General features: G+C 41.0%; 1 protein-coding gene and 1 pseudogene across 1 annotated transcript; one reads left to right on the forward strand and one right to left on the reverse strand.

Annotated features, from left to right (window-relative positions):
* Positions 1–18,622: 18,622 nt before the first annotated feature.
* Positions 18,623–19,959, forward strand: LOC147439546 (uncharacterized). The gene is made up of 2 exons (XM_086484330.1): positions 18,623–19,265; positions 19,357–19,959. Exons 1-2 carry the CDS (start codon positions 18,652–18,654, stop codon positions 19,517–19,519), a joined length of 777 nt encoding a protein of 258 aa, XP_086340456.1. The 5' UTR covers positions 18,623–18,651; the 3' UTR covers positions 19,520–19,959.
* A 2,295-nt stretch (positions 19,960–22,254) lies between these two features.
* On the reverse strand, positions 22,255–52,930 carry LOC147439547 (uncharacterized; annotated as a pseudogene).
* Between the last annotated feature and the right edge of the window lie 19,159 nt (positions 52,931–72,089).

Raw genomic sequence — 72,089 nt, forward strand, 5'->3', positions numbered from 1 at the left:
ACCAGCGAAGAGGAGTTTGTGCCATCAATTAGAAGGAGAGAGGTGAGGGAAGAAGGCTGAGCTATCAAGGAAAGTGCATGAGATGTGGTCATTGAGGGGGGAATCAAGAGAAATCCGTAGAGCAAGCGGGAGGAGATATGCCGCCAATGACAAAGCACTGGCTACAAGCCAAGGCAAGGAAAATCTCGAAGTCACGTTTGCATGCGTGTGCCGCTTCATGCTAAATGATTCGGTTTTTCATGCTTGAAACTCCATAGCACAAATGGTCGTGCCTCTGTGTAGTACAGGGAGATATGGGTTCAAATCCCATTGGGGTCACTAAAAAGTGATTGGTCAATTTGTTATATTGTCGTTGATAATTCAACAAAAATGTACTCATAAACTTGCTATGTAATTAATCTTCAAAACTTTACTTATCTTTGCATGCATAGTATCCTGCGGGTTGCGTGTCTACTCTTCATGTCGCACACCTCCTTGTCGCCATGCCCAACAAGGCTTCTCATCTTCATGCTAAGCATGACGTTCGTGATTACTGCTGTCATAATCATAATTGAGAGTCTTTTAATATGGTTTCTTGTGAATTAATCATAATTAGTGAAGCTAATTGTAAATGATAATGATGCATAGAATACACTTATCTTTGCGTATGTAGACTTCTCTGTGTGAGGTTGATTGGAGCGTAGCGAAGGCTCTGATACCACTGCTACAAGCGGGAGGACATGGCTGCCCTGAGAAATACCCAAAATAACACAATAAACACCATAAAACAGAGTAATCGACATACCTGGCACAATCACGTGGCCGCATGTTTGCAAGATACACGAAGAGAGAGAGACAGAGAGCGAGAGAGATTGAGGGAGCCCGAGCAGGAGCACCTCCTAGAGCTGAGTGCTACGCCGGCACGGAGAGAGAGAAGAGAGAAGAGATGAGAATAGCAACGCAGACACTGGGTGCAATCTCCCACCGTGCAAGAGTGACCATTTCCCGTTTGCACGTATTTGTTATATGGATTTCTTGAATGGTCAAATTGGTTACATACTGGCTGGCCGGTCATAAATGGCCAAAGCTCATAAAAGAGCACTTGAATAATAAAATGTACAATGTATATATTTTCATTTGTGTAGGCCTAGCTCAATCCAGTCTTTTCCACCTGTCAGCTGCAATAAGTAATAAAATATCAATTCTATAACACCATATGCCCATTCCTTGTGCTAAGGGTTCTTCAAAGATTTTCTTAAATGCATCCAACATAGTATGATCAAACATAACCTCTACATCTAGGTTGCCAAATGTAGATTTCCAATAAGTTTCCACTGCATCCACTTGCTTAAGTATATCCTTTGGGTGGACTTCACAATCCCACTGCTTGGTAAAAACCATTCCAATTTGGTCTGCAATTGCTTCCTTTGATTGGTGTATTTCCAAAGACTTCATGCTTCCTTCTTGCAGTTGTATATCTGGTGGATCCACCTTGTTGTGGTTTGTGCGAATACGACCCATGATTTCAAGAGAGTTGTCACTATCATTTGTTGTTGTAGATTCATCCTCCTCTGATGTTGTAGTAGAACTGCTAGAGAACTCATATGTAGCAGAACCTAGGATTATCTGTTGTTGTTTAGTACCAGCCTTCGTGTTGCATGGGATCTCCTTGCCCTTTCTACCTTGCATCTTGAGAATTTCTGTGTCTACATATTTCTTTTCTCTCATGGTCATTAGCCATGGTCTCTCTAAGATAATTGGGTAGCACACCACCTTAGATATGCTCATTCCCTGCATAGAAACACACTCACAAGATCACAAGATTCTATAGACCCACCAATTGTGAAATCTAAAATGCTATTTTTTTGTCGTTGCTTAGACTGTCTCTTGATGGACTTCCTTTTGGTCTTCATCATTTCTTCCCTTTGTGAAGCTTCCTCAGGCTTAGAGTGCTTAACTCCCATGGTGTCTACCTCTTTAGTATTGGTCTTACCTTTCTCTACTCCCTTGATGTGTTTCTCTAATCTCATCTTGTCAAGACTAATGACACTCACTACCTCATTGCCAACTAGTGGTGGTGGTAAAGGTGGAATAAGAGTATGTGGTGGTGGTTGTGGTTGCACTGGTTGTTGTAGGATTTGCACAGGTGGTGCTTTTTCTGGTGGCTTTGGTGGTTGTGGTCTTGCTCTTGGTGGTGAAACTTGGTTTTTCCTTGCTCCTCTATTAAAATTCTGCCTCCTTGGGAGTGGGCAATAATACATACCATGGCCGTCTTCTCCACAATTGTAGTAGTGGTATTCTTGGTTCTGTCTTCGTTGTTCTCTCCCTTGATCTTGGTGGCGATTGTGTGCATGTCCTTTTTGCACCAAATGGACTGAGAGATTCTCAAGCTGGTTGGTGATTCGATTGAACAGGTCCTGTTGATCCTCAATTGGTTCCCATGGTTGACTCCTCTGGGCGGCTATTGTAGGTGGTTCTAGAGATGGTCGGCTCCTAACGGCTTCCTCTTCGTCGGCATTCTTGGCTTGTAGGTGCAACTTCTTGTCTTTAAGATGAGCCACTTCAACTGCTAGCTCATATGTAACAGGAAACCTTCCCTTCACCTTCTCTTTAAGGGTTTGCCATAACCCAGCCACAAACCGATCGTTCTTTAGGAAATTAGGTGCCCCCTCATCCTCTCTTAGTGATGCAACCCTTCGCTCCCATAGATCTACAAACTTTGACTTGTATGATGCATACTCTAGCATGCTACCTTGCGTGAACTCCATCAACAATTGCCATAGCTTCTCTGACATTGTGCCCTCTCAAAAATGCTTGACCGTGGTTGGTCCCACCATTCCTTGGTTGCTTGTGCCAAGGCATTGTACCATGACCTTGCCTCCACATTCATTAGAAGTGACTAAAAAGTTTCTAATCTACATTTACAACACCTACAATAAGTCACGATTAAAAATTAACAATATAATTTCTTAATTTCTATATCTATTTACATAAAAATAACAAAAACTAATTATAAAATGACATAAACTAAAAAAGCTCTTTCTTTTAATGATCAATGTCGTTATCTTTCTTTGTTAATGATTTTTAATAAATATTATTTATAAAATAGCCAAAGTGATATTATGTTTTATTTTTATTTTGTCATTTGAATTGAAAACTTGTGCATGCATTGTATATAGCATATTTATATTATTTATTGAGAATTTTTTATTTATTTGCATGCATGTTTATCTGGATGTGTGTGTATGTGTGTATGCAACAAAAAAGAATGATAGAGAACTCACATGTGGCCTATTTAAGCAAGAAACACTTGAGAAAATGTAATCAAACCTACAAAAACACACACACACACAAAAGTGAAAAAATCTACTACGAAACTTGTAAAGGAGCTTACCTTGTTGATGAGGAGAAATGTATGAGTGGAAATCTCAAGTTTGATAAGCAGTGTGGCAGCAGATCTGAAGTAAGAGAGAAGGAGAAGGGTAAGCGATAGAGAAACTAGCAAAATGAGTAGGAGAAACCCATGGGTTTCTATTTTTGTAGAGTGCATCAGTATAGCCGTTGACATGTGCATCAGTATATCCGTTGACATGTGCATCAAAATGCACGTCGAAGTAGGCATTGGTATAGGCATCTGGACCAGCCTCATCATGCAAATCGGTATAGGTGTTGATTTTTTTTGAAAAAATGGTTTTTGAAATTTGATCTCCCTCCTATTTTATCTACACATATACACATGCCTGCTGCCATTGACGTCCGTAATCTGATGTCGGAATTTAAGAGATCTCTTGTTGTGCTTCCCTAAAGCCTTATACGCTCTAATCACTAGGCCACTAAAGACCACACTGAGGTAAGTGTATGCATCTGTATACTCCACCGTCTCCTAACCATATGAAAAGGTAGAAGTAATTCGCTTAACCCACTATGGTGTGGTGTTGAACACCATAACCTTGTTCTGGCCAAGGTTCATTGATAAGCCGCTATCACTAGCAGATGTGTGCAATGTATTCAAATGTCACTGCATTCTCTCTAGTGAATCTAAGAACATCACAGTATTATCTACATATAGTAGCAATGTCATCCAAGTCCTTTCTATTTGTCGCCTATCCTCTCACTGTAATTTGAAACCTCATCCACATAAATACCAAAAAAAGTAGGGTAGAGTGGACAACCCTGTTTCACCCCAATCGTGTAGTGAAAAATGTCAGACACCCCCTCGAGAGTACATACCTAACCCACAATTTTTCTCTAGAGTGTCATGGGCTATAAGCATGTTAACTTGTCATGCTTTTTGGTGTCCCGGACAATGCTAACTAGCACAATTTTGACATATGCTAACTAGTACAATAACATGAGCTACATCTCCAAGATCTATGACATATGATATATCAGTAGAAAGCTCTTGAAACAAGGAATCGAAATGTACAACCTCCGACAAATTTTGATACGAATTGTAAAAATTTTACCGGACGCCCAAATTTTTTTAAAACATGGTAACTTGAAACTGCTAACTAGCACAAAAAGCGTGACACGTTACCATGCTTTCACCCCATGATCCCCCAAATCATCTCTACGGGTACACCCATCTCCTGTAACCTGCACATCAATTGAGCTCTAGGGATTGTGTCAAATTCTTTATTGAAGTCCACAAAAGTATAGTAAATCCTCCTACCATGTGATCTACCCTCCTCAATAATAGGTGCGAGTGTCAACATGTGATCAATAGTTGAAAAACCTCTCATAAAACTTACATGTCCTAATGCTCACATGCCTTCTCTCTCTGCCCATCTACTCAATTTCTCCTAAGAATAGATTCATATAGCCTAGCCAGTGTGTGCCCAATCATAGTGGTGTGATAGTTCATAGGCGTCATTGGATATCTTGCCTACAACAATCGACATACTCCAAGTATCACGAAACCCTCACACATGGCTCAATTAAACATCAATGCAAGACGTTTTGCAAGCACATCTCAGTCATGAATAAAGTCCTCTGCCACCAATCAATCATGATCATATTCTCTCCTAGTGCTCATCCTATCAATAGATTTCTTCACCATCTTAGTGGTAAATAAAGTGCATGTTTCTAGACATGGCATCGGGGGGTCCATTACACGCGGCTGTCTTGGGACTATGTAAATAAATGCTGCATAATCACCCCACGTCTCAATGTATGTGATAGACGGTGGATGGGAATGCTCATAAAAAAATATCCATGCCTCACCTGAGTCTTGGCTCAAAAATAGCTTATATAACTTCGTATGTAGCTGAGAAAGATAAGTCCTCTTCTTCCATTGTTGAAGTCGTCAAAAGGAAATCTGTGACTGTCTATGAGTAATGATTCCCAAAAACACCTCTCTTTCAAGTGTGTCTCTCATCTCTCTACGAACCTCATCATACCAATTGTTCTGGGGCATGTTCCCAAAACAGTGTCTGTGCTCACGCTGGTTGTGTGGGTATGCATCTGTTGCTACATCATGTAATATCTTTGTTAGTATCTGGGTAAGCTCATCTAGTGGAAGTCCCTGTTCCTTTGTAGCTAAGTGTTTACATATGCGATCTATGTAGACAGAATCAATCTCTGATGTGAATTTGTATCGTGTATGTGTGGGTGTTTGTGTCACTTTAGCTATGATGAATTGAAAAGAGACTGTAAATTGAGAAGGGCATGATCTATTGATACACCATTAGGCATCGGCCCGGCTGTAAAATCTTGAATCGAGGGTATAAAACTAGGCTGAGCCAAAAACTAATCCACTATACTAGCCCCATCTCTGTGAGGAAAAAAAGTGAACCCACTCAATGCTCAAAAATTTTATAGACCTTTCAATATGGCCAGTCCATGTGCAGTCCCCATGTCTATAAAATATCCCCCAGCCCGGGTGCTCCTCATTCTACGAACATCTAATTGCCAAACCCATATCACTACCATCCAATTCTCTCAACATCTTCTCTAAGGTATCAAAGAAAACTATTTGAGAGTGTGTGTACGCCCGCGAGAGAGAGAGAGAGAGAGAGAGAGAGAGAGAGAGAGAGAGAGAGAGAGAGAGAGAGAGAGAGAGAGAGAGAGAGAGAGAGAGAGAGAGAGAGAGACCCTTATGTGTGGGACATATAGAGAGAGCCTTGGTAAGCAAGTAGTGTCCATGCTCCAAGAGCCCGGCCAATATGTTCTAGAAAAAACCCGGAATAGTGTTGTTGAAGCGACATATTCAGCATTATATCGCTTAAATGATGCAAGTGACCATTTATTTTTTATGTCTCGTATGAGCATCGCTTAAGAGAAGCCATTTTTAATCTCTAATGCGACATTTTAGCATCACTATTGGTGTTTCTTATGCAAAATTCTTGTGACACAAAAAAGCATCCCTAGTGAAAAAGCTGCCTAGTAGTGTTTATGTATACCATATTGTGTGCGTATTCTACACACTTTGGGGTCACACTCTCTATGTATCATCTCTCTTTTCTTCTCTTTCTCTATCTTCTCAACCATTTGACGATGTTAGAACCCAATACCCACAAGGGCATCTAGCATCCACATGACCTCATCACATAGTGATCCATCTATAGCACCCTAGCATCATCATCATTTGAGGGACTCAACCAAAAGGCGTCACTTAGCTAGTTACCCAAAGAGGTGCTTTTTTGTATATATACAAGAGATCAATTATGTTCTTATCTAAAGTCGTCATGGGCGGGGAGATTTCAACTTTCGGAAGCGGGCTCGTTAGAAGGAGTTTGGAAGAGTAGTTGAACCCCACTTTTTTGCATGAGTTCAGCCTAGTGTTTTGCATCAGATCATCCCAACTCTTTTGCATAGATCAGCCCACTTGTTTTGCATCAGATCAACCTTTGCATATTTGCATGGAGTATTCAACCTCAACATTCAAACATTGTATCAGCATTGTGTAAGTAATCTAAAGCAAGTACCTACTCTAGCAAGAAAGAGGGGGGGGGGGCGACATGTGATGTCATCTCTCTCTCTCTCTCTATCTCTCTCTCTCTCTCTCTCTCTCTCTCTCTCTCTCTCTCTCTCTCTCTCTCTCTCTCTCTCTCTCTCTCTCTCTCTCTCACACACACACACACACACACACACACACTGAAAGGGCAAGAGTAATGTGTGTGCTAGTCTCCACCCAACCATGCTATCTTATAGCCTCCCCTTAGCGTACACATTGGCCATCCATGCCAGTGGCCTTTCCCGTAGGACCCATGTATTTATATTATACCCCCTTGGAGAATCATTTTTGTCCTTGAAAATGAACGTAGAAAAACGTTTCTTAAGTGAGGAGACATTCTTCCATTTAGAAACTTCTTCAAGTCTATCTAGCCATTTTACGAACACCTATCATCTGACATGATGTCTGGTGCAAAGAAAATGAGAATCCAAAATCTTTTCCAGTTCATGAAGGATGCTTGGTGGTTTGATAAGGTCAACTAAACATCTGTGTTAATGAAATTATCATTTTGTCATAGTTGTTTTTGTAAATGGCTAACATAAAAACTAGGATGAAATCGTGTGCTCATGAAGAGCTAACTTATAGGTCACTTGACCTATATGTTTGAGAATGGTAAACTCAAAAGTAAAAATAGCAAGACGATGATGCTCATCTGCGTACTTCTTATATCGATCTTGAGCTTGCTTAACATTCTATTGAGAAACTCAAAGCATATCAAAATGGTCTTGTAGAAAATCTTTTGTTTGTTGTGTCTTCTCTTTAGCCAATCCCACCATAACGGGTGATCTGGTTGAAAACCATATAAAAGCATTAATGGACGTAATCATATTTTCACACGCTTTGAACTATTATAAGAAAATTCTAATATAGGTAAGTAGACTTCCCAATTGGCTTGCTTCTTGCTAATGTACGCTCGTAGCATATCCTCTAGCACTTAATTCTTTCAGTTTGACCATCTATTTTTGGATGATCATCCATACTAAGATTAAGTGTAGTTTTCAACATTTGAAACAGAGCTCTCTAGAAGTGATTATCAAAATTTTGATCTCTGTCACTAATGATACTAGCTGGAAGACCATAGAGTCTATATGTATGCTCTACAAATAGCCGTGCTAATTTTGGAGTCTTAACCGTAGTCTTAGTGGGAGTGAATCTTCCCATATTTGTTAGACAGTCTACAATTATATGGCATCATGGACACGATTTATAGTAGGTAGTCCTACTATAAAATCCATAGAGATACTCTCCCACTTACCTTGTGTAATCTCTAAAGGATGTAAAAGGCCACCTACCTTGAGGTGCTCTTCCTTGTTTACTTGGCACTATTGGCTGTTTAGTACGTACTCTTGAACATCATGATGTAGGCATGTTGGCCAATAAAATTGTCGTCAAACTAAGGCATACGTATTACGAATACCTGGATGACCAGCACTTGGACTATCATGACACTCAATTAATATTTGGCGCGTAGTGTCTGATTACTTTGGCACACATACTCTACCCTTCTGGAGTAATAGCCATCATCAATGGAAAATTTATTCCATTGCTTAAGCTCTTCTTGAGTAGGGGTGGAGCTTTGTGTGTTGGAGTTTTTATATGCGCATGCAGAGACATGTTGATTTGGCTGTACAGAGACATGTGAGTGTGAGGGATCCCTTTTTAAAAATGTACTCCACACTTTAGCATATGATTGATCTTGTGCACACTTGCCTCTACACACTTGCTGTGTAATGAATCCAATAATTCACTCATTATTTCTTTGAAAGCAAGTGAATTAAACTGAGGCACCTGACTTAGTACATCTGCTACTACACTATATCGCCCCTTGCGATATTGTAAGGGGCCATATTGTAGCTTACAATCATAATCTTGAAGGATCTGTACCCATCTAGCTTTACAACCCTTCAAGTCCGTTTGAGCAATAAGCCATTTAATATTCTCATGGTCAATAACTACTTCAAACTCGTCACCATATAAATAGTGTCGCCACTTTTGTAAAGCGTGAATTATGGCATAGATCTCTCTCTCATAGACAAAATAATTTTGTTGATCTCTATCTAACTCTTTTCTTTCAAAGGCTATAGGTCTTCCCTCTTGGAGAAATACTGCACCAAATGCTTTATCACTAGCATCATTCTCTACCACAAACATTTTAAGTGGGTCAACGATTGCTAGGATGGGAACAGTGGCTCTATAGCTACCTTGAGTTGTTCAAAACTGCATTGTTGGAATTCTTTCCAAGAAAAGGTCTTATCTTTTTCTTTAAGTTGATCCGTCATAGGAGAAATAGTTTTGGCATAATCACGAATATATTGTCGATAAAATCCAGCCATGCCTAAGAAGAGTTGAAGCTCCTCAACTGTGTTGGGATGTGGCCATCGAAGAATGGCAGCACCCTTGTCAATGTCCATTTTGATGCCAGAATAAGAGATCACATGACTAATGTAATGTATCTGGGTGAAATCATGTTAACATGATGCCGTTTTTGTACTAGTTGGCATTTTTCAGATTAGCACATCTTAACATAATTGGGCATCCGGTAAAAATTTTACAAATAGTTTCAAAAAAATTTGGAGGCTGTACATTTGGATCCCTTGCTTCAAGAGCTTTCTACTCATATATCATATGTCATATATCCTGGAGATGTAGCTTATGTATTGTACTAGTTAGCATATATGAAAATTGTGCTAGTTAGCATTGACTGAGACATCAGATGCACTGACATGTTAACATTCTTTTACCCATATATGTTTTAAAGAAATTGCACTTTCTCTGCTTAGTATACAGAGTGTGAGCGTGTAGCTGTTCGCACACTAATCGCTAGTGTTCTATGTGCTCATCTTCAATCTTACTGTAAATGAGAATGTCATCAAGGAAAACCACAACAAATTTTCCAAGATAGGAACGTAAGTCACTATACATGAGTGTCATAAATGTAGTTGGAGCATTGGTTAGACCAAAAGACAACCAAAAATTCAAAATGCTCAAATTGTGTTCTAAAGGCACTTTTATATATCTTTCAAAAGGATATGTACCTAGTGATAACCTGAACGAAGATCTATCTTTGTATAGTATCTTTTCCCATGGAGTTGATTAAACAACTCATCCACTTGAGGCAGAGGATACTTGTTCTTGGTAGTTATGGCATTTAATCCACGATAATCTATGCACATGCGCATAGTACCATCTTTCTTTTTTAACAATAGAATTGATGATGCCCAAGGCAAAGTTCTAGGTCTAATGAGACTATGGAAAGGTAGTCATCCAACTGACTCTCAACCTCCTTGGCCTCACTAGCACTCATATGATAAGGTGGTTTACTCACCGGGTTTACTGCCCGCCAGGACATCTATACCATGTTGCACATCACGTATAGAGGATAAACCCGACAATAAATCACTTGAGAATACATCACTATACTCCGTGAGTAAGTGAGTGAACTTTTTCTGTGCAAAATGAGAAAGTAAACTAGAGTTATGCTGGGATGTAGAATCTTGTACTTCCTCTAATGTTTGTTTTACAATAGTTGCACGTTGCTCAAATCATTAAATTTCATTGCATTTTGCATACCATTACTAGAATTCAAAGCACTTTTCTCTTGAGAATTCACAAAACTTGGAGACAAGCAGTAACACAAAAAGACTTCATCTATTGAGTCTGCTTTCTGTAAAATAGAAAGCTCCGCTATACATATAAGAGGTGCAGATGGTACAATTTTCTCTTCACCAAGAAAAAGCACATGTTTACCCTTGTCCATAAAGGATAGGGAGTTGTGTGAATAACTAGTGTGCAATGTGTTTCCTAAACCATGCATCCACTCCTATCCTAAAACTATATAAGTACGGTCCAAGTTCATAACTTGAAAGTCAAGGGTCATTGTACTTGAACAATAATTTCAACCCTTTGAACTACCGTTTCCCATACTTATTTAGCATTTCCATGTAGACATGTAGTAGTGTTAGTGTGTATACGCGCTTCACCAGGGGCACTTTTCTCCCACTGGGTTTTTCCCCCTGGACATCTAGTGTGAAAGGACACCTTATCTCTTAGGGTTTCATATAAGCTTTGTAGCTCTGAGTTTATATACACTATTATTCTAATACAGAGAGAGAGACTACAGAGATCTCGTACACAAGCTTTGTGTCTTCTCCTTCTCCATCTTCTTCCTACTCTGAGTTGCTATCTTCCTTCTGTTTCCTGTTTCATCATCTTCAACAATTGGTATCAGAGCTTGGTGATTTCCAGAGCCTCTACTTGCGTTTTCGCGTCCGCACGCGCAATCGCAGTTTTCAGGCAGTTTTCGGAAACTTCGCTCGTGGGAGCATCCTCGACGTTCCGGGAGTATTCTGACCAGGCGACCTAGAATTTTACCCCCCTTTCGAAGCCGTTCGAGCCCTCAGAATTTTGTTCTGAGCAGCGTAGCAGAAGTTACTTTTCGGAGGCGTTTAGATCAAGAGGGTGTGCTTTTTGACAAATTTTCTTCAGGTAAACAGTTCTTTTGGAAAGTAGCTTGTCTTAGCTTTGTGTTGAGATTTTGTGTAGAGTTTTTCTTGGATTGGAGAGGAGATTTGTGAATCTCTTGGAGGTTCTTTTGCTCTCTTGTGTGCATCCACAGTATGACTCAATCTACGGAGAAAGAGATTTTTGGTGCATTTACATCCGAAGACAAATTGGATGGTACCAACTATTCTCTTTGGTCTTTTATGGCCAAAAATGTTTTGGTTGGTAAAGGATTGTGGGATTAGGTATCTGGAGATGAAGTTCGTCCTAGTAGCATTACACCTGCCACGCCTGGTCGTGGTGCAGTTGTTGGTACAGGACCGTCACAAGTCACTCCAGAGCAAAAGAGATGGGATACTAAAGATGCACAAGCTATGGCTGTGATTGCCTTAACCATAAAGAGGACAATCACACCACATATCAGATCTTGCAGAACTTCTGAGGATGCTTGGAACACTCTGCAAGCTATGTTTGGAGGAAGAAACGCTGCCAAAATAGAGTTTTTGAAGAAACAACTTGACAAAATACAGATGGACGAAGGTGACGATATTGTCGAGCATCTTACAAAAATCAGGGATCTTAAAGAGAAATTGCTTAGCATTGATGAAGTGATTCCAGAGAAGCACTTGGTTTCCAAAACACTCAATTCACTACCACCATCTTATTTGACTTTTCTGACTTCTTTGACTCTGTCTTTGCGAGCTAATCCTGAGCCTCTTAATTTTGAAGAGTTAGTGGCTTTGCTATTGCAGGAGGATCAATCACGTAAGAACAAGTCTTTACAGGTGGATGGTATGGATCATGCTCTTGTTGTACAGAACAAAAACAAGGGTAAAGAGAGTGCTCATTACTCCAAGTCTGGTGCAGGACAATCTTCAGAGAAGTCTAAAGGTGATTCCGACAAGTCCAAGAAGAAAGGTAAATGTCACTACTGCAAGAAACGGGGTCACTACATTAGTGAGTGTAAAAAGCGAATTGCTAAAGAAAAGAAGAAAGCGTCAAGTTTGGTTGTTTCAGCTTCTGGTGATTCTTCTACAGCTAAAGAAGAGTTTGCAAACTTTTTGCAGGATTCTTATGCTTTTGTAGTATGTTTAGATTTTTCTGCTTACAGTGTTGACAAGACACAAATGATTTGGTACTTTGATAGTGGTGCATCCAGGCATATTACTTCAAGGAAGGATTTGTTTTGTTCATTGGATGCAGCTCTAGCAGGAAAGAAGGTGACATGTGCAAATAATGCTTCTTATCCAATCAAAGGCGTTGGTAAGATTTTGATTACCATTTCAGATGGTTCAGATTTATGCTTGCCAGATGTCTTATATGTTCCAGGGATCAAGAAGAATTTTTTGTCTGTATCCTCTCTTGCAAAAAATGGTCTTCGGGTCATTTTTGAGGATGACAGATGTGTTGTACGAGATCGAGAGAATGGTTATTCTCTTATCACTACAGGTATGCTGGAAAATGGACTATTTGTGCTAGATCGTTATGAAAAGAAGATTCAGGTATGTATTGCAGAAACAAAGACTCAGGCCATGCAGGATGCTGAGTTGTGGCATGCTAGATTTGGGCATGTTAGTTATGGCAGTTTGATGACTTTACAACGTCATAATATGGTGCATGATTTGTCTTTATTGGAGATGCCACCAAGACATGTATGTGAAGGTTGCATTCGTGGAAAGATGCACAGATTTGCATTTTCGCAGGATGGTTCAGTTAGAGCGGCACGAAAGTTGATTGGGAAGTTGAGGCTTCATGTCCAAAGCTATGTCGACAAAGAAGACTTCTTCATCTCTCCTCTCCAACATGAGGATGCTATCCTAGGGGCGCCATGGTTTGATCGCATGGCTGCCAACGTGAAGTTCCCTGAAAGGAGAATCTACTTCACCTACAGGGGAAAGAACATGTATATAGATGCTAGTGAGCATGGTTGCACTATTCCACTTGTAAATCCTCTTTCTTTTGATAAGTCAATGAAGAGCTCAGTTTCTGCGTACATGATTTTTGTCAAAGAGTCTCTAAAAGATACTAATGTTTCATCAAATGTAAATGGTAGGAATCAAGAAGAGTTAGACTTGTCTAATTTTCTAAAAGGATTCCAAGATGTGTTCATCGATGATATCCCTATGGACTTACCTCCAACACAAGGGGATGATGACCATCACATTGAGCTCCTTCTAGGAAGCTCACCGCCTAACAAACCTCCTTATCGAGTCTCACAAGCTCAACAGAGGAGATCATGAGGGAAGTACAGGAATTGGTAGACAAAGGGATGATGAGGCCTAGTTCCTCTCCCTTTTGTTCTCCAGTCCTTTTAGTGCAAAATAAAGATGGTACATACCGTATGTGTGTGGACTATCGAGCACTAAACCATATCACAAAAACAGATTTCCCGTGCCTCGGGTAGAAGATTTGTTTGATAAGCTACAAGGCTCTACCTACTTCAGTAGGATTGACCTTAAGAGTGGCTATCATCAAACAAGGATAGTGGATGAAGATATCCTAAAGACCGCGTTTCGCACAACATTTGGTCTTTATGAATATCTAGTCATGCCTTTTGGCTTGACTAATGCACCAACTACGTTCAATCGTCTGATGGAGAAAATTTTTAGACCTTATCGTAAGTTCACTCGAGTGTTCTTTGATGATATCATCATCTACTCCAAGTCTTTGGAGGAACATAAGCAACATCTCCAAGTGATTTTTCAAGAATTGAGGGAGAACAAGCTTTTTCTCAACCAAAAGAAAAGCGAATTCTTGCTTCAAGAGATTCAATACCTAGGTCATATTATCTCTCACGATGGTATCCGTATGGATCCATCAAAGTTAGAGGTAATAAAATCATGGCCTAACCCAAGAAATCTACATGAGCTAAGAAGCTTTATTGGTATGTGCGCATACTATAGACGCTTCACAACAAAATTCTCTCAAGTAGCAGGACCACTACACGACTTAACTAAGAAGAACGTTAAGTATGTATGGACTGCTAAGGAGCAAAATGCTTTTGAAAAGCTCAAAGAGAAGCCTACTTCCCAACTAGTCCTCGTGCTTCTAGATCTCTCAAAGCCATTTGAGGTCCAATGTGATGCTTGTGGTTATTGCCTTGGAGCAGTTTTTCTTCAAGAAGGGCATTCCATAGCATATGAGAGCGGAAGGCTCAATACTGATGAACGAGTCTTGGGCATTTATGAGAAAGAGCTTTTCGTTGTTTTACATGCCCTAGACACATGGAAGCACTACCTATTGGGGACTCCATTTATCCTACGAACCGACCACCAAAGTCTCAAGTATTTCATGACGCAAACCAAGCTTTCCGACAAACAAATGAGGTGGGCAAATTTTCGTTCGTAATTTAATTTCCATATTGCTCACATAGCTGGTAAGCACAATCAAGTGGCCGATGCACTTTCACCACTACCAAAAGTTAACGCGGTGTCTATAGCTACTCACAATGATCTATCCTTTATGATAGATGAGTATGCTACTGACCCTGACTTTAGAGACATAATGTCAGCCCTTGCTTTTGGGAAGAAAGAGGAACCATGCACCTTGCACGATGGTTATCTTCTCCACGACAATGGGCTATGTGTTACCCATTCCCTTCGTGAGAAATTTATGTATGAATCCCATGCTCCTCCATATGCGGGGCATAGAGGTATTCAACCTACTCTCCGAGGAGTAGAGACGTACTTCTATTGGCCTACCATGAAAGTGGACATACAAGAGTATGTTTCAAAATGTGTAGTATGCCAAAATACCAAGTATGATAGAGGGAATCAACCTGGATTACTCCAGCCATAGCCTATCCCAAATTCACCATGGGAGAGTATATCCATGGATTTCATCTTTTGATTATCCAAGTCTACTATCCATGCGAATACAGGAATATGGACAATAGTCGACAGGTTTAGCAAGCAAGCACATTTTATTCCTGTCAAAAGGACTATTAAGGCACATCAAATGGCAGCTCTCTTCATATCTCAGATTTTCAAGCACCATGCATTACCCACATCCATCGTGTCAGATAGAGATCCTAGAATGACCATTAATTTCTGGAAAGGTCTCTTTGAAAATCTAGGAACAAGATTGAATTTCTTTTCGGCCTATCACCCACAAATAGATGACCAAAGTGAGATAGTCAATCTTACGATACTCGATCTACTCAAGACTTATGTTACCGAAGTAGATCAACGCTCACAATGGGAAAAGTACCTACCTCTTGTAGAGTATGCCTACAATAATACTGTACATACCTCTATGGGAAAAGCACCTTTTGAGATCATTGAGGGAAGACCTAAAAGTCCCTTGCTACTCAAAGTACATGGGAAGATCTTCGCCACCAATGAGTATAGCCGTGACCTACAAGAATCTTTTAAAAAGATTAAGGAGGCTATATCCATCTCTCAACAAAGGCAAAAAGCTTCTACTGATAAGCACAGAAGAGCCTTAATGTTCAAAGAAAATGATTGGGTCTTACTCAAGTTTCCTAAGGCTTGATTAAGGAAAACGACGGACAAAAATCCTACGGGCCATCAAAAGTATTATGTTAAACTAGCAAAAAGATACTATGGTCCTTTCCAAATCTTAAAGCCCATCAATGAGACGGCTTATCAACTCAAGTTTCCCAACCATTGGCTCATACACAATGCCTTTCATGTAAGCCTACTTAAGCCCTACAAAGGAGAGCCACCAATTGAACCAATTATTGAAGACCCTCCCGAAGTTGAAGACCAAGAAGAGGTGCTACAACCCGAAGCTATCCTTTGGCATGAAGACAAGGTACTACGACATGGTAAGATTATCCGACGGTATCTTATTAAGTTCAAAATTATCCTTTTGAAGATGCTAGATGGATGCAAGGAATACAACTTAAGGATAATATGAACCTTGTCAACGCTTACAATGCCACATTAGAGTAAGCAAATGTACAAATTTCTTTTAAATGACTCATGTTTTTGTCTTATAAGACTAGTCCTCTTTTTAATTGTGCAAAAATTTAACTAGTATGCATCATGTTTGTGATGACGACGTCTCTCAAACACCAAGTAGAATTTGTCACTCTAGTTTGGGAGAATGAAATGGACTAAAGAGCAGACATGCTTGCGGCAGCTATGTCTCCCAAGCACCAAATGGATTAGTCATCCATCTTGGAAAGATGTCGTAGGGTAAAAAGGGATCCTCTACCCGCTAAGTAAAATTGACTAATGACTAAGGCTTTACCTCTTCTACCTCATAGTCGAGACGACTATGATTTCAAGAGAGAGGTAATGTCATAAAATCTAATATCCAATATCTAACCAACCCAAATGATTTTCTCATATTAAATTGATCACTTAAGGTGGGAGAATAAACGGGAACAAGTGTTAAGATATAGACATGTGCTTATAGATCTATCTCAACACGGGGCCAATGGTAAAGGGGCCCAAATGAGAGATGGTCTATCACAGAGCAAGGCTAACCAATGGAGCATAAGACCTTAGGGTTAGCTTCATTGAAGACCTCCAATAATGTGTGTAAAAGTCCTTTGACCTTAGGTAAGCTAGGGCTGAGCTTGAGGCGCAGGAACCCTACCCAGCTCGAGATGCTTGTCCTGCTTGTCATTCTTGATGACTAAGGTGCTTGAGGTGCTTGATGATTGAGGTGCTTGAGATGCTTGAGGTGCTTCACATGCTTGAGATGCTAGGGTTGCACTTGAGGTGAGAACCCAGTCCAAGCTTAAAGTGCTTAACAGCCAAGCTTGTGGTGGGAACTGGGCCTATGCATGAGGGGCTTGAGGTATCAAAAAGTCAAAGATTCAATCCCTACAAGGAGGGGGCGAGCCCTATATGAGGGGGGATGAGAGAGAACACCCACACTCTCACAAAAGGCATGCATGGTACAAAGAAAGCAAAAGGGACACTTGTCAAGTTCCTCCTCATGTTGCCCTCATGGTGTGCCTGAAGCCTATTGGTTGGCCACCCAAGGGGTCCAATAATAAATTAAGAGATTTAATTAATTGATTTAGCATTTATCTAGCCTCTCTCTCAAAGGGGAAAGAGGAAAGGGGGACACTTGTCTCAAGGCTACCCTTACTGCTTGTAATGCTTCCTGCTTATGATTGGCTAGGCTTGGAGCGGTCTAATGAGCTTCAAGCATGAGCTACAAGGGGGGGTTGATCCAAGCAAGCTAGGGGGTTGCTTAGGGGGTATGCTCACCCACACACACTCACAAACACTCTCATTGTGTGCTATGCAAAGTGCAAGAGCCCCCTCTCCTTCTCCAAGCAAGTAGAGGTTGAGAGCCTACACCAACACTCTTGGCTATGGAGTGCAAATCCAACCAAGAGCCATGCTTCAATGCTTAAGCTTGCCATCTGCTTCTTCTTCATTACTATGCTATTATGTATGCTAGCAACAAGAGTTATCATAAGTGAGGAACTAATTCTTTCTTCTATGAAATGTTTCTTCTTCCTCTTCCCTACCCTCATTCCCTGCTAGCTCTCTCCACCTTCGAAGGTGTTTGAGGTCTCGGGACTCAGGCTTGGGATAGTTAAAGCTTTCTTCAAGTTTATGTTATGCTTGTGATGCATGAAGTTTTCCATCTTCATTGCATCACCTAGGTCACAAGGAACACAAAGATTGTATTGTAACAAGTCTCTCTTAATGGGAGAAATCATAATACAAATGCCTATTGGAGGGGGGACCAGCTCCACATAATCCGGTCCTCAATTGTTGTCATGTTCTCTAAATTCTCTCTCTTGCAAAAGTATTGTTCATGCCAAGTTAACTAATTGCTATGATTATATTGCTATCTTCAACTATGTTCACCCGTTATGCTCACAAAGTCATTTCTAAAAATTACTCTCATTAGTTTCCGCTACGCTCAAGTTAAATAGGCCAATTCTATTACAGTTTGCTGACATCGGACGTCCACCGTCCATCGTCACCCCACAACCCCGAAACCAACCGAAGCCTAACAGTTTTGGTGTGAACAAGCTCAAACAGGTGTGCGAGCAATACATGATGGGCAAACCGCTAGTTGCACGGCAAACCAGGTGTGGGCCAAAACGGAGGGCTATCGTTGGAGTCTATGGGTGGGAAACAGGGGAAGCCGCTTACATTGACGGCCTTGGGCCGTCAAAGAAGGCGGCCGCGTCATATTAAGTGCTAGCTGCGAGGTGAAATCAACTGCGAAACCCCCCCCCCCCCCCCCCCCTTTTCTCTCTCTCTCTCTCTCTCAGGATGTGCGGGGGCGTCAGAGAGTTCGAGAGCATGCGAGCTCCTCCTGCGCCGCAGAAGGCCGTCTTTCACCGGCATGAGGAAATCATGTATGAACAAAATGCGGAGGATGAGGGTGCCATTCCAGCTCATGCTAAAGATCATACCATCAACACACAGTCCCGTCAGGAAGTCGTAGTAGCCGATGCCACGCCAGCTGGGCTGGCCATCGTGGCAGCCATGGACTCTGAGCTGGTCGAATCAGTACCAGCCACGAGGCCTGCCCGTGGTCCAATCACCAAGCTCCATTTCAGGGCCCATCAGGGGAAGCAGAATCAATCACGAGCAGCTGCAGGGGCCCACGCCGTCGACAAGCTGCCGAGCTCCGGCGGCAGGCAATTTGCAGTTGGCCGGCCGGGTGCACGGTATGAAATCTCGAATGTGATGGCGATCAGAAAAAATGGAGAAGAGAGAGCAGCCAGGAGAAGCTCCATTTTCTGCTCTGCGTTCTCTCCGCCGAAGGATTGCGTGATGGAGGAGATGATGAGTAGAGCCGGTCAGCGCTCTTCTGATTTCATGGGCACCTGCTTCCTATGCCAGCGTCCTCTGGGATCCGGTATAGACATCTACATGTACAGGTAATTAGACTGATCCTAATTAAGCGAAATTGCTAGACGTGGTGATGGGCTCTCTCTGATCTTTGATCTAAACCTCATTATCATGTTGCAGAGGGGACCGAGCCTTTTGCAGCAATGAGTGCCGGTACCAACACATCGTTCATGAGGACGAGCTGAGCGAGCGCTCACAGCAACAGAATTTGCCAACCTGTAAAACCAGAGTTGCTGCATATTCGTCGACTAGCCCCAGCCCCATCGTAACTGTGTTGGGTTAAATTGGGGTTCAATTTTGCTTTCCGCCCTAGCGAGCGTGTATATTATAGCACATTATAGTATGATTTCAAATTTCGGCCATATGCTTTGAGTAACATATGACATAAGGATTTGGCAATCACCCCTTTGAAATAGTGACAAGATTCATAAAACAAAAAAAAGGCAAATTCATTGAGAACAAATCTTTCATGACAATCTTTGGGAGACGATCGAAACATTGCAGAATGTACAAAAGCAGAAACACATATATACAAAGTTGCTAGCCAAATATAATCACGTACATACCCAAAAATGGTAGCATTTCCATGTGTGGTATAGTGTTAATTTATATCTTGAGAACACCATCAAGAATCGGCATCCAACTATCCTCAATCTGTGTAATAAAGTGCTTGTACAAAAACTTGCAAAAGATTATCGTTTTTGCCATGTTAGTTTTGGAAAATTTAAGAGCATATTGAGAATTTTAGTGCAAACTTGAGGCGTATTTTGAAACTTTTTCTAATTATAGGTGTATATTGGAAGTTTTCTCAAACTTGAGGAAGATTTTGGTAATTTTTTCTCTTTGGGCCTCCTCCCCAAGGGGTAAGGCTTTAGTGATGCCTTGCTAAAAGAAATTTAAATGCATAATCTTTTATTGGGTGGAAGAGATAGAACAAAGACAATGATGTTTGGTGCGAAGCTCATGAGAATCCAAAATCTTTTCAGGTTTATGAGGGATGCTTGGCAGTTCAATAAGGTTAACTAGCACTCTTGTGACAATCTCTCCTAGCTGTTTTCGTAAACGGCTAACATGAAAACAGGATGAACTCGTGACTGATCTAGAAGAGCTAACTTATAGGCCACTTGACCTATACTTTGAGAATGGTAAACGGTCCACAGTAGCATGGTGAAAGTTTAACAACTTTTCCCGTCTTCAAACTTTCTGAATGCTCCGGAACCTTGAGGAAAACTTTGTCTCCTCCTTCGAAAGTAGCAAGACGATGATGCTTATCTGCGTACTTCTTATATTGATCTTGAGCTTGCTTAATATTTTGTCTAGGAACTTGAAGCATGTCAAAATGGTCCTGGAGAAAATCCTTCGCTTATTGTACCTTGTCCTTAGCCAACCCCACTGTAACGGGTGATCTAGGTTGAAATGCAATAAATGGACTAAACCCTGTAGTCACATGCTTTGAACTATTATAAGAAAATTTCAATATAGGTAACTAGTCTTCCCAATTGGTTTGCTTCTTGCTAACGTACGCTCGTAGCATATCCTCTAGCACTTGATTAACTCTTTCGGTTTACACCACATCAAGAGCTTGCACTCATCACGTGCATACATAATATATGTGCAAAAGCACTCAAGACTTTGACACTCCCCATGTTGCATCATTTTAGCTCCTGCCCACACTGTGCGAAGAGGGCATCATACAGCTTGTCAATCCCCCCCTCATCGCGTCATTTTGGCTCCATGCGCACACCATGCAAAAGAATCTTGAGTAAACTTACTATTTAAACTTATTTTTCTAAATCAAGTGCAAAAGCACTCAGAGACTTTGACAGTCCCCATGTTGCATCATTTTAGCTCCTGCCTACACCGCACAAAGAGGGCATCATACAGCTTGTCACTTCCCCCCTCATCGTGTCGTTTTGGCTCCATGCACACACCATGCAAAAAAATCTCGAGTGACCTTCTTATTTGATTCCTATGGTTTTCTCATATGTACAAGATATTAGCAAAAGGCCTATTTGGTGCCACACTATGCCTTGTTTGCACAATGGGATAGGGGGTATTTTTAGAATCTCACTACCCCAACCCTCATGTTGTGTGCGTCATTTTTGGAACACCAATTCGGCGCCACACTATGCCTTGCTTGCACAGCAGGATAGGGGGTTCGTTTTAAAATCTCATTACCCCAATCACGACATGGGGTGAAGATATTCCTCAGGGGAATTGGTCCAAACAAATGGTCTCAATGCAGATCATCTAGGGAAGATCTTGCTCACCTTTTCAAAGCGTGATCAGGGATTTAAGGTATAGCAAGTAAAATCTATAAATGGGTCCAAAAAACTTGGGAAATAGAACTCTTTAAGAATGACCTGGTCTTGTGAGGGAAGGTGTTCAAGAGTCAAGCACTTCTCATAGTCACACAAAGTGTGATGTACTGTTATTTTGGCATGTTTGGAAGGCAAGAAATAATCAAATATTTGAGAACACATTAGAGACAAGTAAATTCACTAAGATAGTCCAAGAGAGTAGGGAAGCAGTCATGGCCTTCGGGAAACAGAAAACTATGATGAGTGGAGCAAGGCTGCTACTGTTAGGTTGGTCTCTCTTGGGAGAAAGGGTGGACTTATCACTTACATTGGGGTGGTTCCCCCATCAACTGGTGTAAGGTTGACCTAGGGAAGCTGTAATGGCTCGACTTGAGCATGGTATGAACTTCTATTTTTTTAGCTATGTTAATATAATCCACTCACAATTGAGAGTTTTGCCAAAAAGAAAAAAGGAAAAAAAAGAAGATAAACACACATCATGGATTTTTTCTCGTGTTGATGAGCTAATTTCAAATCTTATATAGCAATGTGGCTCAACAATTAAATTCATAATTGAACATAAAAGCATGAGACAGGGGCTTAAGATATTAAAGCTACAACTCCATTATCATGTCATACATACACATGTCATCCTTGATAAAGTCACATGTGTATACATACACATGTAAATTAATCTATATGTATATAAATGTTTGTATCAATGGCTTATTGTCCATTTGTGCCTGAATCTCAAATGGCTTCCCCTGTTTCCCCTGCTTATTCTAGACCAACAACCAGGTCCACTAGAGCATTCATTAGGGGTCCACCAAAGTGCCTTACCATTATTATTATACACAGCAAAAGTCTCGTCTAGGTTGATGCAAGAAAAACATTATGCACCATGATTAAAGCATTTAAAATCTGGACATGCCCATATTGGTTTGTTTCTACCATCGGGCATGGCATAGTATAGCACCAAATTGCAATCACTTGGCATAATCAAGAAGTATTCCTCACTAGGTGAATATATGAGGTCCGGGTAATTAGTGTTAGCAGCTGCACTCACAAGCACATCGATATCCTAATTCGATGTGATAGGCCATAATTCCATGAGGGGGCAATCTTCTAAAAAATAATCCTTTGAAATGCGGCTCGTTGTATTGCTAGTATTGAACGATACTCATGAAATGTTGTTGGTTATGTTGCTACAAAGATTATGTCCATGATGAGAAGGATGGATCTTATATGTGGTATTGGTGGAGAGTGAATCAATATTTTTGCTCACTACTGAGCTTCTTTTCTGTTGGGAACATCTGCATATTTAATAAATTGTGTGATAAGGTTGTTAAAATGACTTTTTTAGCTAAAACGTAGCTCATTTTGGAAACTGTCCCTTAATCAAAGAAACACATATCAAATGATCAATACAGTCTTCATCTTCTCAAAGACACCCCCCCCCCCCCCCCCGCCCCCCCCTTCGCCTTTTGTGTGTGTAGGTAGTTGTGCCACCTCCATTTTCTTAAAGAAATTATAATATGTGAAAGCTCATCATGATGATTAGAATTGTTATCTGAGCCACCCTCTACTTCTCCTGTGTTAGGAGTGGATGCTCCATGGTGAGCTCCACCTATCCTCTCCACCCAATAATACAATTGTGGAGAGAGACCTTTTTGAACTAAGTTTGGATCACGTGCACTCTCCACCACAACTCCAAATCCAAATCCACTTCTTATTTGATTACGTGTGGTGTCAAGCATATTGTTGACAAATTCCTATTCATAAAAAGTAAAAAATGGTGATTAGTGTACCATACCGAAGCTTAAAGCAGTTTAAACTTATGCAAGTTGAGATGGTGAATTTTTGTTTAAACCTTGATTAAGGGCTGAATGTTGGATATTATGTAATTTTAAGATTACCCTCAAGCTACAATTTTTATAAGATGATTTTGAGGTTCTATATTATAAAATAATCTTATTCATGTGATAATGCAATTTGCGTAGAATGCACATGTTTGACTATGTGTATCATATATGTGGGGAGAGGAACACAATGACCATGCCTCAACAAAGTCGTATTCAATGATTGCTCCAACACCTTGTCCAAAGCATCAACCAGTATCGTAAAGTGAAGGCGTAGAGTACTTGAGATGTCAATATCTATGGAAAATATATATCTTGGTGGATAGTACTGATCACTATGAATAGGCATTGTCATAAAGTCCTCAATGTCTTCAATTGCCTCTTCTCGTGCTTGGACATTTAAAGTGACAAAATTAAAATGTCTTGTTTTTTCAATCAATTTGACAAAATTATTTGGTGAAGCGAAATTTTCTTAAATTGAACATACTTTATCATCAAAATACAATTTTGCATAGGTTTTGAGGTTTATAGATAAGAAAGTGTTTTATAACAAGAACCTGGGCTTCATAGATTTTCGTTATGATAAAAAGACCCAAATCTTGAAAACATTGAAAGACAGTAAAATTTTGGTATTTCAAAGCCTCTTTCATTAACCTAAGGTTATGTGGAAAAATGTAAGGTTTTACAATGTATCTATAGGCTGACACCATCTACTAGGCATTTTTCAAGGTTTCAAACTCACAGGCATCTTGTATTTGAAGCTCATTTGAGAAAATTTAGAGTGTGTAATATCTAGCAAAGGACACATTCCTATGAAAAAACCAATGCAAGTGTGCATATGGACTCTCCAATTGTGTCAATATGATGTATTTGTATACAAATAAATGAGATGAGAAAATGAATCGAAAAGTGTGATTTATTTTAAGATTGCTCTACATATTAAGAATTTTAACAAGCATAGTTTTTGGGCTATAACATAAATTATCAAATGTGGCTTTCATACCCATCAATTACTATCATTTTAAATAATGGAGTAGTGGATCTAGTATATATACAACACAAGAAGATAAAAATTTAGATGAATTGAATGTTTTCCTTGGTCATTAATTGAATGCACAAGTGTTGTATATTTGACCTACATAACTTTGTATAATTAATCAGTCTCACAAAGAATGATTATTTCATATGAGAGTTGCAAAAAGGTCACACACATATATATGTAGTTACCATCGATTATGTTGGGGCTCCTGCAAGTTAGCCGGATGTTCACTATCTTATCAACCCATCACTAACCTTATTGTTTATAATGTATAGAATAAGGAGCTATGAGGCATCATTATCCTCATTGTGCTCCACCCACTCTCGATGTTTTCTTTTCTTCTACCTCACAATTTGTACTTACCACACACTGAACAAATGATATCACATATCAAACCAAAGGGCTTGTGAAGAGCTCAGAGTAGACGAGAGAGAGAGAGAGAGAGAGAGAGAGAGAGAGAGAGAGAGAGAGAGAGAGAGAGAGAGAGAGAGAGATGAAATTCACAGCCACTTAGTGTGTGTGCAATCCTTCTACCTAGTACTCTGAAACCACCACACACTCTACAAGTGGTATCAGAGCTTAGATCACAAATCTTGTGAAGAGCTCAAAGTAGATGAGAGCGAGCGAGATAGGGAGAGAGATTAAAATCACATCCACGGACGGATTTGATGCAGATTCTTTACTATGACGGGAGTATTTCTAGCAGATGACATGCAATTTTACCCTCGTTTCAAATCCAATTATGCTCTTAGAGTCTCCATTTAAACAGCATAATGGAAGGTATTTTCAACCAAAAAAATTTAGCACCCCATTGAACTCTCAATGCTTCTCTAGCATTGTACATCAACTTTGGTTATAGAGGGGGATTAGATGGTCCTTATATAGTATCGGACAAAGAGAAGCAATGGTGTTCTTTTTGACACACACACACACACACTCCGCATCCACAAGTTCTCCCCTTGGCATGCAATCTTAAAGTTATGTATGGAGCCAAGAAGCATTAGGTGAAATTTGGACTTACAAAGGAGCCCTTTAAGCAGTTTGACTTTACCTCTCTCTACCAAAACGGGCGCATGGATAAATTTTTGCAAAAAAACTCCAAAGTTGGCGGAGGTTTGACAGTTAGAATGTCCTCTTCAAGCTCTAACTACTGATGTATAGCACGCCATGATATTCCTCATATTTTAAAAGATTCTTTTTTTAATTCACTTAAAAAAGAATCTTCTAAAATATGAGGAATATCATGGCATGCTATATATCAGTAGTTAGAGCTTGAAGAGGACATTTTAACTGTCAAGACTCCGCAAACTTTGGAGTTTGTTTGCAAAAAACTATCCAGGCGCCCATTTTGGTAGAGAAAGGTAAAGTCAAACTCCTTAAAGGACCCCTTTGTGAGTCCAAATTTCACCTAATGATTACTGCTTGTATATGTGGAAGTTAAATGATGCTTCACTTATCATCTTGATACTTTATGTTTATGATACTCATTTCCATAAAGGCTAAAGCAGAGATCTCCATTTTGAAGAAATCACTTAGTATGTAGTATGATGTGAAGGATTTGGAAGATGTGAGTCACTTTTTTGGGTATGCCTATCAAAAGGGATTAGAAATGTTGAATATTAGAGTTATCTCAGGAACGTTCATCCACAAGTTCTTGTAGTGTTTTAATATGCAGGAGGTAAGGCTACATTGAGTACACTAGTGAGGGATATGCAAAACTTAGCAAGCATGATGCTTCCAAAGGATGATGTTGAGAAATCAAAAATGATAAAATTTCCATATTATTTGACGATAGGAACTGTCATGTCCTCCATGGTAGCCACCCAACCAGACATTGCATTTTTTGTGGGAGTGGTTAGCAGATTTATGGTAGATAGTAAAAGAAAGTATTGGGAGGTAATGAAGCACATTTTAAGATACCTTAAGGGTATAATAAGAAACTACTTACGATCTGGGGACAATGTTGCATCTATAGTAGGTTACACAGATGCGAACTATTCAGGTCATGTGGATAGTCAACGATCAATGTCTAGCTATGTATTCATATCTACTTGAGTAGCCGTATCATGGAAATCAAGTCTCATCAATTCCACTTTGACTTTCAACACAAAGTTAGAGTATGTTGAAATATCTAGTGGGAGACTTTGAAGCTATATCTAGTGGTAGACCTTAGCATTTACCAAACTTCAATGTTCCATTGAGATATTCGAAGTGCTATAACACAAAAAATAAACCTCATGTTTCACTCCATGTCAAAACACAAAGAAGTTAGGTAGCAAGTGATGCAAGACATATTGGCTAGTGATTGCATTGAGATAGTCAAGGTTCATACAGATGAAAACCCTCCAGATGCTCTTACGAAGATCCTAGACTTTGAGCGGGTTTTATATTGCGTTGAGATGATGAGTGTTCAATGAATGCACTCAAATGCTTCGTAGCTATACAAGTTGTTCTTACATAGGCCTTCTTCTGCAAATCATTTGTTACATATCCCAATTTCATGCCCCATCTACACACAAACTCTCTCTCTATACATCTGTGAATATGATCTTTCTAGAAGAAATCTTGACTCAAAACTATCTACCCTTCTACTTGCTTATGTCACTCTCAATGTTTTTTTAGAACCCAAGCATTGTGTCACACAATATTTTTGAAGGCAATGACTTATTATTTCAAACATTTCCCAGCTTTTGTGTGGTGTAAGGTTGGGTTCAGATCGTGTATCCAAGAGGAAGCCACATGTGCATCTAGAGGATGTTGCAAGAGTTTATTTTTTGTAAAAAATATGATTTGTTATGGGAACCACCTTCTACATGAGAAACCTCACACACGGACACTAAAAGATTCAACTCTTTTTTCAGCATAGATCGTAGGTATGGTTTGTGTGCAGGTCTGTGCACTCCTTGCCGCACTGTCGAAGCAAGGGACTTGCCGATACACCGTGTACGAGCCGCAAACGGCTCCAAGCACACAACTAGTTTAACTAGTAAGCTCAAAGAGGGCAATGGTGTGTCACTCACCGCCTTATGCTCCTGCCGTAGAGGATTCCTCGCCGCGAAGAAGAGGGAGACGCCGCTACGCCGCGCTCAACCGCCTCGCCGCCGTCGTGCTGCCGCAACGCTCGATCGCACACACACTCTCACACTCTCTCTCTCTCTCTCTCTCTCTCTCTCTCTCTCTCTCACGCACACACACAAGGAGATGGTGAAGGAGAAGGAGGAGATGGAGCAAGAGCAGTTTCTATTGCACAATGAGAGAATGACTCAATTTTAGGTCTAATTGGCTTTTATGTGAGCTCACCCCATTCACACTTGGGCGCCCATGCTTCGCCAACTAACCCTAGCATGTTCGTGTTAGAGTGCGCCTCTCATCGGCGATCACTCTACCTTTCCCTATTGGACCGACAAGCCCGGTGCCTGACTCTACTTAAATAAATAATACGGTTACAATGTCCGTCGTAGGTGATAGGGTGCCCGTTAGCCACGAGGGTTAACATTGCCCCCCTTCCTGATGTAGATTCCGTCCTCGGAAGCTATTGAGTCGAAGCTTGGTATGTCCATGTTGTAGAGCATCTAGATTTGAATCTGCAAGGCAAAGTCACTGTTTTAGCAAGCGGAATTATATTGCCATAAATCATGAGGGGAATGTAAAGTACATGTGGAAATGAGTAAATGCAAGATTTATGAAATGTTAGACTGCCATTAAGGACAAATAAATTGCACTTTGAGTTAATTAATTAATCAAGAGTTTTGAGCTTATGGGTGAGTCTATCAATTAGTTAGCTATGACTAAGGTTAAAACAACTACTCTAGTACTAGCTAAGCTAAGAAGATTATCTAAATGCAAGATTCCCTAATTATGCTTTTCAGCTTTGATTAGCCAACTCGCTCTCACAATTGCAAACAAAATCTTGAAATGTTAACTGTAAGCTCAATGGAAGTCTTTTAATTTTTTATTTTATTTTTTATTTTTTTTAATACTTTTTTACTTTAGGTCACAATCATGTGACGTGTGTGCTTATTTTGTATGTCCGGGGTTTTTTGCTTCTCAAGGAAAAGCGCCCACACTGGGAACCTCTAGGGCTCTAGTACCATAGACAATACATGTGAGTGAAGTACCAATTCAAGCCAGGATTTCTCTTCCAGCGTAAGATTTTTCATTTGTGGCACTTATGTTTTTTTTTTTTTTTGCTTCCATTTCCTTGGTATTCGCACTAGTGTTTTTTGTTGTTTCAGTGAGCAAGCCTTTCTCTGCCTAAAACATTCCTAAGGTCTCAAATACTCGGATAATTTTATTAGCTAGGCCTCGTGGTCAAGTAAATGAGTTAACCTAAAGTCACGGTCTCCTAATCTCCAGGCTCATCCATAAGATTAAACTGGAGTTCAATCAACTTAAGCAAAGCCAAATTTATACATCTATAATGGCAGATAACATCATAACTATTGCACTCAAACAAAGAATGAAAAATCATTATTAGCAATTACACATATCCACCAACATGAATCATGGAAAGTAGTACACCTGGAGGTATGGAGTGGCTCATTTCGTTGAAGCAGATGTCCTCAGCCATGTGGATGGAGATCCATATAAGTCCTACCTAACACATCCAAAAAGAGGCATTATATCTCTAGGAGGCATGTCAGTGTGAAAAATTAAAACTCCTAAAAAACAAACTCAAAACACAATTTAGACCCCTAACCTACCTATCTGTCACCCCTTTTAGAATCAAGGAAAGAGGATATTATATAAACCGGGTGGACACCCTAAGGCTAGGCCTCTATCCTCATCATCTAGATAAATAAAATCGTTGTCCGTGAGGCCATAGTCTTCCTCGGTCTCTATTAGTTCCTCTTCATCATCCTCTTGTGCAAGCATGCTAATCAAGAACCTCGCGATGCGTGGATACTCATCTTGTGCAAAAGAATAAGCATGTGCCATTGGAGACACATTCACTACTGGGTATGGATCACTAGTTAGCCATAGACGTATCAACCATTCTAACTCCTCAAAATTTCTCTCACATGCAAGGCTCTCTATCAAATCCCATTCGCAAGAAAGTATAGGGTAGCATACGTAGAATACTTGAGGAAAAGACAAAGGGTACCTTTCATCAAAAATAGAAGTGCATGCCTCTGGTGAAGTAGCCATTTCTGACAAGACAGATAGATTTTGTTAGGCCTTTAAAACATAAGAGTTGTTTTTGTGTGTTGCTTGAATTGACACAATGAATTTGGACTTATATGTAAGATCTGATAGGGTGCTCTCTCGTTGCTAGTCGCTCTTGCTCTTTACTATTTTTGTTTTTTGTGAGTATAAGGCTATATATATACATTCCCTAAGATTGGAATTGAGAGGTCAGGGAGGAAGGTTGAGAGGGGAGCGAGTGAATGATTGATGTTAGCAAACACTCCCCCCTTCCTTGGGTAGATCATACCTTTTGGAAGGAGGTCGTCACCTTTTGAAACCAATTGTTCCAAGTTGTTATGGGTGAAGGTTTTAACCAATAGTTTTCGACCGCCCTATGCGTTTCATCTAGTTGCAAGGGTGGTAAGGTACTCTCCCATGATTTTATTGGCAACGTTGTTGTAGGTGGTGAACTTACCCCGGGAGGTGCAAACTCTTTTGTGCTTGTATGGATATGTACAGTGGTAGGTGGAGGTTGTGTCGAAGCTTCTATTTGCGTATAGGAACTACATGAAGAGCAAGAAGCTTCATTTGATTTCCCTGTTCCTGAGCTAGGTGGAACAAATCGTTCTTTCTTTGGTACCCAAACTAGCTCTAGATCGGGTGTGTAACATTCCATGATTTTTTCCTTTCCGCGATTTTCAATTTGTTTTGGAGCCACAGGATTGGGTTTACATGTGCTAGGTGACAGGTAAGAGTACACTTTACGTTTGGGCACCCAGATTTGATCATTTCCTTCATAGTATCCTTGGGCTTCCAATAGTCGTTAGGAATCCAATGCAACGTTTCTTTACATTTCTTGGAGTGAGTGGGACGGTTCTTACTAGGTTTCCGTTTTTTTGCATCAACCATGCTCACTACAGAGGCTTTAGGGACCCACTTGTATGTTTTCTCTGTTATATTAGGATGGTTCTTGTGTGTCTCAAGCTTTCTTTCAACTACATCAATTGAAGCTCTAGAGAGTTGGGCTATGGGGACGTATGGTTCAACCTCCTGGACATGCAATGTCTTGGGTTTTATTTCCTTAGGCAATATCTCAGGGACTATGGCTTGAGTGGTAGGGCTAAGAGTTGGTTTTTGCGTTGTAACACCCCCAATCCCCCAATCAATAGTGCATTTGGTGGCTATCATCCACGTGCGGCCTAGGTTTATATTACCCTCCATAGTTCCAGTAGGCATGACCAAAAAGTCTTGAGCTACAATTTCATTGTCATAACTGACAGAAGTGTGCCAGATTCCAAAAACCGTAGTTTTTTTCTTGTTGACACCCTTGACTTGGATAATACTCTCAGATAGAGGTGGCTTCCCTAACTGACACCACACCCCATAGGATAGCGGATTATATTTAGCACCCGTGTCCAATAAGGCGTTATATAGCACTTTTCCATAGGCACTATTTAACTCAATAGGGTATCATAGAGGTGTGTCAGAGTCCAACCCCTCCTCTTCGATTTCCACGTGGAATGCATTTGTGACTCCAAGGTTAGCCTCTCGTTTTTGTCTTATACGTTGTTGTCGCTCCTTAGCCTCAGCTTGAGCTTGTATCTTGTTTAACTCGGTTTGTGCTTTGGCGGCCTTCTTTTGATGAATGGCCCGTAGTTCTTCTTGGCTTAAAGGATCATAATATCTTTTGAATTTACTCCCATTGAGGAATCCAATGGTTTCAACTCCATCAAGAGTTTCCACACGAAGGGTACCTTGTGGGGTAATTTCACATACTCTATATGGTCCTTTACCAGCATATTTCAACTTTTTCTTCTCTTTACGTACTCCATACATAAGGACTTTATCACCAACTTTGATGTCCTTGTCCTTCACATGGCGATCAAACCACTTCTTTCTCCTATCCTTTTCCACAAGAGCATTTTGCACAGCCAACTGTCTCTCTTCGTCTAGTTTTTCTAAGATATACAAACGCTCGGTTAAGGGGTTACCATTCCATCCTTCTTGCGAAGCTACCCTAAGACTAGGAATGACAAACTCCCAAGGCATAACCGCTTCTTGGCCGTATACCATTTTGAATGGCGTACAATTAATAGCCACTTTATAAGCAGTACGATAAGCCCATAGAGCAGATGTCAACTTCAAATCCCAATCAATGCGATTAGCTTCTACCGTCTTGGTTAAAATAGAGATTAGAGTCTTGTTGGTGCTCTCGGCTTGTCCATTAGCTTGCGGGTAATAAGGTGTAGACTTATGGTGGGATATCATAAAGGTCGTGGTAAGCTCTCTTATTACCTCATTTATAAAATGGGTACCATTATCACTAACAATTTCAAAAGGGCAACCAAATCTTGTGATAATGTTCTCAAAAAGAAACTTAGCTGTTGTCCTCGCGTCAGCTTTTTGTGAAGCCTTAGCTTCAGCCCACTTTGTTACATAGTCCGTAGCAACTAGAATATATCGAGATTGAGTGTTGCGAGCTGCGGGACTAATTGGACCTACAAAGTCTAAGCCCCATTTTTCAAATGGTTGGGTTACTTTAATAGGATGTAAGGGCATTCTGTATTTGCGCTGTGGGGTCTTGTAACGTTGGCACTCATCACACCCTTTCGCAAAAAGTGATGCATCCTTAAATAAAGTTGGCCACCAATAGCATGATTGCAGCACCTTTCTAGCAGTCAGGTCTCCTGAAAAATGTCCTCCTGCTATGCCCATATGTGCTTCTTGCAAGATATACAAATATTCATCCTCGCGGGCACAACGCCTAAGAATATCATCCTTGCCTAATCTATACAGAGTTCCGGCAATCAAACAATAGGGTTCACATTCTTTTACTAGCCTTCGAGCGATATCCTTACGAAGTTCCTTGGGTGGAAAACCATTAACTAAAAAGTTAATAATGTTCTCACTCCATTCAGGCATAGTCTCAACTATGAATAGGGAAGTATCGGGTAATTCATCATCAACTCCTGTAGGGGCTTCACCATTGGGTATGCGAGACAAATGATCAGCCATGACGTGCCTTTTACCGGGTCTCACTACAATCGTGAAATCAAACTCCAGAAGAATTAACAACCATCGTGTGATTCTTCCTGTGAGCATGGCTTGTTTACCAGATACAGCAACGCTTGATGGTCCACATAAAATACAAACTTGTTTGCCAGAAGGTAGTAGCGAAATTTCTTTACTGCATAAACCATTGCCAAACCTTCTCGCTCTGTAGTGGTGTAGTTCCTTTCAGCATCGTTCAATTGACGGCTTGCAAAGCTAATGGGATAGTCCAATTTATGTTCTCCTGGTTGAGTGAGAACACACCCAATAGCAAAGTTTGATGCATCAATATGCACATGGAAAATGACATCCCAGTTAGGTGTCCTTAAAATCGGAGCACTTGCTAGTGTTTTCTTCAATTGTTCATAGGCCTGGTCACACTCTTTAGTCCATTTAAATTCAATGAGAAGCTTGTACAAAGGACGTGCTATCTCAGCGAAAAATAAAATAAACCGTCGATAATAACCCACGTGTCCCATGAACCTTTGAACTCCCTTGTAATTGGTTGGTGGTGGTAACTCTAGAATCACTTTAATTTTGCTCTCATCGGTTGAGATACCATTCTTGGATACTATATGCCCTAAAATAACTCCATGCTTGACCCAAAATTGGCATTTGAACGGGTTCAATGAGATACGATATAACCTACACTTTTCAAACACCTTCCGCAAACATGATAGATGTTCCTTCCAAGAAGAGTAAACACAAAGGTCGTCTAAGAAAGCTTCACAAAACTCTCTCAAATATTCTTTAAAAGCAGTGTTTATTAATCGTTGGAATGTAGCAGGGGCATTTGTTAAGCCAAAAGCCATCACACGAAATGCAAACACGCCAAATTCTGTGATGAAGGCAGTTTTAGCTTGGTCCTCTAGCGCTATCGTGATTTGGTTGTAGCCTGAGTACCCATCTAGAAAGCTATAAGCTTCCTTGCATGCAACTCTTTCGAGTACATGTTCAGAATATAGTAGGGGGTAATGGTCTCTTCTAGTAGCTGCATTAACTTTTTTGAGGTCCACGCACACCCTGAGTTTCCCATTCTTTTTTGGCACGATAACTATTGGAGACACCCATTCAGAGTGTTCAATAGGATATATGAACCCACATTTGATAAGATTTTCTAGTTCTTCTTGAATGATCTTTGCGTACTTAGGATTCATCGGGTAGGGTCTTTGTTGTACGAGCTTCGCAATGCTAATCATAGGGATTGTATGTTGGACCACAGAAGGTGGAACACCTTTCATATCATGGTATGTCCAAGCGAACACATCCTTGAATTCCTTGAGAAGCTCTTTGAGGACCGCCTCTTCAACTTCTGTGAGGTCTTGGGCAATAAAAACAGGTTTTGATTCTTCACCGGGGTCAGCTAATTCTATTTCTTTAACTATTGCCGGACCATCATAGATTCCATTATTCCCATCGATAGGTATTCTTTGGGCTTTTGTGTACACAACCTTTGCTTCCCCTGTGGTGTAAGATTTGAAATGTTCTGGTGCAGGATGCAAGTCTGTGGATTCTGGTTGTGCTTTGGTTTGTGCTTCCATTTCTGCTTTCTTGTGTTGTCGAGCTAACTCTTGGTTTTGACGCCTCCTTGCAGTGCGGCTCAACTTTGGCTTGTCTATGATCTCTAATTGGGCTATGTCATGGGGTCGTGGTCTACACCACATAACATTTTGGAGATATTCACCCCAATTGTCTACCAATTTTCGATGAGCATCACATGCTCCTATATAACTGAGCCATTCTGCTGAGGATCTCTTCTTTTTTATCCTAGCACGTACATTGGCTCGATATCGATGCCTCTTAAGGTTTTTATTTTTCTTAATTGAGACCTGCTTTTGATTTGCATTTAGATCTGGCTCACTAAAGGAGTCCTCGTTGGTGTCCTCTTCACTCTAAGGGGAGCTATCATCGGTTGATGTGCTCGGTCCTTCCGAATGTTTTGACTCTAAACTTGCTCCACTCTCTAATTCATGAGATTCAGAACCCGTTTCACTCTGGGAGTCAGTGTCCAAGTCGTGTTGGTCAAAGTCTTCTATTGAGCTATCGGTGTCACTGTCAGATTGGTCCACAATTGCCTTGCCCATAGAAGATGCATGTATGGCACTTATCATGTTCAGAGGTGCAATTTGTGGTACCTCTTCCCCCTCTGGTGTGACCCAAGTGGTTCCTCTATTTCCCTAGGTATCTATGGTTGCAGCTAGGTGTACCCAGTATACGTTGTTTGATTCCGTCATACCCGGTAACACATCCATGTAAGGAGAATCTTGGCCAATGTCTGTATCCTTCTTACAAGTGTTTAAATATTGTAGTGGGGCCGAGTGAACGGTGGTGTCAGAGCGATGATCAATAATGGTTTTACTCCCCAAGGGGTGTACCTTACCAGTCACCAAATCCACTCTAAGGACAGAGTCTTGGAATTGCAAATAGACATGATTTTTAGACCAATCGTGAACCATTTGTGCTTCCCTCATGAATGGTCGTCCTAAAATCATTTCATATGACATAAGGTGTTTAGAGAAATCCATTACAATGAACGTATGTCGTACCTTGTGTCCTAGAACTTTGATCTTAAGATCCTTGAGCATCCCCATAGGTTTGGCTATGGTACCATTTGCCATCTTTACCACAATGTTAGTAACACTGAGGCGGGGTTTTCCCATGGATTCCCAACAATCTTTTGTAACGATGCTAACTCCCGCACCACCATCAAGAATTCCCTTTATAGTTAATCCCTTGGTAGTGATGGGTAGGGTCGCATTAGACTCGTCGCCTTCAAAATACTGCCCTAACTCGTTAATGGGTACCTCGATCACAGACTCGTGTCCATCTAAGTCAAGTGATTGCACATGATTTTCCTCATCAATCATAATCGAGTCAGGCCTATTTGGTTGCGCAAACTACGGTAATCCCGTTCGTAGCTCTCCGTTAAGGAATGCTCTAAGTGCAAGGAATAACTCAGGATCTCCATACAGCTTTGCTATGATCGTGGTTCGGACCTCAGAAGACATGAAGTCCACTAGTTTGGCAACATTCATTGGCATTTTGCAGGGTGTAGGTCCTTGACTAGGAACTGGTGAGGATGGAATCTCATATTCCTCAATGGGATCAGGTATTCCTTCGTTAAACATCCTTTCCAACAAGAAAGGTGTATGCTCACTTTCTGATGCCCCGTCCTCACTCCCTTCTTGGATGATACTAGATATGGCTAACGGTCTATGGTTCATGTGGGGTGGATGAACTTGCGTGGGAAACACTGTGTCATGAATTTTGACATGCATGGGTTCTGGTTCTAGTTTCCTTTGAGTCTCCTCCACTAAACCTCTTAGATGTTTCACCTGCTCAATCTCGTCTACTGGGTTTGGGTACGTCCCAATCTTCTTTTTACGATTCTTCCCTTTTTGCCCCTGTGGTTTATCTTGGGGGTCTTGGATTGGATTTGGAAACACTTGTGGTGTTTTCAGAGGCTCTTTATGGTTTTCTCTTATTCGGTTTTCATTTGGTTCCATGTTACGGTTTTCTTTGTCGGTCTTGCCCTTTGTGGTATTGGTTCTAGTCTCCATTGTCTCGATTGAATCTGAATCATCCTCGAGGTCATTCATATACACGGGGTCATCTCCTGTTCCTATGTTTGTTTTGGAACTTGGCTTTGAATTTCCCGTATTCTGCGACCTCTTCCTTCGTGTCTTCTTTTTCTTTGCTTGGATAACTGACGCGGTATCTCTCTCTTCGAGGATATGGCCTGGCCCTAGAAGCATGGACCGTGTAATCGCATAAGCGGGTGTGACAGGTGGTATTGGCGATGTCACACTAGCAATTTCGACCAAATTTAGGGGTGTGATTTTAGGCGCATTTGGGTTATAGGGGCATTGGGCAATCAAGTGATATATGCCACAACGATTACATGTGAGTATTGGCATTGCAGACGTGCTCCCTTGATTCATTTGCATCTGTGCAGCATTCTTTTGCAGCCTAATAGGGCACTCCGCTGCTCGATGTGGTCCACCACACTCGTAGCATTGAAGAGGTGGCCTCCTAGCCTGGGTGTTGATATTTTGACCTCTGGATGCGAGAGCAGCAGCTTGATAAACCGGCTTGACTTGCCCCCAACAATCTTCCATGTAGTATATAGGACACTCTTCCAATGTATCAAGTCCGTAGGCAATACTAGTGTCTATTTCCTCCTCACAGCCATCTGCATAAGCATTTGATGGCTCGCAACCCACTTGGTTCATAGGGGCGACTCTTGGATGCGAGGGCTGCGGTCCTAGCACAGGAGGTGGTAGCGGTGTAGCTTGTACAACATTTTGAGATCTAGGGACCATGTGTTGTGGTAGTTGCTCAACAGGTGGAGCAGGCATCAATACAGGAGCTCGAGGTGCATCCGTCCAGGCTACAGGTGATCTATTTGCCATCATACGTTTGATCATTAAACAATCCTTAGCTTGGTGACCATACCTACCACATGCGTTGCAAGTTCCATTAAATTTTACTCTAAACGTAGGGCACTCACTAGTGCTATGTGGACCTAAGCAAATGGAACACCATTGTTGCTCCCTTCTTGGATACATGTGACTATTTTGAGGGGGTCGATTATCCTTAAGAGACTCTTGGATTGCCTTGGTGAGGTCTGTCAAGAATGTCTCAAATACCTTTGGCTCATTGGCAATGGGCTTTGCAGTCATGGGTTCATACTCAATGGCTTGTGAGCTAGTGGATCTCGTGTCGGTAGACACCCTCATGCCTGCTATCATCAAGTTGTCCTCCAATTGGATTGCATTGGCAGTGACATCTTCCCAGGTTGTGATACCTCTAATCACTAGTCCATTATAGATTCCTTCATTCCTCAACCCTCGAATGAATCGATCAAGCAGTTGGTTATATTGTTGAAGCGCTCATTTACAGGGCAACGAGAGTTTAAGTGCTTTAGACGACTAATGAAGTCCCTTACTGACTCTCCTTCCTTACGTTCGGCCTTCTGTAGCTGAGATGCTACACCCCAAAGCACACCTTCTCGTATGTACTCCTTTAGAAACAACCTTCGAAGGGTAGGGTAGATTGTTTTCTCGTCCACCCTTAGGGTCCTATACCAATCTCCAGCCTTCCCACTTAATGTCAAGCTTAAGGCATTGCACTTATGTAGTTCGTTGTGTTCCCCTAAGGAATCACATACTTGTTCAAACACTTCAATGTGTTTCCTAGCATCTTCGTCCCCATTGAATTTTTGCGTGAGTTTGGCAATTTGTACTGCCTTACTTCTAGGCTCTCTATCAGATGCATGATGCATATTTTCCGCGATATATCGACCTATGGTTTGAGCAAACGCTTCCAAGTCACCTATGTGAGGAGGCAGGGCCAGTGGAGGTACTCTTGGAATCATATGTGGGAGAGGGACGGGTGCCGGTCTTGGCATATGTGTGGATGATGCAGGATATGGAACATAACCGGGGATAGGTCCACTCGGATAAGGGCTAGGGAGCGGCACTCGAGGAGCATAAACAAGTGGTACAATTGGAGGTGTGGGGGCCATGTGTGCATAAGGGGCTAGAGGCACATACGGTCGAGGCCCCATATTAGGTACTACGACACTAGGTAGTGGCACTGCGCTAACCGTAGATGTCATCATTACATTCTCTGTCAGGCTTATCCCTGGAGTGAGCACTGTGTTTTCCTTAATAGAGGGTTGAGCCAAGTTAGGGAAGCTAAAGTTGTCGCTCGGAGGCTCAGATTGCATAGAGACCCCAGGTGAAATGACGTAAGATGGGTCCATGGGGCTCATTAGAGGAGTCTCCATTTGTGATAGAGTAGGCTGTTGATCCTTACTCGTATCCAGAAATCTCATGGGGCCAGTTGAGAGTATATTTACCCCTCGATTTTGCCTTTCTGATTGAATAATGCCATGGATAACATTACAGATCATTTTCTGTTGATCTTCGATGCTCGTGGCACTAGAGGTGGATTGTACAATCGCTATCCATCCTACATGGTAGGCGTGGCCAGAGTGTAGATCCCTCAACACCTTAGTGTGGAGGTCGTATGTCCGATGATCATTAATGAACAATCCTTCTAGAGTCGACGTGTTAACGGTTTCTTGTGAGGTAGAAGCAATGTTGCTCCCCGTGGTTTTACTTGTCACCAACGGTACTCTAGAGGGAACTTCTGAAGGAGGCAGCTCAACAGGGCCTTCTTGGTAAGAAGTTGGCAGGATATCCACATGGACACTCTTTGGGGGTGTGGGGTCCACGTGCGATGTGAAAGGAGAGTCCACTTCCCCACCCCCTTCGTGTGCTTCATTTGCATCAGGTTCCGAGCGAGTAGCTCTACCTAATGTTTCCATGAAACGGCTAAACATACTAGTACTAGGCTGTGGAGCTTCGGGAGGTGCATGGCCTTCTCTCTCAGTGTTTTGGGTAGGGTATGCTTCCATGATTTCTGAGTCGGAGGAGGAATCACTAGCGGCTATTTTAGGGTCTTGGGTGGTGCTACCTTGTGTCCCCGCTAAGGGTCTAGATCCTATCGTGGATGGGTAATGGGTGTCCGTATGAACAGAGGCACCCTCAATATGCTCGTGTTCTAGCACCCACCCAGAGCGTAAGTGCATGTGCTTTTGATACCCTAAGGTGTCAAAAAGCTGCTCTAGGAGGCCTTGTGACTAGTTTTTAGCGTGTTTTTTGTTTGTTTTTTTGCTAGATTTTTTAGAGCGTGTCGTGGAATGGGCCGTGTGATAGCTCGAAACGAGCGTATCCCTAGGAGGGACGCGCTGTGCTTTACAGCCCACCGTTTGGTTCTATTTTGCTCCAGAAAAGCCCGAAACAGTCTTTTCCTAGCTGGGGAACTAGGCTCCAAATAACAAGTCTAAAGGTGCAAGTGGGAAGAGAAGGGAGGAGAGTGGAGGACTTGTCCCACATGCTCTCATTCCCTCTTGAAGAGGTAGGGTATATATATAAGAGTGAGTCTAGTATATATATCATAGGACTGAGGACTAAGGCCTGGGCTTGGGCTTGGGCTTGGGCTTGGGCTTGGGCTTGGGAAAATGATCCCGATCCCGATCTAGCTTTTATACAAACCAACCCGTCCGTTTTTATAACTCACGTTTTTTATTTTCAAAAATCTAACCTCCCCCTCGTCACGTTTTTGTTTTTCGAATTTTTTTTTTCTTTTATTATGTTTATTTTTTGGTATTATTTGGTACGCGTTTTGGTACGCGTTGACCTCACCTAACTATTTACTGTCCCACCTACCTACTGACCTGCTAATCAGTGGTTCACCTAACTACTAACCTACTTAATTAACTAACTGTGCGCCTAACTCTGCACAAACCAGATAACACAGAAAATGCAGAAATTGAAACTTGACAGAACTGTGCAGTGAAAACACAGAAAGTGCAAAAAAAACGCAAGAAATGCTAATTGTGTGTAAACAAAAAAACAGAATTTTGCTAACTGTCTAACTAATTACTGAATGTACGCAGCAGAAAAACAGAAAATGCAAACTGTGCGCATTGGAAAAACAGAATTAACAACTTGCAGAAAAAATACGCCTTCCTCTCCCTCTTCTTTCCTACTGCAAACCACTCATACAAGAAGCACAAAGTGCCTCTTGGGCTTAGTGCAGGGCTATTCCCCAGCAGCGGCGCCAAAAATGTGCACTCCTTGCCGCACTGTTGAAGCAAGGGACTTGCCGATACACCGTGTACGAGCCGCAGACGGCTCCAAGCACACAACTAGTTTAACTAGTAAGCTCAAAGAGGGCAATGGTGTGTCACTCACCGCCTTATGCTCCTGCCGTAGAGGATTCCTCGCCGCGAAGAAGAGGGAGATTCCGCTACGCCACGCTCAACCCCCTCGCCGCCGTCGTGCCGCCGCAACGCTCGATCGCACACACACTCTCACACACTCTCTCTCTCTCTCTCTCTCTCACACGCACACACACAAGGAGATGGTGAAGGAGAAGCTGGAGATGGAGCAAGAGCAGTTTCTATTGCACAATGAGAGAATGACTCAATTTTAGGTCTAATTGGCTTTTATGTGAGCTCACCCCATTCACACTTGGGCGCCCATGCTTAGCCAACTAACCCTAGCATGTTCGTGTTAGAGTGCGCCTCTCATCGGCGATCACTCTACCTTTCCCTATTGGACCGACAAGCCCGGTGCCTGACTCTACTTAAATAAATAATACGTTTAAAGTGTCCGTCGTAGGCGATAGGGTGCCCGTGAGCCACGAGGGTTAACAAAGTCTATTGTCAGATCAAGCAAGCTCTAGCACTGGAAAAAATGTTTTCTCCTACAGTGTGAATTTGAGTGTTTCAGGACGAATATCAACTCATTGCTTGCCTTGAGCAATTGGAACTGTGCCTAACTTGTCTATGCATGTCCTTGCATTCATTATAAAAGTCAAAATTTATTATTTTTTAACTCTTACCAGGTGTGCGCACCTCCATGGTCACATCATGCTCCCTCTAACACCGCCTTCTTTCAGACTTACAATGGTAGCTACATGCACCTCCCCCCGGATTCATTCTAACTTGCAATGGTAGAACCTGTCGATGACTAATTTTGTGAAATGAGATGGATGTGACATAAAACATGATGGCCATAACAAGCATTCTTTAATAATCCATCTCAATTATGAACTCCATTGGTTTTATAATATATAAAGCAAACGGAACCCATGTCAACAATACCTCATCAAAAAGCATCTACTCTCTCTCTCTCTCTCTCTCTCTCTCTCTCTCTCTCTCTCTCTCTCTCTCTCTCTCTCTCTCTCTCTCTCTCTCTCTCTCTCTACTTGGTGGCCCTACTTAAGACAACAATTGCTCCTTCGTTGCAGAAGGTTCCTTGCTCAAATAGCCCATTGCTTCTTGGTCTTGCTTTAAAGAGCATATCCTACACTCAAAGCATTCCAAGAAACCGCATCCAAGATAATAAGCTTATGAAGATTGTATTGTTTTACATTGCTTGCTCCTCAAAGGTGGTGCGATGGACTACATAAGGAGTTTCAATGTCGATTTGGATTCATTGAAAGAATCCCAAGGTCAAAGAATGCTAATGTGACATGCTTTAAGCTGTTTCGAACATTGCTAATTAGCACACTTTTACATGTGCTAATCAAGACGAGCTAGATCTCTAAAAACCAATAACACATGACATATCAATAGAAAACTCCTCAAACAAGGAATCCAAATGTGCAACTCAGACAAATTTTGATATTATTTGTGAAATTTTACCCTACATCCAAGTTTTTTCAGATGTGCTAGTTTGAATATACTAACTAGTACAAAAAGCATGTCACGCTAACATGCTTTTATCCCCTATAGCTTGCTGGCATGCTAGAGGAAACTACATTAGCATCAATAGCTCATTGCTTCTTGAAAAATTTACTACTTTGCATATGCTTCAGTCAATGCACTACAAGCGATAGCATACCACACAATAAGCTCATTAATAAAAGAAAATTGTTCTTGAAGAACTACACCACATTGGTATGCATATGGGTAAAAGCATGTTAACGTAACAGGATTTTTGTGCTAGTTAGCATTATAAATATTTTTTGGCTTCCAAATGATTTATAACTTTGCAATACGCAGTGCATGTGGGACATGCTTCTTAAAGGGGTTTAAAGGAGGCCAAGAGATGGGCGGTGGTATGAAAACAAAAGTGTTTAAAAAAGCTTTATAAGAGGAAAACGATTTTGGTGAATTAGAAGAGTAGAAACTGTCGAGAACAAGCAGATACCGTCCAAAAGGAGGTTGATGTCGTTTTCGAGCTTTTGAGGAATTTGAGGCTGTAGATGAGATCGCCCTGCTATTGTTCTTGCATCCGTGAGGTTTGATGTGGATAGGGGCTGCCAGAGGAGAGCCTTGAGCGGCCGCAAGTGTGTGTGTGTGTGTGTGTGTGTGTGTGTGTGTGTGAAGCAATCAAACTCCTGCTCGCTGTCAATCCGACTCTAAGCTTGTGTGTGCTTGAAAATCAGCGCTGCAGCAATAGCCAGTGTTGATGGCAAGGCTCTATTGAATGCACTTCGATGCTTCCAGTGCTACCCAACAAGAACTTGATTTGAGCTCGATTTAACTTCAAGCTTTGCAACTAGCAAAACCCTGGCTCCCTTGATTCAATTCCTTTGCTCTCCTCCTAGCTGTCGACGACTGCCTGCCCGATTGTGAGTCTTTGCCTTGATTTGCTTTGCAAGGTTGGCTCCTTTTCTTGATCAGAAGATGCAAGACAAAGTGCCGCTCTCTGATATTCGCATCCGTGGACTCCGATTGGCGTAATTCCAAGTGAATAGGCCAATTTTTTACAATTTAGGAGGGTGATTAAGGATGTTAATTGGCTTCTAATCGATTGTGTCATTAGTAGAAAGTGGGCAAGTGGGGTGTCTATGCAATGAGAAGAAGATGGCTAAGCTAGTTATGGTGCTCACTGGCTCTGATACTAGTTGTAAGGATCGAGAGGGGAAAGGGAGCTCAAGGAGGCTCAAAGTTGAAAGGCTCCATTGTTACACAGTGAGTTGCACACACTTAATAAAAGATGCACTACCACTAAAGGGAGAAATTGATGTACACACAAAAGTAGGATATCATATTGCATAGCCTATACTATATGTACAACACAAGGCTTTATATAGGGCCTTGATATTACACGGCTGGCACAAATGCCTATACATGGCTTATTCTTGTGTTTACAACAAATATACTAAGGTATCAACATCAACTCAAATGCGGTGTAGAGGGATGTCCCATGCCTATCTCAACACCTCTCTACCCAAAGGAAGAGTGCACAAACAACCGCACTCCATCTACAAGCTGACGCTAAAGAACGAGTGTATGGCAATTAGCAAAATTGTAAGAATAACATAACCACAAAATCAAAAGCTTGATCATGGCATAACGGCATAAAGATTTTATAACCATAATTAAAACATGAGTTGAAAACTACCAAACCATAAACATAACCTGTTTGCCATACCATAATCATCACCATAACTTGCTTGTCATACCATAACCATAACAACCGTACCATCATTGCACAACCATAACCATAAACATAACCATCACATGATTAACATACCATCATAGCAAAACCATAACCTTTACTTGATTGCCAAACCTTAATCATAACACACATGATAGTGCATGTAGTGGAAAAAACTATAGGTCCCCTCCTCGTCTCATCTTGACGGAACTGGAGGACACCTGACATTCGCTAGATCCTATGCAAAAGCAAACAAAAACTGGCAAAGAAGAACAAGAAGACCAGTGTCTCTCATCACTTAGTGAGTTGAGTCCAAGCCATCAGTGAAAAAGGAGTCTAGCTCCACCTCACAGGGGAAGCATAATTTTGTACTATAGGTCCTATTCTCATCTTTCAGGAGGAGAAGCAACCTCGGTGTATATTTTTCCATAGCTTTTAGAGACATGTACATCGAGTTTGTTCCGCTCTAGCATAATGAGACATCTAAGGACGTACTCTATTGCACAGGGCAGAGAGTTTCCGATTGGTCAGGTGTTGGCAGATATGCCGCGACCGACGTCAGCCCTGCAAGAACTCACCTGCCAAGATTTGTCAGCTAAGGACGAAGGTCGACCCACAGGCGCTATGAGCGGGATGGAAACACACAGAACGTCTCTATAAGGACCGGACACATACTCTTGGGATGATATACACACACACTATGGGGCACCACTCGGCTTACACAACCCACCTGGCCAAGACAGGGAACACACCTATGGAGTGAGAGGAGAGAGACTACCCATTTACCCACTCCACGCAGAGAGAGACACAGACACACACCCAAAAAACTCATCTCAAAGAGGAGAATTTATGATGTTTAGATACAATTGAGCTTGGGCCAACACCAATGGGGCAAATAGCTCACACAATATGGGTAAAATATGCCAGATACAATCACAAATTGGAGAAGAAGCTTCGCTCATAGGAGAAACTTACACAGTCAAAATAATAGAAAAATAGTGAGGAGTTTGGAAAAAAAGACAGCGTCATCGCGTCTGGAACGGCCCAAAACCCCAGTCTACACTGACAAAGTGCTCCAATCCGACCTCAAATGAGCAGTTTATGGCCAAAACAGGCTCCAAAAACAGCAAAAACACAATTGCGGTTGTTCCTCCTCTTCTCTCCACGTTTTTTCTGGTCTTCTCACTATTTTTTCAGTTCCCACACTTAGCTTCATTACTTGGGCACCCTTGGCCTTTTAGTTGACCTCAAATGGATCCCGAACAGGCCAAAAACTGACCTCGGAGTGCATAGTTGTCACCCTGCTGCATCCATCCGCACACCTGGCACTCAACTTTTTCCCATAATGCATCCCGACACCACGTGAAGTGGCCCCAAAAGATGGTCCTCATGATGACCTTTTTGCATAATTAGCACAAGAAAACACCCACGTCGTGTCCGTACTTATCCACGTGCAAGTATTGACCCCATTCGCCCTCCTGACGCCACTAGATGCCATTTGATGCACCTGCTTACCTCATGTCGTCGGCCCACAGATAGCTTCCTAAAGAAGTTTTACGCGCTAGCAACTCCTCATTATTATAGAAAAAACACATTAGTACTGATAATAGTGACAATCGATGCACTATGTACACCCTGTCCTACCTGTACACATGTGGGCCCCACGTAACCACCTGGCTCTAGAAAATGGGCAATCCCTTATTCAATGCACCATGCATGTGTATGTACATATGCACAATCCCTTGCTACAAAAAACTCCTGACAGTGCGTGGAAGCAAACATAGGGTGTCAACCTACGCTCGACCTGTTGGGGTATAAACCCCAATGTGGTCGCCTAGGTAAGTGGGTGGGCCGCCAGGTATGTACACATATTCTTTTGTAAAAACATAATAAGAACTCACTATGATCTACACATTACAGTAGAGCTAGTTCACCATATCATCGTGCTCTTCTTCTCGCACTCTCTCTCGCGTCGCACTTCCGCTCGTACTCCTTCAACTGGTATCAGAGCTCAGATTGAGGCTCGGGGCAGCACTGCAGGAGGCTAGAGTCACCAGCTCATATTGGAGTGAAATTCGACAGGCAAAGACACAGCCCCAAATCTTGTGGGTCAGCCCATAGGGCTAGGTGTGCTCAAAATTTCATTCTGAGGTCATCTCGGTCACCGTTCGGCTTCGACAAAGTTCTTCGCAGGCCATTTTCGACTACGTGGTCTCAGCGGGTGCAGATCCGACTCTGCAAATTTGGGGTTTTCGGCCTACGACTGGAGGTGCTGAGGATATCGACACTCCCAGAGTGTTGATTTGTGGCTGTCTACACATCGAAGGACGGCTCACAGTTCTTGGAGGCGTGTCACATACGACACGGGCGCATCTACACACAGACTGTAGGCGACATCCACTAGTTCATCAGGTAGCTTGTGTTTGCTGCTTGATATTCTAGATTTCATCGTGACATTGCAAGTCCACATGGGATGTATTGTCAGAGATGATGTATGTCTGTTGAGGGTTTGCTCGCTGTGAGTCACGCAACAAACAACCGCCGCAGCGGTTACAGCATACAGTGGGAAATTTGTGGATGTATGACTTTGTGGGAAGTCTATGTACTGTCAGATTTACTGTAGCCTTTTTTGAGGGTAGAGTGAGGTTTTATTGAGCTGGGGGATTCTCGAATGTTGAGATCCTTTCGGTGATACAGGTCTTGGAGCGATCCCTCGAGCACCCTTAGATAGGCAGCTAGGATGTATTGACTGCGAGTTAGACAGTTGGGATTGCATATTTGCTTTACTTCCGTTGAGGCATTGTCGCAGTCTATGCTTACAGGACAATGACAGGACAGTCAGAGACAATACAGGTGCAGGACAGGTTTACCCATAGCTTACAGTGTTAGAGAGACAGTGGTTTTTTGAGCTGTTTTTTGGTCTGTTTTGAGCACACCAGAGCCATTTTACAAAGGAGACTCTGCCAAAATTTGTGCAGAATCTGAAGCTTTCTTGGTTCATTTGACAGGTTCATATTGGTTCAGAGGTCAGTTTACAAGGAAAACTCTGCCGAATGTTTCCCAGGAAAGTAAACTACTGTGAAGCGTAGCTATGGCTGGATCACAGGACACTGCTCTTTACAATACCAAGAAGCTGGATGGAACCAATTTCCCATTCTGGAAGAAGCAGATTTGGCACGTGTTCATACAAAAGAAGCAGATAAAACCTATAAAGCTCAAGGGGATAAAACCAGAAGATATGGACGAAGATGAATGGAGCGAAATGGATGAATTGGCACTTTCTACCATTATGCTGACTTTGGCAGAAAGAGTTTACTTCAATGTAGCAGACGAGATGTCGGCTTATCAAGCATGGTTAAAGCTGAGTGATCTTTATGAGAAGCAGAGTGCAGCTTCACAGGTATACTGGCTTAAGAAGCTTGTTGACTTGAAGATGAAAGAAGGGACACCTATTTCCAATCATCTGAATGAATTCAACACAATCTATAGTCAGTTGTCAGCTCAAGGTGTCAAGTTTGATGAACCTGTTAGAGCTATATTCCTGTTGATCACATTGCCAGAAAGTTGGGACACTTTTCGCACAGCTTTGAGTAATTCTGCACCTCCATATGGTTTGAACATAGCAGGTGTAGAAGGAAGTCTGCTTACTGAAGAAACCAATAGAAAGACAATGGACAAAGGCAAAGGAACATCCTTAGTTGTCAGGGGAAGGACCAAAGAAAAGTACAAAGCTGGAAAGAGGAATCAATCTCGTAGCAAGTCCTACAGTGCTAAAGGCAAGAGTGACATAGAATGCTACCATTGTGGCAAGAAGGGTCACATGAAAAGAGACTGCAGAGAATGGAAAGCAGAAAAAGGCAAAGAGAAAGCTGAACACCATGGTGAGAAGAACAAGTCCTCAGTGAAGATTCAAGAAATAAATGTGACAAACACTATTGTAGAGGATGACAGTCTAGTGTCAGGAGACATCTACTTCTTGAAGAATACAATGGACTCAGCTCTTCTTACAGCATCTGATGGAAATGCACTGAGTGACTGGATTATAGACTCAGGGGCATCACTTCATGTGTCTCCAATCAAGGAGTGGTTTACCTCTTATGTGACCACTAAAGATCATGTTCGGTTAGGCAATGGGCAGACATGTGAGATCTTAGGTGTTGGAGATGTTCAATTGAAGTTTCAGAATGTCTCTTCTTTCACGCTGAAGAATGTGAGACATGTTCCCGCAATTACAAAGAGCTTCATCAGCACAGGTTTACTTGATGATGCTGGCTACGTCACCACTTTTGGACAGAACATGTGGAAGATATCCAAGGGTTCTATGACAGTAGCACATGGAGTAAAGTCTGGAGGACTTTACATGATTTATGTATCAAATGTCTCTAAAAATGTAATCAATGTAACCGAGCAGCCGAACATTTCTTTGTGGCATAGCCGGTTAGGACATATGTCCAAGAAGGGAATGGAAATCTTGTTTTGTTCTGGTTATTTGCCTGGCTTTTCATTTAATGATTTTGAATTCTGTGAACATTGTCTGTATGGTAAGCAAACACAGCAGCCACATAAGCATAGAAGCAATAGAAGAGATACACAGTTGGCACTTGTTCATAGTGATTTGTGTGGACCTATGCCTAATCTATCTCTAGGGGGAGCTTTTTACTTTATGAAATTTTTAGATGATTACTCGAGGAAAGTATGGGTTTACTTTCTCAAGCACAAGGATGAAGCGTTTAGTGTTTTCAAAACGTTTGTGACACTTGTGGAGAATCAGAGTGGCAAGAAGCTTAAATGCTTACGCACTGACAATGGTGGAGAGTATGTTTCAAAGGCCTTTCAAGACTTTTGTGAGTCAAAAGGTATAAAACGTGAACTTACTACTCCTTACAATCCTCCTCAAAATGGTGTTACTGAGAGGATGAATAGGACCATACAAGAGAAGGTCATAAGTATGTTGTCTAATGCACAACTACCAAATGGGTTTTGGGCTGAAGCTGTATCAACAGCTGTTCATCTTGTAAATAGATCTCCTAGCAAGGTTTTGCAGAAGGATTCATTGCTAGATATGGTATGGTCAGGCAAAATGCCCTCATACAAGCATCTCAGAGTCTTTGGTTGTGAGGCATATACTCACGTTCCAAAGGAATTTAGGAACAAACTTGAGCCAAAGAGTAGAAAGTGCATCTTTCTAGGCTATGGAAATTCTGGTGAGATGGGGTACAGACTTTGGGATCCCGAATCCAGAAAGGTTGTCCGCAGCAATGATGTTCACTTTAATGAATCCAAATATCATTCTAAACTAGAGAGGGTTGAGGAGATTAGAAGAGTTGTCTTCCAAGAAGATGGACTTGCACGTGCAAGACAAAATGTCATGGCTCAAGAGGAGCAAGGACAGGATAGAGTGGAACCACAGGTTGTGACTGAGCCTGAGCCACCTATTGTGCGTAGATCTGGACGTGTCACGCGACCTCCTGATAGGTTTGTTCCATCTATGAACTATGTCATGTTGACTGATTGCAATAAGCCTTCATGTTACAAGGAATCAGTGCAAATGAAGGACTTCGGGAATTGGCAATTGGCCATGCAGTCAGAGATGACAGCTCTGCATAAAAACAAGACATGGAAGCTAGTTAAATTACCACAGGGCAAAAACGCTCTACCTTGTAAATGGGTTTACAGGTATAAGATAACCGCTCATGATAGTCAGCCAAAGTACAAAGCAAGGCTTGTTGCCAAGGGCTTTAAGCAAGAACAAGGCATTGACTTTGATGAAGTCTTCTCTCCGGTGGTCAAGATGACTACATTGAGATGCTTTCTTGCATTGGTTGCCATATTAGATTTGGTGTTGCACCAAATGGATGTCAAGACAGCGTTCTTGCATGGTGATTTAGATGTGGAAATTTACATGCAGCAGCCAGAAGGGTTTGTTGAGAAAGGCAAGGAAGATTGGGTATGCTAGTTGTTAAAGAGTCTTTATGGCTTAAAACAATCACCGAGGGCATGGTACCATAAATTCCACAAGTTTATGCTTTCTCAAGGCTACAAACATAGCGAGTTCGATCACTGTCTATATACAAATAAGGCTAAGGATGGTAGTTGGTTGATCCTTATTTTGTATGTGGATGACATGTTGATTGCTGGCAAGCACTTGGAAGAAATTCCAGCTTTGAAGTCAAAGATGGCAAAATCGTTTGACATGAAAGACATGGGTGAGGCAAGTCATATACTTGGTATGCGCATTGAGAGAGACAGATCAAAGAAGTTGATTTGGTTATCTCAAACAGAGTATATTGACAAGGTTTTGCAACGTTTCAATATGGAGAAGGGAAAGGCAGTGAGTGTTCCATTGCCACCATATGTGAAACTTAGCAAACAAGATTTTCCTGTGTCTGAGGAAGAACAGGCTGAAATGGATAAGATTCCATATGCGTCTGCAGTGGGTAGTTTGATGTATGGAATGATTGCTACTCGCCCAGACATTGCATTTGCAGTGGGGGTAGTAAGTCGATACATGTCAAACCCAGGCAAGAAACATTGGGAGGCAGTGAAAGGAATATTGAGATACCTGAAAGCTAGAAAGAGTATGCGTATATGCTATGGGAGTCAGGAGCTAAGTGTAAAGGGTTTTATAGACTCAGATTATGCAAGTGACTTAGACAACCGAAGGTCTACGTTAGGGTATGTCTTTACATTGGCTGATGGAGCAGTATCATGGCGTTCTAGATTACAAGATTGTGCTACTCAGTCTACTACAGAGGTTGAATATGTTGCAGCATCAGAGGCATGCAAAGAATCAATTTGTCTTAATCGACTAGTAACAGATTTGGGAATCAAAGAAGAGATGCCTGTGTTATATTGTGATAGTCAAAGTGCTATACAATTGGCTCGCAATCCAGTTTATCACTCAAAGACAAAGCATGTGGATGTGAAGTATCATTTCCTCAGGGAAATGCTTGAGGATAAGCAACTTCAGCTTGTCAAAGTTCACACCACAGAAAATCCTGCTGATCTACTGACAAAAGGACTTCCCTCAGAGAGCTTTGCGCATTTTCGCAAGCAGTTAGGTGTAGGGTAGTACATCACTTCTCTACATCTCTTGTATATTAGCTTATATAGTAGCTTCTCTCACACTTAAAGTACCACATTGGACTTTAAGTGGGAGGTTGTTGGGGTATAAATCCCAATGTGGTCGCCTAGGTAAGTGGGCGGGCCGCCAGGTATGTACACATATTCTTTTGTAAAAACCTAATAAGAACTCACTATGCTCTACACATTACAGTAGAGCTAGTTCACCATATCGTCGTGCTCTTCTTCTCGCACTCTCTCTCGCGTCGCACTTCTGCTCGTACTCCTTCACGATCGAGTATTGACTACTTCCTACAAAGGTCTATACCCAATTTCTAAGCTACAACCTTCAAGAGTACACAATAGGAGATTTCCTACAATGCTTTCAAGAGCCAAATACCCATCAAACGTTCTCGAAATGATACGTACTTGATGGAAACCCTATTAAGACCCATAGGTCGCTCTCCCTAAGGTCCATGAACGAAAATCCCAACCCTAAACACCCAGTGCAAAATCACATAGGATGTCTGGTCGAAATTTGCAGGTCGTCGTTTCCAAAAAACTAAAGTGCCTAATGTGTAGCTCTACTTAATGCGAACGCATGGATATGCTGAAATGCAAAAACAGACAACGTATTCTCACTGAATCACCAGATATAGCACGTGGGTAGATCTCACAAAGCACGACCATACACACGCAATGTAGGTGTTGGTGCAGAGCTCTCTTCGGGGGCAACACGCTACACTTCTCCTCACTCGATTTCGATCACCAGTGTGCGCGTAGCGTCAAGATAAAACTCTCTCTTTCTCTCTCTCTCTCACGTACACAGAGTGCGCTCAACTCACATAGGAAAAAACTTATAATGAAAAAATGTTTTTTTGCATTAAGGTCAAAAGTGGTATAAATACCTTACAATCTCAAACCCTAATGTTCCAATTTAACCATTTACTCAGTCCAAATGTCAAAAATGGAATACAACCTGGAAGCTTCTGCAAGCCCCTCCTAGATCATGTCGTCCCCGACATGGCAATAGAGCTGCTTCTTCAGTGGAGGCTTTCGCGCATCTTCAGAAGATACTCATACCGTGCATGCTGGGCCAATAATGTAGGGCCGAATATTTTTGTATCGATGGTGAAGAAACCGGTTTAGAAGGCTTCTTCAAAGGCCTAGAGATGATACGAGGGCAAAAATATTATTCGCTGATAGAGAGCATGTATCACCTCATGGGAAGTCTGAGTAGACAATTCATATGCACATCTATATGTGTCTTGGAAGAAGAATATGTTGTCTGTTGCCTGTCCAGGTTTAAAGATTTCAAAAAACTGTTAGAAGGGTTTTACAGATTTTCCTGAGCATGATGCAAGAGAGGTGAGGCGAGCCAGTGAACAATTTAATGGCGCCCGTTAGGTTTTTCACCATGTATTGCTCACTCATTCTCTCGCTTGCCTTCAATCCTGGCAGCTTTGGGTAGTTGAGCCACGTGGGGTGGCATTTCTTCAGCTGCTCTTGTTCTATCCAAGTCCGCATCCTTTGTAGAGGAAAAAAGATAAGGTTGTCTCTGATTCTTTTAGGCGCCTCTACCAGATGAACTAAATACTCTGGGTATTAAGTTAGCCATGCCTTTCTCCATTTTGGTTAAGAGTCCACAATAAGATTCACTCCTTTTGGTTTGGAGATATCTTCTTCGTATAGTGGCACTATTGGCTCCTCTTTAATCCGCTTGTTTATTGTAGCAGCTTCATACTTGAGAAGAGGCACTATCGGCTCCTCTTTAATCCGCTTGTTTATTGTAGCAGCTTCATACTTGAGAAGAGGATATGGGAGAGAAGGTTGTAGACATTCATGTCGAACGACATTGGCATCTAACTTCTGAATGGTCATAGACTTAAATACTCTCTGTTCCCACTCCATTGCTTCTTTGGCCGTGTCTTTTATTGCCGCTTCTATTGTCTTCTGTAGATTTTCTTCCTCTTCTTGTGTCAGATCCCTAGGCTCTTGGAATGGTCCCACAAGGATGTCCTCTTGCATTGTGGTATCCACTGGATCTAACACATTGTCTACGTCAATTCCTTCCATTGATGCTGGCCCTGTGCTCGAATGTGACTCTTCAGTCTGCTGTTGGCCTTTCAGCTCATCAATCTGCTTCTGATATGCTTTCTTTTCCTGTTCAATTTGATCCCCCATGTTCACTAAGAGGTCGTTCAATTCAGCATTGGCTTTTTCAGCCTCTTCTAGCTTCCTCTTGGTGTCTTCATTTTCTGTTTGCATCCTCTTTAGATCCTCGTCCATCTCTTTTTCAAGGCTTCTAGCTCATCTTTCATGGCCTTGTTCTCATCTTCCAGACGGCTTTGCATCACGAGGGAGCCCTTGGCCAGCATCAATCTTTGTCTCTTCTCTAGTGTCAACTCCTTTTGGAGTTCCTTCATCTGTTCTTCATATATATCCTTCTCTGAAGCAGTGCTAGTTGAGGTAGCATTTCTGACTCTGCCCAGAGATGACCTTTGTCTCTAGATGGTCTGATCTTTCACTTTTATTTGATCTTTTAACTCTATCACTTCATCCTGGCTTCCCTCATGTTCTATCTCGGCTTTTTCCTTAGCATTCCTCAAAGTTTCCACTTCTTTGGACTCATGAGCAAGTTGGAGTGTCAAATTGTCCCTTTCTTTCTCCGCATCCGTCAGTGATTTTCTGATTTTCTTGTACTCCTCCTCTGGTCTTTGAAGCTTTTGTTATGTTTCCTGACTCTATCTTTCCATCTCTTGGCATCTTTTTAGTGTCGCTTCCAGATCGGCTTGCAGCTTGGCTTGCTTTTGTGTGTTCTCTTCGTCCTGGTTTTGTAGCGAGTCCACCTCGGCTTTGATTTAAACTTCATTTGCTTTGAGATTATCAATTTCACTCTCAGTGGCCATAGATCTTGCTCTTAGCCCATTGAGTCTTTGCATCACTTCATCCCAATCATTGGCTTGTGGCTATAAATCCATTGTATCTGTGGCCATTTCCTTTAACTCCACCAATCGAGGGTTCATCATATATTCTTTGGGCCTAGTGCTAGACAACTCAAAAGCTGCATTAGCTTCCTCTTCGTGAGAGTATCCAGTAGCTAGTAGATCAAGACATATTCTATAGTTTTTTTCTTCCGGATCTGGCATCTCATCTTTTGGCTCAACTTCTGCCTTCTTCTCTTGCTCTTTGTTCTTCTCTTCCTTGGAGTCTTGTTGCCCATCAGGTTTGTTCAACTCCTCTTTTTGTCAGGTTTGGGGAGGACTAAGAGGAGGTGGTGATGGTGGAGGGCTGGATTCTCGGCTTGATGGTGGAGTTGGTTTCTTCTTCTTGAAATCTCGATCCGCCTTTGTTTTCCTCTCTCTTTCTTGGCCTTCCTGCTCTTCTAACAGCTGTCGTCTCACATCATCAACCTCTTCTTCTGTAAAAGGTATATTTGGGATATTCTCCGTAGTAGCATCTAAGATCTCAAAATTTTTGATATAATCTTCAAATCGATCCCTTTGAGTCCTTCGAGATGATCCAAACATAGCCTCAAGTGATGGCTTCCATAACTCGCTCAGATCCCCTTTTAGCGCTCTCTCAGCTCTGAAACTTTCCATTAGTCTTTCTAGCCTTGCTTCTTTTTGTGACTTTGTTTCCTTTACTGGCACCTATAGATTTTCTTTCTTTCCCTTCTTTGGCTCTGGCGGCTCTTCTAGCACTGTGTCTAAACAACGCTTCAACCTTGTGGCTACCCTTGGAGCCTTAGGAGGCTCTTCTTCTTTGTCTTCCTTCAGCTTGAGCCAATCATTTTGGGAGGGATGTAGAGGCCAAATTCCCTTGGCATGCAATGCTCCATAGATGACTTTGGTTATCAACTCACCAGGCAAAATATAGGTGGGATTTTTGGTCCCTGTCTTCAAAAGGTTGTCGTGAATGTAAGCGGCATAGTTTATCTCCTTTGGTTTTCTCTTCTGCATCACCCAAGTGAAAGTGGTGGCAATAGCTCTAGGTGGCATCCTGTATTTCTGTGGCTGCTTGGTACACATGCGAAAGTACTGATTGTATAGTTGGCGCATATCGTTATTTAACTCCAGATGCTGAGAGGATTCATAAAACTCTTCTTGTTTTGGTGAGTCTACATTATCATCTCCTGCTAGTATAAGGCTTACCATGTAATAGGTAGCACATCATAGCAATCCTTATTGCAAAATTTTGATGTTGGGCTATCTATAATGGTACAGACATCCAATGTTGCTAGTATGTGTTCCCATTCCAGAGGTTCGAAGGCATCTTCGGGAAAAGGTTCCGGAATGTAATCGTTGTCCTCAATAGCCCTTTCTAAGATGCATTTCTCTCTTTTTAATCTCCCACAATGTGAAGTCAAAACATCCATAGCTCTATTTTCTTCCCTAACCATGCTGGGAGTTCGGACCCTGCCAATGTAGCTGAATCAAACTCTTCCACTGGTGTCTGGTTCACATCCTTGTAACTATGGTCTTTTAGGTATATTTTGGTTGTAGTTTTCCCATGTCTGAGGTATATGTGGTCGTAACCCCAATCCTGGACCATCTTTAATTGTCTCATGAATGGTCGTCCCAACACGATCTCGTAATTGTTTTTTTTTCAAAATCAACTATTGCAAATGTATGCTCAACTCGATTCCGCAAGAGGTGACAATTACTTTTTCTAAAAGTCCTAGTGGCTTTTCCATGAGCCCATCTGCCAATTGCAATTTCATTCTGGCAGCTCTCAAAGCTGGTTTTCCCCATTTATTCCAGATTTCCTTGGTGGTGATAGCGACTTCCGCTCCATTTTCAAGAATAGCTTCGGAAACTACTCCTTGGAACTCTACTGGTAGTGTGGTATTTCCATCTTCTCCATCACAATATTCTCCAACCTTGTTTAAAGGTACTGTCCTAGTGTTTAGTTGAGGCTTGTCCAATTCTCCGATCCCTTCTTGAAGCTTAGAGGTAGGTTCTTTTAATCCAAATTTTTCTAAGCATTTGTCTACGGTGGTCCACATGTTTGGTCGTAACCTCAGGAGTTTGGCTAACGTGATTGTGCATGCTACAGGGGTGGAAAATAACTCAATCAACCCTTGTGAATCCATCACTCTATTGGAAGAAATTCTTTGAGATGGGAATGATCTCACCTGAGACTTAGCTTCATACTCCACTAGGTAAGAGGGTAGAGTTTTTAGCGAGTCTCGTTGGCTATGCCCCGAACTAATTGGACCCTCGTCTCCTCCTTGTGAATGCATATCAAAGTTCATTTGTGATCTTGCCTCAAATTCTTCAATGGGAGGTAAGATCTCATTTTCATCCTTTCTCGTGCTATTTATTTGGTGGCTCACCCTGTTAGCTTCATTGGCTTCTCGGATCTGCTTCCACAGGTCATCTAGACTATTACAATCCTTACCCATTTCTACCAATGTTTTAGGCTGGAAACCATTAATTGTCTCATGTGTCCTATTTGACACTATGATAGGTTCTCTCCTAGACTCAGAGGCAGTTGTGACTCTCTCCTTCGTGTCTACTTGTTTCTCTAGATTTGGTTTGATAGGGGTTGGAGCTGGTACCTCGTGCCAACTTGCAGGTTTACCAAAAAGCAGATTTTCTATCAAGGATTGGGATGTTTGAATCATCATTCGACACATTTCCAACCTCTGTTTTTCTATTTCTGCATATGGATAAGTCATCCATCTTTGCTCTTGGTCTTGGTTTTTTTTTAGTCTGGCTTCGTATGCTTTTAAAAGTGCGTCTAACTGGTCATTTACTTTTTCTACTAGTACTGATCCTCCTGATCCTGCACTTTTGGGTTCTACTATTTCCTTGGGCCCTATGGTTGTCGTAGTGTGTGAGCTTAAACTAGTTAGATCCTCTAACCACTCTAATCTATCCTTTGTGTGTTTTAACTCCTTGGATAGAGTCGTCTGCTCTCGTTCTCTCATGTCTTTCATACGCACCTTTCTAGCTTTCCAAGTGCTTCTCTAATTTTTCATTTCTGCACTTGGGGCATCGGTCTTTGGCTCTTCAATTATGGGTTCGTTTGTCATTCTTTGAGCTTCGGCTCGTGTCACTGCCTGAATATGTATTGTTGTCTCGTTTTCTGACCCTCCACTGGAAGGTACTGCTTCCAGCATGTTCAAAGTAGTTTTTGCTCCTTTGCTCGGGTTCTTAGGGCAACCACGAATCAAGTGAGTAATTCCCATTAGGCAAAATTTGGACTCACAAAGGGGCCCTTTAAGAAGTTTGACTTTACCTCTCTCTACCAAAATGGGCGCATGGATAATTTTTTGCAAACAAACTCCAAATTTGGAAGAGGTTTGACAGTTAGAATGCCCGTTTTGGTAGAAAGAGGTAAAGTCAAACTCCTTAAAGGGCCCCTTTGTGAGTCCAAATTTTGCCTAATGACACTCGGTGCAATACGCATTGACTCTAATGATTTCATCATGAGGACGGTCTCTTAGCCAATGATCTCCAGCACACTCGTAGAGTAGGGTCCCTTAGGCTGTTGAGGTGCTCCTTGAGCTCCTCTTTATTGGTATGCATGCCTCTGCCCGCTCATGCCTCCGTTGGCTATGAACAACAGTGTTTGTTCATCCAAGCTGTATCTTCCTTCTCCTACTACTTGTGCAGCTCTTGGTGGTCCTGTACTTCCAATCATGCTCCAAGGTTTTGGTGTTGGGGGTTCTTTCGGTGGATAATAGATAGGATTTGCAGCATATCCATTGGAATCTTCGTAATATGCATGCATAGGTACCAAAGCCTTCTCTTCTGGTTCGTTTATCGTTGTTGTGTATCTTATGCCGACTGGTTGTAATCCTGGTAGGGGTGGTTGTTGCCCCAATACTGGTTGTGGTCTTTCTACACCTACAGGTCCTGGTAGGCTGCCTGCTTGATACCTAGGCATTGGTGGAATTTGAGGAGATGCTACCTGAACTTGGGGAGCATATGTTTGCTCTCTCACATATCCCTTGTTATAATAACATTCCTCCGTCACATGGTTTGTCCATTTTTGTTCAATACCACATCACTTTGGTTGTTTAGCCTGAGGCTTGGCATACATATTAATCTTTTTTAGCACTTCCTCTACAAGTTGCTCCTGGCTTACAGCTACTTCTCCTTTCGGTGTTGTGTTAGCGGACTTGCTTCCACTTTGTTGTGAGGATGAATCGTCATCAAGATCCTTGAGTTCACCCTCCTTGTAGACCGCACAATTTCCTACAAGGTAAAGAGCCTCCTTAGTTAACTCATTTAACATTGTGCTTCTCTTCATTTGTAAGTCCTTCTAGAGATCTGCGTTCCTTAGTCCTTGAATAAATATAAGCATAAGTCTTGACTGAGTTGGCAGTTCTTCCACAGGGTAGAACTTCACATATGTTTCTAGTCGTAGGGCTGTCTTTCGCACAGATTCTCCTTCTTTCTGTTTGAATTTATGGATTTGTGAGATTGTATTATGAGCTATCCCCCTTTGTGAGAATTCCTCAATAAACCCGTCAAACACCTCCTCCATAGACTCAAAGTCTCTACGCTCCACAGAGTCAAACCAAGTAGCGGCATCCTCTTCTAGGGTAAGTCCAAACCCTGCAAATTGAGTAGGAAAGTCCAAAACTTCTTCAGCTCTAATTACACGCACAAAGGCTGCTACATGATTCCTAGGATCTATGTTTCCTGTGTATTTCTTGTTTACCCATTTTTGCACCTGAGAAGGTCTAATTCTACGATGGTCTAGAAATCTCATCATTGGTTCTCCTCGTCCTACTCAATATACCTCCTATGGCCTTCGGTAGTGGGAGGGTTCCTCTCCCAGAGGTGCCCCTAAGCCATAATTTTTGATGGTCATTAGGAAAAATATGAACCCTCTAGGGGCCCTTTGGGACAAAGGTTATAATTAGAGGCCAGGCGATAGGAAGAGGGTGGTGGACACACTCTATACCCTCAAAAAGTAGGGGAACAAGGTAGCCTTACACCTCTTTATGGCCTCTTACCTAGTGAGAAGGTAAGGGAGGTGGCTAGGGGAAAGGGGGGGCGGGGGGACCACTTTGACCTTTCCGCCCCCCCTTTTTGGTCCGGATTTAAAAATACACTAAAAAAATTCAAATTTTCAAAAAATTTCAAATTTTCAAAAAATTTCAAATTTTCAAAAAATTTCAAATTTTCAAAAAATTTCAAATTTTCAAAAAATTTCAAATTTCAAGTTTTTCCTCTTTAAAAGGTCCCCAAACTTATTTCATGGTCAAAAAAATACTTTTGACCTCCAAAAGTAAAAAACGTGTACTAAAAAATACAAAAATTTGAATTTTTTCAACAAAGTTCAAAACATCATTTTCCACCCTCCAAAGTCTTTCCAAACCTATTCTATAGCTAAAAAGTGATTTTCTCTCTCTACAAACTCTTTTCTAAGCTCTCCATTGCTACAACAACCACATGCACCCCCTATAGTGTAACACTATCTCTCTCCTAGCTTTCTCCCACCTCCATTGTAGCACCAAGCAAGCTCCTCCGCCATCTCTTTTCCTTGGCCACCACATAGTTTCACACCATGATAGCTCCTCTTCCTTCTCTCACCTCCATTACACCATGAAACAAGATTCTACTCCTTCTAATTTTATTCACTCACGCTACATGGAAACCTCTACTCCCAAAGATGGAGAAAATATAAGCTCACATGACTTGAATACCACAACAATAGGAGGTGCGAATAGTGTGTGGGCTTTGCAAGGGTTCATCTCCAACATAAATATAAAATGGTAAGAAAACTACCCTTGTAGCTTACATTCAGAGCTTAACATCATCTCCATCTTTAAGCTTATCATGCTGAAGAGAATAAACCTCTTTATGGCTTTCAATGTTTACGCTTCATACCTCATAACACTGGGTGGTGCTATTTTTTTGATAGCTTTGGCGCGCCATCTATAGTTGTGTAGCATGTGATTGAGTCTCACAATGCAAGTAAGTTGTGTTATCTATGGAGAGTCATCAAAGATTTTTCTTATAATTTATTATTTGTATAGTTGTCATTAGATTATCATTTTCTACTTTATAGCTTTGTGCTCACATAATTTGTTGTTTACTTACAGAGTCAACTTCTTTTCAGAGGACATGAGAAAGCAACCATGTGCAGAGATGGAAATCACTCTATTTTTGTTCCATGAGAAACCTTTCACTACGATGTTAAAGGATTTTGATAAGAATAGTAGAATTTTTGTAGAATCTTGAACCAATAGGTACTCTCTAGGAGCTTTTAGAAAAGCCATCCATATAGTACTACCATCTTCCTAGTGTCATAGACACACAAATACTCAAGTGTATATTAATCTCTAGATGAGGAAGACAAATACTTGTAAGAGAAGCCTAATAACAACAACATTGTCTCCGTTTGTAATTATTTTTATGATGCTGGATTCTTCTATAAAAGCAATATAAATGTGTTTTTTTGTTAAATGTATATTAAGTGTATATTAATCTCTAGATGAGGAAGACAAATACTCAAGTGTATATTAATCTCTAGATGAGGAAGACAAATACTCAAGTGTATATTAATCTCTAGATGAGGAAGACAAATACTTGTAAGAGAAGCCTAATAACAACAACATTGTTTCCGTTTGTAATTATTTTCATGATGCTGGATTCTTCTATAAAAGAAATATAAATGTGTTTTTTTGTTAAATGGTGTCGCATTGAGTGAGAGTATTTAATTTAGATTACTGGAGTTTCATACATATTTGAGAATTATTGTTGAACTTTATGGATATTTTTATTTGCCTGTAAGATGTTTCAAGTCTCAAGTTTTAATCAGAAATTCAAGCAATATTTTGATTTCACTTTAATCATTAATGGTTATTCTTATTAAAGTGGATCATCACCTTTGTCAAGATGTCCTCATTTGGGGATGTTGAATATATATCATTAACAACGTTTCACAAGTTGAAAAAGCTAAATTCTTGCTTTCCAACATGTTATTGTTTCCATACTATGCCTATGCTAAGCTTGACTTAGAGAAATGACAACTTGAGACGAGGGTGACTTATTATTGAGTCATGTTTCATCATACATATATTGTAAAGCCTTTGAGTTTCCACCTTTTTGAGTAGTGTTGGCAAGTTTATGTATCAAATTTTCTTAAATATCCCTATTCATGAGCTATTGGTAGCTATTTCTTTGGTATTGCTAAAGATGATACCAATAGCTATTACCTTGTGATCTTAATTGTTAAATTGCGGATTTGATTTTTACTATGTAGCTCATTTGGATAGAGAAAGTGTAACAAAAATTATACATACATGCATTATTAACATAGAAGATATGTACCAATCGAGCCTATGTAAACTGCTAAACCCTAAACCTTTGGCTGGATACTATAACAATAGGGGTCACATGTGGTTTCAAATACCAAAGAAATGGCTTAACCAAAACATTCCCAAGAACACGAGGTGGACACAAGGAAGTAAAAATTGTCTCTTTGTTTGGTCAATTTCTAGTGTGAATGTTTAGTGCACAGGATTTGTGAGGCCTTTGACTTGGGGAGTTCACTAAAGTATATGTAACATAGCACACGTGTTCAACATAAGGGATTTTGTATTCTTATAAAGTTATAAAAACATGTGTAGATAAGGTCTATAAGAGGTACTTTTAATTCATTATGGTGAACGCACATGATATAGGAAAATTTTACATAGTGAATGTTCCAGACCTTTGAACACATAGAAAAAGGGACCCGGGGGGGGGGGGGTGCTCTGATTACATCAAACGCTACACCTCTATCTCATGGCCATGCATTAAAAAAGCCCCTATTTGTCATTATAAGACCCCAAGCGGGGAGATCTTGCGCTCTGTACATCTATCTTACATCCTTACTTATACACAATAGTGTTACAATATTTTTCCATGTAAAGGCTCCCAGGACCCTCAACAAGAGTGGCCACAAGGGCGCTCAAAATGGCCATCCAAAAGTCATTTAGACCGTGATGCAAAAAAATTCATATCTTGCTTGGATTCTCCAAAAATCAACGTGCAAGTTGGCAATTTCTTTAAAAATGATATAAAACAGACATTCTTACTTTTTCCTTAATCTACAAGCTCCAACAAGCATTAAAACCATGGAATCTGAAAATACTCAAAGAAGTAATGTTTTTTAATTGTTTTAGGATTGTATTTCCTACATACAATACTTTCCCAAAATCTTGCTCTAACACCTTCAAAGGCCCCACGGGGTGAGCTCTCACTCTCTGTACATCTAACTTACAGCCTTATTTCATACTTATACACAATAATACTTACGGCCTTGCTCAGATTCTCTAAAAAACAACGTGCAATTAGTTGGCAATTTCTTAAAAAATAATTGTACACAGAGTACGCTCAACTCACACAGACAAAAACTTATACAAAATGACAAAAGGTTTTTTTGCATTAAGGTCAAAAGTGGTATAAATACCTTACAATCTCAAACCCTAATGTTCCAATTTAACCATTTACTCAGTCTAAATGTCAAAAATGGGATACAATCTGGAAGCTTCTGCAAGCTCCACTATTTACGAAGGTGAAATGACGGTTTCTTCTCAATTAAGGAATAATTACAAAGAAAAATAATATCCTGCGGGGCAATCATCCTCCGTTGGGTGTGTCTAGCCGCTAACATCGGGACCACCCATCTCATAGGCTTTAGCAACCTGAGCGAAGCCCCCACTTTCCACCCTACACTCAGACAGAGTCTTGCGTGGCCTAATTACTAACACATTGTTGTTCAACACTTAGGGTTCCTTTTTATGGTTTTCCATCACAAGTTCGTTAAGACAGCCCTTCAAACATTGTCAAATCGGCACCAAAACATATCTTTCCTAGGAAAAAGTACTCAACAAACAAAAAATATTTCATTAAAAATTCCAATGTCCTGAGTTGTGAGGACCTCCAGCGAGTGTTAACTCCACCCTATTTCAATTGGTCACCCATACAACCAGTCCATGATTCCACCCAATTCACGGAGTAACTCTCAGAGTAAAAATCATGTATCCACCGCATAGAAAGCAAGCCATGGAAATATCCACCGCATAGAAAGAAAGTCATGGATTTAGCTCCTGCGATAACTTCGCGAGCTACCGCCCTGTGATCAGTAGGGGGTTCACACTAAATCGATACTGGAATAATGAATAAAATTTGTTTGAGATAGTTTTTCCTACGAACCATCCTTTCCTACTTCCAAACAATCTTTCCATAAAGCATTTCTTTCCTATTTACTTCAAACTTAAATTTAAATAAAACCTTTAATAGAAAAATACCAATGACGTTGACTCAGTTGGATTTCCAAAATAGTTTGGGGAGTTTAAAGATTCCTAAAGTTATCGTAATGCAATGCTTATTATGAAATAAAAAACATAAATTCATCCTACCTCATGAATTTCCTCTTCGATGCCTCGTGAGATGGCCGGATTTTCCTCTCTCATCCGTGCTTTACCGTTGTTTACCATGGTGCTAGTTCCTGCCTCGCGGTCATTAGCACCACCAAAACATGTCCTCTTGGGGGCCATATCTCACTACTTTGAGTTAGAAAAACTCCGAAGAAAGAGGGCTAAAATATGATATCACATAACCATATCAACAATGACTGGCCATCCACAAGGATTTAGGAAAAGAGTACCTAATCTTACTCATAACAATACTCTACGTCTAGGAGAGTGCAATGAAATGCTTTTAAGCCATAACTTTCCTCCAGTAGAGTCGATTTGAACTATGGAAAATCACACATAAACTTGTGCAAAGCAACATTGACAAGGAAAAACTAACTAATATTAATCGACATGTTGATATGCACAATTGATTTAGAGTAAAATAATTCTTTCCCTAATTAGTTATTCGACCATGAATGAAGAAAACAAGCTTACCATAAACACACATGCATAATATTTACCATAATAGTTTCATAACTACATCCACCATAGGCAATATATAGGAATCACATCCATGCATCACTTTTGGCTCATCATTAGTATGCACAATGTATGTCTATAACCATTCATGGACATGGGTAAAAGAGAGGACCAAAATCTACTTTACCATGCATAAATATGTACAATTAGATTAGTGCAAATAGAATCTTAATCATACATAATCTTTAATGCACAAGGAAACATAATCATGTAGAATTTTAATGCACAAAGAGAGATTGAATTTACCCTTTAATCATGTGTTAACTAGAGCATAAGAGGAACATTAATTCCTTCTTAATCATGTACTAAAATTACATAAGTGGTAGGAAACAATTAAACATTAATTATGCATAATTAAGGGAATTAGATCTTCTTGAGACACGAGGGTAACTTTAGTGCTCTTTAATCCGGCAAAGAAAAGAATGATCACTAGGCAAGAGTCTATTGATAATCACCTCCATTAATTAAATTGTAACCATCTAGAAAGAATAATAAATTAGGGTAGGCTCAACATAGATCCTCTAGAGAGAAGAGGGCTATGGACCAATTAGAGTAATACAACTTGAACTAATCACCTTGATTAAGCCTCCTTGTGTATGTTAATGGATGTAGGTAAGCTCCTCCAATGGAAGCTCCGGGAGCAACACTTTCTTCAGAGCCTTGGGGATTGTGTGTGTAAAATTGGGAGGGAATGCCCCTTATATAGGCTTCTGGGGTTGCTTGATGGCCAAGTCTTGCCCATACCTCTCTTGCTCGCCTCCTCTTGCCAAAGGAAGAAGTAGAGGTGTCACAAGCCTCTCACTAACCATTAGAGGTCTCCCCTTTTACCTAATTAAGTGATACAGCTCTCTAGTCCATACTTAGCCTCCATGCCACACTTCACACTTGACCCAACACTTGGCACAAGACCATCTATGTGCATGACACATGGCCATACATGATGGGGTTACATGACCATGCATACCCATACATCCATATTCACATCCATGCCATATACATACCTTAGAAAATGCTAACCTTAGGCTAACTTGATCTATACTAACCCAAATTTAATTCTGAAACTTGCTAACTTGAAACAGACCTATAGATAACATATATGATTATCTGCCATAAACAGCAGCTTCCACTGTCTGGATCCTATTTTTAAGAAAACCTGGGTCGGTGCACAGTTTGACAAGCCGGTCGACCTTAGACCATACTGGGGGTCAAAAAAAATCTATTTTTGGAAATTTTCACAAAAATTGAATTTGACCAGAATTAAAATTTCTACAAGGATCACAACATAAAAATGAGATTTGATCACTGAAACTTGCTAAAAATAGCATCTTTTGAAAAACTAATAGTTAGAGTTAAAATTTTACATAGGTAACCTTCTTCTAGGGCAGGTAGAGACCTTACATTCTACCCATCTTGAAAGAATTGAGATGCCCTCATCTCAAGGGTAAGTCTGGGTAATCCTTCTGAAGTTTTAGTTGATCTTCCCACGTTGCGTCTTCTTCTTGAAAATCCTTCCACTTGACTAGATTCTCGATGATGTTTCTATTCCTTAGTTTTATTTCCTGCATCTCAAGGATATAATGAGGTTGTAGCTCGAGAACGCCTTGAGTAGAATTAACAACTTGTTCTGCATCTACAAGATGATCGGGATTGGGAATATAGGTTATAAGAAAACTCTAAAAATCGTCGTGAAATTTAAGGTTTGAGGGTAACTGCAACTTGTAAGCTTGGTCACTTACAACCTTTACAATCTCATAAGGTCCACAATATCTTGGACTAAGCTTCTTGAATTTTCCCAAGGATACATTACTCCTCTTGGGTCTAACCCTGAGAAATACTTTATCCCCTAACTTAAAAGTTCTTCCAGATCTTTTCTTGTCTGCATAATGCTTCTTCCTGTCCTGAGTTTCTTGAATATCCTTGGAAATTGCTCCAGTATGCGCTTCCATGTCTTCTAGCATTTTCTTTGAGGCATCCACTTTAATAGTTGGATCTGAAAGTTCAGTGGATCTATATACTCTTGTCCATAGAGTGCCTTGAATGGTGACATTCTTGTGCTTCTATGATCGAAAAAATTATAAGCATATTCTACTAAAGAAAAATATTGAATCCATTTCCTTGATTCTTGTGAATAGTAAGCTCTAAGAATAGCTTGGTTTACCCTTTCAGTCTCGCTATCGGTCTAATGATGACATGTTGTACTGAAGCATAGTTGAGTTCCAATTGCTTGAAAAAGAGAAGTCCAAAGCTTTGAGGTAAACTTCGCATCTCTATCACTGATGATTCTTCTCATCAACCCATGAAGTCTAAAGATTCCTTGATGAAAATCCTACTGATGTCAGAAGCACTGTAGGTCATCTTGATAGGTATCAAGTGAGCCACATTAGTAAGCATATCGACAACCACAAATACGAAATTGTAGCCTCTTACAGAAGGTAACCCAGTGACAAAATACATACTGATACACTCCCATTTCATTTGAGGTATATCAAGAGGTTTGAGTTCCCCGGGAAGCTTGATTCATTTAGCTTTAATTCCATGACAAGATAAACATTGTTTTATGCAACAAAGAAAATCACCTTTCATTCCTGGCCAAAAATAACTTCTTCTCACTACGTTCAAGGTCTTTTCATACCCTGGATGTCTAGAAGTTGGACTATCATGAGCCTCAAATAAATTTGCTTTCTTTAGTGTTGGATCCTTATGTACATAAAGTCTTTGACAGGGATAAATAAATTTCCTTTCTTTAGTGTTGGATCCTTATGTACATAAAGTCTTAGACAGAGATAAATAAATTCCCCTTGAAGAGAATAGTCTTTAGCCGGTCTAAAAGTTACTTTAGATCCTTCGCCTTGCTAAATTTCTGCCAACAATTGCTAATACTCTGGGTCATTTGAAGAAAATTCTCTAATCGTTTCTAGAATAGGATTATTGGGTATAGAGATAGCATTGAAGAAAGACTTACGACTGAGTCCATTGGCAACTACATTGTCCTTCCCAGGTGTACTTGATATCAAAATCGTACTCTTGAAGAATTTTGAATCCACCTTCTCTGTCTCATGTTGAGGTTGGGTTGCATAAAGATCCACCTTAAGCTCTTGTGGTTGGTAACTAGCTGAAATTTGCGATTCAAAAGATAATGTCTCCATAGCTTCAATGCATGGATGACAGTGAGAAGTTCTAGATCATGAGTTGGATAGTTCTTCTCATTATCTTTGAGCTTGCAAGAGGTAAAAGCTACAGGTCTCCCTTCTTGAGTAAGAACTCCTCCTAAGCCAAGACTATTGACGTCAGTCACAACTTCAAAATACTTACTGAAAGTTGGAAGCTTTAGAACAGGAGAAGACACTAAACATCTCTTTAACTCCGCATTACTAGCTTCGTGCTCTGCTTTCCAATCGATTTGTATTCCTTTCTTCAGAAATCCCGTCAAAGGTGCTACAATAAGAGCATAATCTTTGGAAAAAATATTGTACCACCCTGTAATTCCAAGAAATCCTCTGACCGCTAATAAAAGAAGGTTGAGGCCAGTCCACCATATCCTTGATCTTCTTGGGATCAACTGAAATTCCATCGATGGATATAATGAAACCTAAATAACTAACTTGAGGAGTAAAAAAAGTACACTTTCTTTCCCTAGCATAAAGCTGATGCTTACGTAGAATTTTCAACACTTTCCTGACATGTTCTTTATGCTGTGCTTTGTCTTTAGAGTAAACCAAAACATCATCACAAAAGACTAAGACAAAGTCATCCAAGTAAGGTCTAAAGATATCGTGCATTAGTCGATTGAAGCTTGCACGTGTATTAGTAAGACCAAAGGACATAACTGTGAATTCATAATGCCCATACCTAGTATTAAAGGATGTCTTCGGTATGTCTGATTCTTTGATTCTAATCTGATAATATCCCGACCGAAGATCAATCTTTGAAAAGATCGTGGATCCATAGAGTCTATCCAACAATTCGTCAATTCTCGAAATTGGATACTTGTTCTTGACAGTCACTTGGTTAAGTCCACGATAGTCTATGCATGGCCGTAGAGATCAATCCTTCTTCTTTTGGAAAAGAACTAGTGCACCCCAAGGATAAGTACTAGGTCTAATGAACCCTTGCTTGATTAGTTGCCTAAGCTGTTCTTAAAGTTTTATAGCTTCTGGTAATGACATTTTGTATGGTCTCTTAGAAACAGGTTCACACCCTGGTATAGTTTCTATCTCATGGTCTACTTCACGATACAGTGGCAGATTGGTCAAGTCTTCTGGGAAAACATTGGCATATTCCTTCAACCATTCTGGATGAAAGTTTGAATCTAATCATTTCACCTTGTTAAGCTTCACATCGTAAATTTGTTGTCCCTTCTTAAGTCCCTTTAGAAGTCTGATGGATTCAACTAAATGAGCCTTGGGTACTCCATTTTTCCCTTGAACTAGAACTTCATTTCCAAGGTTATTTGTGAACGTAAAGTTTCCCTGAGCACAATGAATATGGGGTTGATCTTTTTCAACCAGTCCATTCCTAAAATTCTGCCATAAATTTGTAAAGGTAAAGTACAGAACTGCACAGAAGTAGCAATATAACCCCCTAATTCAAAATCTATTAAGCCTGTGAAATGTTGAGATAACACTTCTTTCCCATTAGCTAGTTATACTACTAGTCTATTTGAAGGATATTGGTTTAGCTTTAACCTTCTCATGCATCTAGGAGATAGAAATGAATGCATACTTCCATAGTCTATGAAGAATTCAACTTTATCACCTTGGCGCGTTCCAAGAGCTTGAATTACGATGAGATGCTAGCGAGCACCAGGATTATCTATGGCAGAATGCAGCACTGCCCTTTCATCTGCTTCATCACCTACAGGTTGTTGTCCAGCTGCAGCAATTACCCTAGCCACTGCACCACGTACTCTTCCTCTACCTCCTCTTCCTCGTCCTCCATGATTGTTCGGTTGACCTCTACCGTTGGCATTGAGAGGTACTGCATTTGCACCGGATGCACGAGTCTTCTTGGGACATTTGTTCATGTAATGGCCGTACTCTTGGCATTCATAACATCGCACATTGGGAAATTCGGTAGCAGTTGAAGTAGCTACCACAGGACGATCTTGATAAGCAAGGTTTGCCAGTCTGTTATCCCAATTATTCGGTCTGGCCCTCTTTGCTAAGTAATTTCTTCTGCCCTGAGCAACATTCATGATTTCCACAGCTAACAGCTTGGCTCTTAACAATGCATCTTGCAATGTTGTTGGTCTAAGAGCTTCCAATCTAATGGTCAATGGTTCAATGAGGCCTTGGCAGTGTTGCGCTATATATAGTATCTCTGTTGAGCTATATATAGTATCTCTATATATAGCACCCTGGTCCCCTCTATATAAACACATCCTGTGTGATCAGTAGACACACTTTGGGGTTTGCAATCGTGGAGTCATCTCTCTCTCTCTCTCTCTCTCTCTCTCTCTCTCTCTCTCTCTCTCTCTCTCTCTCTCTCTCTCTCTCTCTCTCTCTCTCTCTCTCTCTCTCTCTCTCTCTCTCTCTCTCTCTCTCTCTCTCTCTCTCTCTCTCTCTCTCTCTCTCTCTCTCTCTCATCTCGTGTCTCGTCTCCAGTTTAACATGGTATCAGAGCAGCCTTCGAAGGCGCAACATTTTGGTGGTAGTATATCCAAGACAAGGCACGCTTGCTGGTAACGAAGCTTCACGATGCAACAAACAATCGTCGCAAGCAAGTTTTTGAGAAAACCACTATAGCAGAAGCGTCTTCATCATGCAAAACACAGCCATTTAGATAAGTTAAATCAACTTAAGCTCTTTTTCTTTATGGTCGTGTTGTAGTCGCATGCAGGTCATAAGGTTGTAAGGTGGCTGCTAGCGACGTGGGTATGAGGATGCAAGAGGCATGCTCGCGCATTCTGATATAATTTGCTTCTAGGTCACTATGGTGCAGCCTGATGTGGCTACTACATAGTGACGTCGATTGCCTTGTGTATATCAGGCATCGACTATATCTGTCTGCAGTGCAAATGTATAACATGTATAGATTATGGATGTAGCGCAAATATGTAACATGGCAGATCTATAACATGTATCGACTACGGCCTGCGCCCTTTATAGAACCAAAAGAGAATTATTCGCTAATTCTTACTATGAGCCGGCCTGCACTATTTGTAGAGTCTAGCAGATAAGAGTTGAAGCAATTAATGCAGTTGTGCCTCACAAGGGCTATTGCAACGGCCGAATGATATTTTTACCCTGCCTAGTTTAGCTAGCATGCTATTTAAGAAAATACCACGTTCTTTTAAGACTAAAAAGCGTGGATGACCAGCTTTTCAAGTGAAAAGCGGATCGGTGTGCACTACATGCACGCAAAAGAGAGAGAAGTAGCTCTTACTTCTCTTACGATTAATTTAGCACCCCAGGTCGAGCACGGAAGAGAGAAGCATCTCTTACTGATAATTCGCACAGCTCCCCATCTTGCCTATGTTTTGAAGTTTCTCAACAATAGCGTTGCCTATTTGAATCCTATCGTGATTAACTCCCAGCTTTCTCTGACCAAAAGTGGTGACCAGTGAAAAATGTAGCGCACTTTTCTTTGCCTGCTTCATGCACTTCGTGGATATTTTGATTATGTTATTCCATATGGTTTAAATGAATTCTTTTATTTAATCTCACCTTTAAATGCATTCGTGTACTTGATTTCTATGTACATCGTGAAGCCGATGATTACCTAGAGTTAACATTTTCTCAAGGAAGCCCTCCAAGATTGATATAGGCATATCTTGGTTATACTTAAGGCTCTTTTGAATACAAAAGTACTCAAAAAATCAGTAGTGGATGTCTAGTGTCTTTGTCATTACAGGTATTTATTTGTTATGATCACGTTATGATCTTTAGTCAACTACTACATATAGATTAACAATGCTATATTTAAGTGACGAGGGCTCCATAAATACAAAACTACTTAGCAAATCAGTAGGGATGGCTAGTACCTTGGTCGTTTTGTTTGTTATGATCACGTTGTAGCATCTCTAATGTCATGTCGAGCTCCATGATATCATGGGTAAAGTTAGATGATGCGTCTTCATCCATAGTTCAAGGTGATATTATGTGTTATGTCTTTATTTTCTCCATCGTGTATGGCTTTGGTTCTTGATGCATGCTATTGATCTCGTTAAAATTTGTCATAAATACTTCACATAATTTTATGATCGTCTTATGGGATCGTGTACTAACTTGTGTGATGGTTGTCATTTGAATCATTGATGTAGAGATGACAAGATTTACCAAGACATCATCTTTTGAACTAATCATTGTCTTGAGGTTTTGCAGACTTTGCACAAAACTAGCGTCTCTGATGCCATGATACGTAAAGCCATGATGGTAATTACTATGTTATAGTTTTTATTTGAAAAAAAAACCGTCTTTAATGTCATGGTGAATATCGTGATGCCATGGTATGTAAACCCATGATGATTATTAATATTTTATAGTTTTTATTTGATTTGAAGAAAACGTCTATGATGCCATGGTACGTAAAACCATGATGATTGTTATTTCAAAGTTTTTCTGAGCGTCTCTTATGCCATGGTGATTACCGTGATGCCATGGTACATAAACCCATGATGATGACAACTGTCAGCTGTTGAGATCTTCGGGGCCCCAATATGTTCATTACATCTCGGCTTTGTATATATGTGTGCACATGTTATTACATTGATATTACATTTGTTTCTATGTTGCCTTCACATGTGATTGCATCAGCATTACGTTTGTTTCTATATTGTCATCTCTAGAGCGGCGTCGGGAACCGTCTCTAAGGATAATGTGACGTATTTATTTCTAACCTTCACGTCTCGACATGTTTCTTGAGTTGATGTTGTTTACAAGATGGAAGCCACGTCAAGTTGTGTGTATAGGGGCTCAAAGATAACGAAGCGGCTCAAAGATATTGAAGCTTCTCAAGTATATTGAAGGTTTTGAAAGATATTGAAGAATTTTCATCAATTCAAATGTATTTATAGGGTTGTTAAAGATACTTGAAAGGGCACATTGTAAAACAGGAGTGATGTAGCTCCTTTGAACATTGTAAATGTATACTTAATTTTTTTTAAATATAAAAGTGTGTATGTATAGAGCTGTGGGTTTTTCCCTTGAGCCCCCAAGGGTTTTTTCATCCACAGTTAGGGACCTTCATTTCAGTGGGGGTGTTGAGTTATATATAGTATCTCTATATATAGCACCCTGGTCCCCTCTATATAAACACATCCTGTGTGATCAGTAGACACACTTTGGGGTTTGCAATCGTGGAGTCATCTCGCTCTCGCTCTCGCTCTTTCTCTCTCTCTCTCTCTCTCTCTCTCTCTCTCTCTCTCTCTCTCTCTCTCTCTCTCTCTCTCTCTCTCTCTCTCTCTCTCTCTCGTCTCATGTCTCGTCTCCAGTTCAATAGGCCAAACCTGGCCGCTTGTTGTTCCAAGGTCGTCTTTGGCGCATATCTCTTTAGAATCACGAACTTGGAGTAAAATCCCTCTACAGTCAAGGATAGTTT

This window comes from Adiantum capillus-veneris, chromosome 16 (assembly GCF_014529385.1).
Source record: "Adiantum capillus-veneris isolate H3 chromosome 16, ASM1452938v2, whole genome shotgun sequence".
In the NCBI taxonomy this organism is placed as follows: domain Eukaryota; kingdom Viridiplantae; phylum Streptophyta; class Polypodiopsida; order Polypodiales; family Pteridaceae; genus Adiantum; species Adiantum capillus-veneris.

Excerpts from the sequence above, each read along its gene's own strand:
- LOC147439546 (XM_086484330.1), top strand. The coding sequence starts at position 18,652 with ATGTGCGGGGGCGTCAGAGAGTTCGAGAGCATGCGAGCTCCTCCTGCG. Across the intron at positions 19,266-19,356 it reads ATAGACATCTACATGTACAG|AGGGGACCGAGCCTTTTGCA; the intron begins GTAATTAGACTG and ends ATCATGTTGCAG.